This window comes from Gekko japonicus, unplaced genomic scaffold, assembly GCF_001447785.1.
Source record: "Gekko japonicus isolate JY-2015 unplaced genomic scaffold, Gekko_japonicus_V1.1 scaffold3663, whole genome shotgun sequence".
In the NCBI taxonomy this organism is placed as follows: Eukaryota; Metazoa; Chordata; class Lepidosauria; order Squamata; family Gekkonidae; genus Gekko; species Gekko japonicus.
Window position 1 is genome coordinate 63,088 of NW_015173795.1, and position 71,087 is coordinate 134,174.

The 71,087-nt window shown below is 49.7% G+C and overlaps 1 protein-coding gene across 1 annotated transcript; it reads left to right on the plus strand.

Moving 5' to 3' along the window:
- The first annotated feature begins 2,709 nt into the window (after positions 1-2,709).
- ZNRF3 (zinc and ring finger 3) lies at positions 2,710-55,334 on the plus strand. The gene is made up of 8 exons (XM_015423563.1): positions 2,710-2,835; positions 37,514-37,588; positions 44,919-45,050; positions 49,548-49,658; positions 50,577-50,744; positions 52,044-52,146; positions 52,706-54,352; positions 55,058-55,334. The coding sequence occupies exons 1-8, from the start codon at positions 2,710-2,712 to the stop codon at positions 55,093-55,095; spliced, it is 2,400 nt and encodes a 799-aa protein (XP_015279049.1). The 3' UTR covers positions 55,096-55,334.
- Positions 55,335-71,087: the final 15,753 nt, after the last annotated feature.

The following is a 71,087-nucleotide window of genomic DNA, read 5'->3' on the forward strand; positions in this document are numbered from 1 at the left end:
TTTCTCCAGTTTTCTTGAAGAGATCTCTAGTCCTTCCCATTCTATTGTTTTCCTCTATTACTTTGCATTGTTCATTCAGGAAAGCATCTTTATCTCTCCTTGCTGTTCTCTGGAAATCTGCATTCAGTTGGATAAATCTTTCCATTTTACCTTTGCCTTTTTGCTTTCCTTCTTTCCTCTGCTATTTGTAAAGTCTCATCAGATAGCCACTTTGCTTTCTTGCATTTCTTTTTCTTTGGGATGGTGCTGATTGCTGTCTCTTGTACAATGTCATGAACCTCCGTCCATAGTTCTTCAGGCACTCTGTCTATCAAATCCAGTCCCTTAAACCTATTCTTCACCTCCACTGTATATTCATCAGGGATGTGATCTAGGTCAAACATGAATGGCCTAGTGGTTTTCCCAACTTTCATCAGTTTAAGCCTGAATTTTGCGATGAGTAGCTCATGATCTGAGCCACAGTCAGCTCCAGTTTTTGTTTTTATTGACTGTATAGAGCTTCTCCATCTTTGATTGCAAATTATATAGTCAATCTGATTTCGGTGTTGCCCATCTGGTGATGTCCATGTGTAGAGTCGCCTCTTAGGTTGTTGGAAGAAGGTGTTCTCTCTGACCAGCGTGTTCTCTTGACAAAACTCTCTTAGCCTTTGCCTGGCCTCATTTTGTTCTCCAAGGCCAAACTTGTCTGTTATTCCGGTTACCTTTTGACTTCCTACTTTAGCATTCCAGTCCCCTATGATGATAAGGACATCTTTTTTTGGTGTTAGTTCTAGGAGGTGTTGTAGGTCATCATAGAACTGGTCCACTTCAGCCTCTTCTGCATCAGTGGTTGGGGCATAGACTTATTGTGGGCATAGATTACTGTGATGTTCAGTGGTTTGCCTTGGATTCGGACTGAGATAATTCTGTTGTTTTTGAGATTGTATCCCATTACTGCCACACCATTTTTTCTATGAGATTCATGGCCACAGTAGTAGATATTATGGTCTTTCAAGTTAAATTCGCCCATTGCTGTCCACTTTAGTCCACTGATTCCCAAGATGTCGATGTTCAGTCTTGCCAGTTCATTTTTGACCACATCCAATTTAACTTGATTCATAGATCTTACATCCCAGGTTCCTATGCAGTATTGTTCTTTGCAGCTTTGGACTTTCCTTTCACCATCAGACACATCCACAGCTGAGCGTCCTTTCGGCTTTGGCCCAGCCACTTCACTCTTTCTGGAGTTACTTGTACTTGCCCTCTGCTCTTCCCCAGTAGCGTATTGGACACCTTCTGACTTGAAGGGCTCATCTTCTGGCGTCATATCTTTCAGCCTTTTGTTAGTGTCCATGGGGTACTGGAGTGGGTTGCCATTTCCTTCTCCAGTGGATCACGTTTTGTCTGTTCTCTGCTGTGGCCTGTCTGTCCTGGGTGGCCCTCCACGGCATAGCCTGCAGCCTCATCGGACCACGTAAGCCCCCTCGCCACGTCAAGGCAGTGATCCATGAGAGTGGTTTAAACAAGATTACTGCTTTAAAAAAAGTTACACATTTATTAAGTAGTATAGGTGAGTGCTTGGCTTTTTCTCGAAAGCAGCCCTCCAAAATAGAAAAAGCTGTGGTGGCCGTGTCCAGGGGCAAAAGAATATAGGTTGTCAGTGGCAGAGTGTATGGAAAATGTTTTGAATGTGAAATTTCCTCACTTTCCAGATGTTACTCTGTTAAGCGGTGTGTCTGTGCTTCTAAAAAATGTCCTAATGTAATCTTGCTTTTGATAACAGCAATGAGAATTGTATACGCAAAACACTGGAGAAAGAATACTATTCCTAGTACATTAGAATGGAATAGGAAGTATAAAGAAGTGCCCTAAAGAAATGATGACCTGGCTCAGTTAGATAGGACTCCATAATACCCCCCCCCCAAAAAAAAATGATAGTCCTGCATAGAGTGTTCATCTCAGTCTTTGGGTTCATTAGCTTTGCTATTTCTGTGTTTTGTCCTGTATAAGCAAAACTGTGAATAAATGGTTAAAGTAAGAGAAACAAAAGAAACTGGTGACCCCCTTGCGCTTTAGAGATGTCGCCACCAGCCCCGTGCTTTTGGGAGGAAGAGGGCCTGGCCTTCAGATGGCAGCTGTGAGCTCCTGAAACCCCCCCCGGAAAGGGGGGGTGGGGTGGGGTGGGGGCGAGGGGGGGTTGCTAGTGGAGGTAAAAAAACGGGGGGGGGGATGCAGGCCTTGCGTGGAGGAGAAAGAGGGCAGGAGCTTTGCTTCTCTGGAATTGTCTTCTGTATAGAAGCTCAGAAGAGACCCATTCTTGCTCATAATATTTGGTTATAACAATGAAACAGAAGTCCTCCAGTGCCTGACCGTAGGGAAGGGGGGGAAATCATATTGGGCCTGCTTTTAAGGTATATCCTAGTGAGCCAAGAGGCAGAAACGGGTTCCTGCCAAGCAGCATGAGTTTCAAGAGGACTTCCCTACTGGAAAAGCTCCCTGACCTGTAGCGTAGTAGGCTGTTCCCACATGCACAGTTTGTTCCACGTTCCGTGGCCATTTTCTGAACAAACAACCACATAAATAAGTAACGGAACCAGTGTGTGTCTCTTGGCCCAGGGGAGCCCGGGCAGCTGCTGTGCTGGGGAGGGGAGCGGTCGCTGTGGGCGGGGCGGGGCTCTGCTTTCCTTGCCTGCTTCATGGCGGCTTCGTCTTCCCCTTTGTTGAATCCAGATGCATCCGCTGGGGCTCTGCAACAGCAACGACGAAGAGGACTTGTACGAGTACGGCTGGGTCGGAGTCGTGAAACTAGAGCAGCCAGAGCTGGAGCCCAAGCCCTGTCTCACCGTCCTGGGCAAGGTAAGGGACCTGGGCAAACCCTGTTGGGTGGAAGGCACTGCGAGGGGGTGCTGTCTGTCTGCTGGCATCCTCTTGCCCCTCTGGATTTAAATGAGCAGCAGCTGCCAGAATAATGTGACCAAGACAGCGCCAGGGGCAGGGGCCGTCTCAGGTGGCTTCTGGACTAAGTTTTGGGAACACAGAGGGTGTCTGCAAGCCATGCAGGGACGATTCCTTGCTGGTGGGCTAGCAGATTGGGGGGGGGGGAACAGTCCCAGCTGCGGTGTGCAGCCCACCTCAGTGAATGCGCTGTGATGTCAATTCATCCTAGCTTAGAACCTTTTCCCAGTCCCCTCACAGCCCTTTGTTTCCTTAGTACGAATCATGAGACCTGCTGCCCCTGTCAGCTGCCTCCCTTCGTGCCCTCCTGTTTTCTTCCATGTGGGGGTCCTCTCTCCTTTGGGCCCAGTCCTTTGGGCCAGCCGTGGGCTCAGCGTGGCTGGTCTGCTGATCCTGCCAAGACTTCTGCTTGTGGGAGGTTTTCGGAGTGCCGGCAGGGCCGACAGCCGTGGGGAAGGCATCCCTCTGTGGCCCCCCTTCGCTGGCATTTGACTGTGGCACGTTAAGGAGCAAGGAGACTGTGTCACGGTGACAGACCCCATCCACTTCCCTCCCTTTTTGGCAATGTTCCCCCTTCGTGTTCCTTTTGTGCCCCTCCACTGACTGAGCAGCCCTGGTGGCAGCGTGGGTTCTTCTTCCCTTTACAGTAGCTTTAGCACTCCCACCCTGTGTCAGTAATACGTAATGGCTATTATCTCAGCCCAGGACCTGAGGGAAGGGCTGGGGTCTCCCTTTAACATAAATGATACAAAATGGTACTTGAGATGCTTTTAAAATCCAAAAATAACAAAGTGTTTTATTTTACATCAAGGGGAAAAGGTTAGGTGAAGTCAGGGGTTGAAAATACTGAGATAAAATAGTATTCGCACAAACTCTTATTTTTATATATCAGGCTAGTGAGAGTTTCTTGAATTATTCACAGTTACTATCTATATATCTAATTTATTTATTTATTTATTTATTATTTATATTGATACCCCGCCCTCCCCGGAGGCGCAGGGCGGCTAACAACATATAATTAATAACAAAGTAAAACAATAAAACAATACAAAATATTAAAATTGCTTCATAATTTATAACCTATCTAAAACAAAGCTAGCTAAAACCAAGATGGCGGTCCTCTGAACGTCCCAGTCTTGCCCATAATGCAAAAGAAAGTATTTAGGGCTTTGGCAGTCCATGCCCATATCCAGATGTCCTCCCGGGCGTCGATGGTATACTGATGCATTGGTGGTCTAGTGGTGGCATGGTTAATTTGATGGACCGGGGGCCCGGTACCTCCAGTAGGTTCCGGCTCCCTGGCCGTAGTGCCCTTGGGGGAACATGTGGGGTAAGGCGGTCCCTTAGGTAGGCTGGTCCCTGGCCATATAGGGCTTTAAAGGTGATAACCAGCACTTTGAAGCGAACCCGGTACGCTATTGGCAACCAGTGCAGCGCTTTCAGCACTGGCTGGATGTGATCTCGTCTAGGAAGATCCGTCAGCAGCCTGGCTGCAGCATTCTGCACTAGTTGCAGCTTCCGAATTTGCGACAAAGGCAGCCCCATGTAGAGAGCGTTACAGTAGTCTAACCTTGAGGTGACCGTCGCGTGGATCACCGTGGCCAAGTCAGTCCGGTCGAGGAAGGGAACCAACTGCCTTGCCAGCCGAAGATGGTAAAATGCCGACTTGGCAGTGGCTGCTACCTGGGCCTCCATCGTTAATGAGAAGTCCAGGAGCACCCCCAAACTCCTAACCTCCGACGTAGGCACCAAAGGCGTCCCATCGAAGGCCGGGAGAGGGAGCCCCAACCCCGAACCGATCCGACTCAGCCCCAGGACCTCCGTCTTTGTATTTGTATAATTCTGAAGTCGCCCCCTGGTGTGCGGATACCTAAATCCGCGCACCGGGGGCACCTGGGGGGGAGGGAGAGTTTTGTGCACACGTGGGGCAGTCCCCAGGTGTGCACAAAAATCTTAAAACTTTAAAAAACTATCGGGGGGATACTTAAATCCCCCCCAAAGTGACAGAGCGTCCCCTGCGCATGCGCAGGGAAAGCTCTGCAAAATCACTCGCCGCCGCCACTGCTTCGAAGGGGGGGGGGGTAAACAGCAGTAGTTCTTTATTTTGAAAGGCTTTTGTTCCTGGGTTTCCCCGAACCACTCCAGCACACTTTATTTGTATATTAGTAGACTCTTTTGGTGCCCAGAAGGCTGGTATCCCTCTTCCCAGTACCCAACCCCCTTCTCTTGGGAACACCAGTGTTTGACTGACTCTTTAGGTTTCTCCATGCAGTTTTTAACCACACCGGACCAGGGGTCTCTGCGCCCTTCAGAGATATCACCCTATTCAACTGGGTAGGGGATCTCCTTCTCTCCCTAGACGTTTTCTCCCCTTTCCTTGGTCTGAATGGGAGTCTCGGTTGACTTCCCAAACCTCCTAGCCAACCTTTCCACCGTTCTCCTATCTGTCTTGAACTGCTCTCAGCTAAGGCTGCAATCAGACTCTCAGTCCGGGCTGAATTCGAACTCTCTCAAGTCAAGGCTCAAATCGGAAATCAAATCTCAGCATCCAGCTCTCTCAAGACTCTGTCTGCTCAGCTGATGCCGACCAATCTGATTGCTCAGAGCAGCCTGCCCTGCAAGGCTCTCCGGCTCTGTGAAGAATTAACCCTTCACAGCCCTGTAGTTTTTAGCCCCTTACAAAGTGCAGTCTGCCACAGTCACCTTGTTCGGAAACCAGCTTTACAAAGAGAGGCACTTGGCACAAATAAGCACGAGTGGCCGTGGGGTGGAGAACCTCCATCTGTGCAGTTGTGTGATGGGAGCTCTGGCGAAGGGGGAGAGCTGTGGCATGTTCCATTTCCTCGGTTGTAAAGTGACTGCTGGGCCTGGCAGCAGCCCCGAGGGAGGAGGAACCATGCTCTGGGGGCCTGCAGAGTCGGCCCATCTGTTTCTGTGTTGCCTCCTCAGGCGCTGTGGCTGTGCAGGTTCCCAGGCAGAGGCAGGTCTCTCGTAGCCCCTGCTGCCTGAGATCGCGCCACTGGAGACAGCAGGCATTGATCCCGGGACCTTCTGCATGCAAAACAGGAGCTCTGCACCAGCATCTGCGCTTGTTCCTTTCTGGGTGCTTGGCTGTCCCAGAATACCTTGGGGGCACCACCACTGAGGCCAGCCACGCAAAAGGCCCCACAGGAGTGCTGGCGATCCAGATTGCTGAAGTCTTCACGGCAGCTCTGGAAGCCAACTGGAGCACAGATATTTTGAAGGGCAGCCTGGTGGTCTGGAAAGGTGTGTCCCAGACTCCTGTGCTATGTTGCAGGTGGAGCTGGGGAGTACCCCTTGGGTAGCACATGATTTCTATTCATTTAAAACATTTGTTTGCCACTTTCCCACCCAAGGCAGGAACAATCAGTCTACAAATGACCGTATATAAAATGTATGAAACAGTTTAAGAAAACATGTAAACCTAGAGACACAGACACATAAACTGGAAGGAGGAAGGACGAGGGGAGTACCAAACAGTACGGAAGCCTTCACCTGCCGACAGAAGGTGATGGCCGGGAGGGGGGGGGGCGCGACTGTGACACACAGAGAGAGTTCCCTGAGGGGAGGGAGTTCCAGAGTTTTGGTGCCATGGTCAAGAAGGCCTTTCCGCTGGTTGCTGCCTGCCTGGCCTCAGAGGGTGGGGGCACAGGATGTGGGCCCCATCGTGATCAGGTGCGTTCATACGAGAGTGGGTGACCCTTAAGGCATGTTGGGCCCAAGCCGTAGGTTTTAAAGGTCAACACCAGAACTTTGAATTAGGCCCGGAGGCAAATTGGGAGCCAGCATAGGTGGAATAAGATGGGGCTGGTGTGGTTCCGTTCTGTACCAGTTGTAGCTCCCAGACAGGCTTCAAGGGCAGCCCCCCACACTGCGCATTACAGTAGTCTCATCTGCCGGTATTCTCTGTGACGTTGTGAGAGTCTAGGAGTGCCTCTCTTGGGTGGTGCTTCCAGATCTGTTGTGAGCTGCTGAGGTCCATGAGAAGGCCAGTGGCACACCTTTCCCGATACCTGTGGTTCCTATCCTTCATCTTTCTTCACTCCTTCCTGTCAACAGCAGAAAGCGCCTTCTGCCCCTGCGTAAGGAACGGCCTTCAAGGAGGACTGACCTACTTTTGGGGAGGGTTCCCCGTAGGCTCTTACCCCGGGGCACTGCTGCTTGGCCACGGTTAAAGGCCAGGTCCTCAGGGGCTCCTTGGCTCCTGTCCAGCTAGCAGGACAGGAGGGGACCACCGGATGGACCTGTGCATGTCGTTGCCGCTCCCTCTGGGGCCAAGCTAGGCCTAGGCTGTTCTGTTGTCCCTCCCAACCCACCCCGTCAGCAGGATCCAACCAGAGACCAGATAGGCCAGCAGCAGTGGTCCGCCAGTGGTCACTTCTGGGAGCTTTCAGTTGGGCCAAGAAGTATATCTGGATGGCTCTGGAAGTGCTTGAGCTTTTTGCTTGCCAGCGAGGTTGACTGAGCTTCAGTTTTTCTCTTTTGTTGGGGATCTATCTGAAGGTGGCATGAGCCAACACTGAGCCAGTGCTTCCCTTCCCTTGGGGGGGGGGGGTGTTGAGAAGACAATTGCAGAAGGAATTAATCTGCCTGCCCACTGTAGTCTAAATACATCTGCAGTGGCTTGTCAAGAGTGAACATAAGAAAATAAGAGAGAAGCCAATGTTGGATCAGGCCAGTGGCCCATCCAGTCCAACACTCTGTGTCACTCAGTGGCCAGAAATACCAGGTGCCCTCAGGAGGTCCAGCAGGGGGGCCAGGACACCAGGAGCCCTCCCACTGTTGACCCCCCCCCCCAAGCACCAGGAAGACAAAGCATCCCTTTCCCCAGACTGAGAGTTCCTATCTATACCTTGTGACATATAGCCACTGATGGACCTTTGCTCCAGATGTTTATCCAATTCCCTCTTATAAGAACATAAGAGAAGCCCATGGTGGATCACGCCAGTGGCCCATCCAGTCCAACACTCTGGGTCACACACAGTGGCCAGAAATACAAGCGGCCATCAGGAGGTCCACCTGCAGTGGGTCCAGGTCACCAGGAGCCCTCCCACTGTTGCCCCCCCCCCAGCACCAAGAAGACAGAGCATCCCTTGCCCCAGACTGAGAGTTCCTATCTAGACCTTGTGGCTAATAGGGGCCCCTGATGGACCTCTGCTTACTCCGTATGTTGATCCTGTTCCCTCTTGAAGCGTTGTGGCAGCCCTGGAGTGGTCGGTCGGCTGGCCGGTCAGTCAGTGGACCTCATATGATATCAGTTCTGGGTTTCAAAGCCTGAGCAGCAATGCGCAGCAAAGGGATTCCTGGAAACTTTGAGCTGTTTAGAAAATGTTATGACGCTGTCCATTGGTATCTGATTTCTCTCAGATGGCAAAAACTCAAGAGGTGCTCAGGTAGCCTAAAGTGTAGCATTTTATTTATTTAAAATATTTCTATGCTGCCTTCCCACTTAGGGTCCTCAAAGTGATGAACATTAAAACAGTAAAACATTTTGGACAGTAAGGAACATTTATAGCACTAATACATATAAATAATTAAAATATTAAATATAACATGTAAACACACACAGAAACACACCCACGCGGGGCCTGGGGGGCTGAGAAGAGTTACTGAGGGAGCCCCACACAAAGCAAAAACATCTCCTTGGAGAGGGAGTCCCGGTGTTTTGGTGCCGTGACCAAGAGGGCCCTGGCCTTGGAGCGTGTCGGGTGCCCAAAGGACGGCCTCCGCAGATGACTGAAGTGGTTAGGCTGGTTCCCATGGGGACAGGTGGTCTTTTCTTCCAGCACTCCCCCTCTTGGATATCTTTGCAGCTTTGCTTGTAGAAAACAAAGACATTTATACTTTTAAATTCCACAAATGTGCCAAATTTTATGTTAGAATATGTTATAGATGATGTATTTGTTCTGTTAAAGCAGTAAAATAAGTTTTACGTTTCATAAGAAAGTAATTATTGCATATGGTTTAACCCACCCTGCACCCTTTCTCCGGGAGGGGAACCTTGCTTGCTTTCCCCCCCCCCCCCCCGCTGAAATCTCAGGCCCTTCCCCCGTCTCTCAGTATGGGGAGGAGCTGTTGCTTGGCAGCCGCTGCTTCCACTTCCCTGAACCATCCGGAAAGCAAGAGCCTCAGCCTGTGCTGCCCAAACCCCCTTTTTAGATATTTTAATTGGTGCATCATAGTGTAACCCTATACAGAGGGTAGTTATTTTTCATAAACTGCTTCTTCCTTCATTAACTGTGGTGCCCCCTGGCTAGACAAAAAGGCAGGACATAGATTTTATAGATAAATACGTTTATCCTATTTTGTCACACTTTTATCTGCTGTACCTCATGAGGACCTGGAGCCTCTGATGTCTTGAGTCACCCATTACGATTAGCAGTGAAATCTGTTTCAGTCCCTCACATAAGGAGTTGCCCGGAAAGATTTATGGCAAGGTGAGACGCCCGGCTTTGAAGCTCCAGCTTCTCCCCATCCCCTTCTGTGAGTTGCTTAAAAATATCTCGGAAACGATTGCCTTCCCATCAGCATCTAAGGGAGTGCACTCTGACTAAGAGAGCCCACGCTGGGATAAACGCGTTGTGTTGGTCTTGCGGGTGTCCCTGGGCTTTCACTTGATTTAGTGCATATGCCTCTCAGCAGGCAAAGGGTTTGGACCAGCTGTCAGCCTCCACCACTTGTGTGTAAATGCTGTGTGCGCTGAGCTGAGTAGTCTTCCTTTATCTCTCTCTGTGTGTGAGTGATACATGAGGGTCAAGCTAACAAAATAAGTTATTATAAAAATACAAATATTTATTATGGTGTACACATTAGTAAAACATAAAATACGTTAAAAGAAATGATCCAATTATCAGACTCTTAAAACTTTTTACACATACAGCTGAAAGTTTTACTTATACAATTGATGGGTATATCTTTTGACCAGTAGACGATATGCTTTTTGGCCCCTTAGAGCTTTCCTCAGTGGTCAATATTAAATAAATATATGAACAAAGATTTTCTTTAGAGCCAGGTGTTGCTTTCTGGAATTGTCAAAAAGGAGAGAAAAAAAGCCGAATTATTACATATCATATTACATATCAATTGCACATAATAAATGCACATAATAGAACATTTTAAAATACCAGAAAATTTTTGCTGTTGTTGTCAGAGCCCCTGGAGAAATCAGTTCCCAATAACACTCATTCAAGAGAAGTAAAGTTTATTGAGACTTAGATAGGATCCAGATTCATAATGTACTTTGTTAGGACTGAGGTCCAGCTCGCGAAGCCAGTAATTATAGCATAATCAAACATACATCAGTGGCTCTTTTTGGCCAATCACTTCTAAGCTAACGCTCTAAGATTCCTAGGGGAAAAGGGATAGTGAAGGCAGTACAGGCCTCAAGGGTACATGGCTACACCAGACCCCAGGCAGAGGACAGGCAGAAACGAAGCCACTCGTTCCAGCTTGTGCACCCCCCGCCACTCCATGGCAACCAAGCTCCAGAAAGATGCGTGGCTGACATTCCACCACCCCGAAGACCCCATCCCACCAACCTCATTGGGTAAGCTTTGTGGAAGGCACGCACGAGTCGTGGGGCATTAACATGGTTACAGCGCACCCATTCATTTAGGGAGGGGTCGAATGATTTCCACTTCATCAGGTAATACAAGCAACCATGTTTAAAGTCCAAGATCTCCTCAACCTCCTGATGGGGTTCACCACTCAGCATCAGAGGTGGAGGGGCTGCTAGTCATGGCCTCCACTTGTTCCACTTGTAGCCACCTTCCAGTCCTCAGGAATGGAGGCAGATTTTGGTCGTCGTCCCCCCCCCCCCCCCGCGTGCTGGTGCTCCGTGTCTGTGAGAAGTGGGCTGGAGAGGCTTGGCGGCTGTGTGTGAGGCCTTGCCTCAGGCAAGCTTCACCAGGTTCAAGTGCTTTACTGATCCAATGATCTCCCGGGTAGGGCTGGGAGGGGGAAGTTACGGAAAGAAAAATGGGCTTCAGCAAGGAAGAGGGAGCTGTCTGAACCCAGTCGACTGGATGGGCTGGAGTTGTCTAGCAGAGGCCTCTCTTTTGTGTGTGTGGGGGTGAGTGTGTGAAAGAGAGAAAGTTGAGAGACATGGCAGCGAAGGTAGCTGCAGCTTGGTTCTCAGGCTGGGAACCTACTGAGCCTGTTTCCATGGTCACTGGGAAGCACTTGCAGTCAGCTGCTTCAAAGAGAACTTCCGCGCCCCCCCCCTTCTCTTGAAACACTAGCTGCCGTGATGGTGTGAGTGCGAGGAGAAGGTGGGTGCTTTCGTCTTCCATTGGGCAGCTTCTGTAGGAGTGAGTTTCTCTGTACTCTCCCATGTGGCTCTACATCGAGCCACCCTCTGGATTTAAACTTCTCCATGGGTTAACAGAAGGGACATTATTCTTCTGTGGCAGGGAATTCTCCCTCTCCAATTTTCTCCAAAAATTTTAGGGTTCCTAATTTCAGTCTTGCTTGGGAAGCAGCAGCGGTGCCATCTTGTTTCCATTTTTTGGCTTCCGGACTATTCAGGCCAATGTACAGTTTGTTGCTCTTTTCAGTTTGCGCCCCCCCCCCTCTGTCAGGCTTTTTTCTTCCACTGTCATGTAATTAATATATACTCCACAAGGTCAGCGGTTCTGGATGGCATACCTCTTTTTTAAAAAAGTCAAATTGGACATAATTGATTATGCTTTTCTCTAACATTGTGGGTGTTAAGTGCAGTCAAGTCACTTCCAACTTATGGTGACCCTATGAATTAATGACCTCCAAAATGTCCTGTCATTGACAGTCTTGCTCAGGTCTTGCAAACTTAAGGCCATGGGCTACCTTGATTACATCAATCCATCTCATGTTGGGTCTTCCTCTTCTCCTGCCTTCACCTTTTCCTAGCATTATTGTCTTTTCCAGTGACTCTTGTCTTCTTGTAATATGACAAGTATGATAGCCGCAGTTTAGTCATGTCAGCTTCTAGGGAGAGTTCAGCCTTGATTTGATCTTTTGTTGTTGTTGTTCAGTCGCACAGTCGAGTCCGACTCTCCGCGACCCCATGGACCATATCACGCCAGGCCCTCCTGTCTTCCGCCGTCCTCTGAAGTTTGCTCAACTTCATATTCGTTGCATCTGTGACACTGTCTAACCATCTCATCCTTTGCCGTCCCCGGCTTCTTTGACCTTCAGTCTTTCCCAGCATCAGGGTTTTCTCCAGGGAGTGCTCCTTTCTCATTTGGTGGCCAAAGTATTTGAGCTTCAGTTTCATTATCTGGCCTTCCAGGGAACAGCCAGGGTTGATTTCTTTGAGGATTGACTGATTTGATCTTCTTGCAGTCCAAGGGACTCTCAAGACTCTTCTCCAGCACCATAGTTCAAAAGAATCTATTCTTCGGCGCTCGGCCTTCCTTATAGTCCAACTCTCGCAGCCATACGTGACTACTGAGAATACCATTGCTTTGACCATGCAGACTTTTGTTGGCAGGGTGGTGTCTCTACTTTTTATCATGCTGTTGAGGTTCGCCATCGCTTTCCTCCCAAGGAGCAGGCGTCTTTTAATTTCATGGCTGCTGTCACAGTCTGCGGTGATCTGGGATCCCAGGAACGTGAAGTCTGTCACTACTTCCACGACTTCCCCTTCTATTTGCCAAGGAGTGATGGGGCCGGATGCCATGATCTTAGTTTTTTTGATGATGAGCTTCAAGCCCACTTTTGCGCTCTCCTCTTTTACCCTGAGCAAGAGGCTCTTTAGGTCCTCTTCACTTTCAGCCATTAGAGTGGTATCATCTGCATATCTGAGGTTGTTGATCTTTTCCCCAGCAATCTTAATTCCCACTTGTGATTCATCCAGGCCAGCATTTCGCATGATGTACTCTGCATATATATTAAATAAGCAAGGCGACAATATACATCCTTGTCGTACTCCTTTTCCTATGCTAAACCAATCAGTTGTTCCATATCCAGTTCTAACTGTTGCTTCTTGGCCCTTATACAGGTTTCTCAAGAGACATGTGAGGTGGTCTGGTACTCCCATCTCTTTAAGGACCTGCCATAGTTTGTTGTGATCCACACAGTCAAAAGCTTTAGCATAGTCAATGAAGCAGAAGTAGATATTTTTCTGGTACTCTCTTGCTTTCTCCATAATCCAGCGAATGTTGGCAATATGATCTCTCGTTCCTCTACCTCTTCGAAACCCAGCTTGTACTTCTGGTAGTTCTCTATCCACGTACTGTTGAAGCCTAGCTTGTAGGATCTTGAGCATGACCTTGCTAGCGTGTGATATGAGTGCAATTGTGCGATAGTTTGAACATTCCTTGGCGTTGCCCTTCTTTGGGATTGGAATGTATACTGACCTTTTCCAATCCTGTGGCCACTGTTGCGTTTTCCAAATTTGCTGGCAAATGGAGTGCAGCACTTTAACAGCATCATCTTCTAAGACTTTGAATAGCTCAGCTGGAATACCATCACCTCCACTAGCTTTGTTGTTAGCAATGCTTTCTAAGGCCCATTTAACTTCACATTCCAGGATGTCTGGCTCGAGGTCAGTGATTATACCGTCGTGGTTGTCAAGGACATCGAGGTCTTTCTTGTATAGTTCTTCTGTGTATTCTTGCCATCTTTTCCTAATCTCTTCTGCTTCTGTTAGGTCCCTACCATTTTTATCCTTTATCATGGCCAGCTTTGCATGGAACGCTCCCTTGATTTCTCCAATTTTCTTGAAGAGCTCTCTAGTCCTTCCCATTCTACTGTTTTCCTCTATTACTTTGCATTGTTCATTCAGGAAGGCCTCCTTATCTCTCCTTGCTGTTCTCTGTAAATCTGCATTCAGTTGGGTAAATCTTTCCTTTTCACCTTTGCGTTTCGCTTTCCTTCTTTCCTCTGCTATTTGATTTGATTTGATTTGATCTTGAACCCGCTTATTTTTTGTCAGTCCATCATATCCATAAAACTCTCCTCTACTACCACATTTCAAATGAATCTATTCCCTTCCTGGCAGCTTTCTTCATTGTTCACATTTCATACCCATACATAGTAATGGGAAATACCATGGTATGAATTATCTTGAACATGGTCACCACGACGCATCCTGACACTTAAGAATCTTTTCTACCTCCTTCATGGCTACATTTCCCAGTCTCAATCTCCTTTGGATTTCTTGGTTGCAATCTCCCTTTTGGTTGATAATGGATCCAAGGAATAAAAAACCTTAAGAAGAATATAAGAGAAGCCAATGTTGGATCAGGCCGATGGCCCCTCCAGTCCAACACTCTGTCACACACAGTGGCCAAAAACACCAGGTGCCATCAGGACGTCCAGCAGTGGGGCCAGGACACCAGAAGCCCTCCCACTGTTGCCACCCCACCCCAAGCACCAAGAATACAGAGCATCCCTTGCCCCAGACTGAGAGTTCCTATCTATACCTTGTGGCTCATAGCCACCGATAAATCTCTGCTCCATATGTTTATCTGATTCCCTCTTGAAGCCATCCATGCTTGTAGCTGCTGCCACCTCCTGTGGCAGTGAATTCCATGTGTTCATCACTCTTGGGGTGAAGAAGGACTTCCTTTTATCTGTTCTAACCCTGAACGGTTTCTTCATCATCAACCTTAAAGTTGTGTAATCCCCCCACTCTTTTTGTCTTCTTTTGTCTTCTGCATGTTCAGCTGTAATCCTGCTTCGGCATTTTCTGCTTTAACCTTCATCAGGAGTCGTTTCAAGTCTTCACTGATTTATGCCAGTAATGTGGTGCCATCTGCATATCTTCCAATTTTCACGCCACTGTCATCTAAATCTAATCCAATTTTCCTTATGATACGTTCTACATTTAGATTGAATAAAGAGGGAGATGAAATACATTCTTGTCTAACATAGGACGTCTTTTATCTCCCTATTTATTCATTGTCTTTTCATTGTATATGATATGCAGAATATATCATAAGGATATATCAATAGGAAACCATTCAGTTTCTCCCTATTCTGCCCTAATAGAAGCCTCTTGTCCAATGTACAGGTTCAGCATCAAAACAATCAGATGTTGTGACACACCCATTTCTTTCAAAACCAACCATAGCTTTTGCATGATCCACACAGTCAAAAGCTTTGCTGTAATCTATGAAACACATAAAGTGCTCCAGTAACCAATGTAAATTTGCAATGTGATCAGTACCACTTATTTGTGTGAATCCAGTTTGAACATCTGGCATTTCTTGTTCCACATCTAGTAACACTTTCTGTTGTAAGATTTTGAGCGTCATTTTACTTGTGTAAGAAATTAGTGCGATGGTCCAGAAGTTGCTGCACTTTCTAAAATTATAGGTTTTAGATTTGGATTACAGAGGAACAAGGAATTACTTAAGGAGGACAGAGAAACAGAAAAGAAACTGAATGAATTATCTGCACCTGTGTTCATTGCAGAACATGGGGGGGGGGCATGTATCCACACTGTAGCCACTGTTTTCAGGAAGGGTTTCTGAAGAATTAGGTCAGATTGAGGTGATGAGAGATGAAATTCTAGGACTGCCAGGCAAACAAATGAATCTCCAGGTTGAGATAGCATGCACCCAAAGATTCTTAAGGAACTCAGAGGTGAAACTGTTGATCTACTAACCAGTATATGTAACTCACTGAAATCGGTTTCCGTGCCAGGTGACTGTAAAGGGGCAAATGTCAACCAACTTTTATAAAGGGGTCCAGAGGAAATTGAGGGAATTATAGCTAACATTTGTTCCAGTTAAATCAGCAGAATGTCATTTAATTTATTTATGTACTATATTTATAATCTGCCTCTAGAACTGAAATTTACAGCATATTATATAGTGCAAATTGATACAGTCTACACGAAGAGGCAACGTACTAGGGCAGTATATTAGAGTTCTGATATCATGAAGAAAAATGATACTAAAGTAGAAAACTGTGCGGCAATATCGGGGCAATATGCGCATCAGATTTACACAGTCCACTGCCCCTTTCCCTTTATAAAGTGCCCTGAACTATTCTGCTGTAGCACAGAATCAGAGAATCCCAGAGTGGGAAGGGGCCACGCAGGCCATCTAGTCCAACCCCTGCTCAGTGCAGGATCAGCCTAGATTGAGCATCCCTGGCAAGAAGCGTTTGTCCAGCCGCGTCTTAAAGACTGCCAGTGAGGGGGAGCTCACCATGTCACCATGTCAGCTGATCCCACTGCGGCACAACTCTTAACTGTGAAAAAGGTTCTTCCTAAGGTCCAGCCGGTACCGTCCCGCCCTTAATTTAAACCCATTATGGCGAGTCCTCCTCTCCTCTGCTGTCAGCAGGAACAGCTCCCTGCCCTCCTCTAAGTGACAGCCCTTCAAAGAGAGCAATCCACCCGCACCTCAAGAGCGCACACACACTGCTTTTCAGAAGTGTATCCCCCATCCAATATTTGTGTTCCTCATTTTTGTTACCCAGATGTAGAACTTCGCACTTATCCTTGTTAAATTGCATATTGTTAACATCCACCCACTTTTCCAGTGTGTCCAGATCTCGTTGATTTCTCTCTTTATCTGCTGGTGTGTTCGCTGCTCCTCCCAATTTGGTGTCAACTGCAAATTAAATGAGTAGCCCCTCCACACCCTCATCCAGATCATTTATAAAAATACTGAAAAGTACCGGCACAGAACTGAGCCCTGTGGCACCCCCTGGACTCCTTCCTCCATTCAGATGAAATGCATTGACAACTACTCTTTTGAGTGTGTTTCTCCAACGAGTTCCCTATCCACGTAACTATCCTAGAGTCCAGTCCACAGTCCTCTATTTTACCCATCAGAACATCATGGGGAACCCTGCTGAAAGCTTTACTGAAATACAGGTAAACAACATCAACAGCATTCCCTTGATCCAGTAAGTTCGTCACTCAATCAAAGAAGGAAATGAGGTTGGTCTGGCAGGAACCATTGGGGACAAATCCGTGCTGACTTCCCCAGATCACCAAGTTGTCGTTTAGATGCTTTAAAATCTGCTACAGTATCTTCCCTGTGACAGAGGTCAGACTGACTGGCCTATAGTTTCCTGAGTCATCCTTACTCCCTTTTTTGAAAATTGGGATAACATCTGTCCTCCTCCCGTCTTGTGGCACGTCTTCTGTCCTCCAAGAGGTCTGGAAGATGATGGACAAAGGCTCTAGAAAGTTGTTTGAGCACTCTTGGGTGCACACCGTCTGGCCTGGGGAATTTATACACATTCAATGCAGCCAGGTGTTTCTCAACTACCTCTCTGTCCATGTCAACCAGCAGCCCACTACCATCTCTAGATAAGCCTGTTTTCTTCAGGGGGGAAACTGGGGCAGAATAGGCATTGAGCCTTTCTGGCAGTCTTTAAGCTGCGGCTAGACAAACACATGTCAGGGATGCTCTAGGCTTATCCTGCATTGAGCAGGGGTTTGGACTAGATGGCCTTTATGGCCCCTTCCAATTCTGTGATTCTCTGATTCTGCTTTCTCTTTGTCTTCTGTTAGAGTTTTCCATTTTCACCACCAAACAGTGGGCCCATTGCCCCCTTTATCCTCAGATATCTGAAGGTTTTCTGGTTGTCCTGAGCCTCCCTGGCCAGCATTAGCTCACTGTGAGCTTTGGCCTCTCTGAGGGTTGGCCTACAGTGCCTAGCAACCCGCAGGTACTCTTCTTTAGAGGTGTGTCCTGGCCTCCGTTTCTCGAACATTTCCTTTTTCTCCCTGAGCACATCACGGAGTTCCCTCTCCATCCATATGGGCTTCTTCGGTCCCCTGCCATGTTCCCTCCTTCTTGTTGGAATGGCGACAGCTTGAGCTTTCAAGAGGTCTTGTTTTGGGAGAGCCCACCCTTCACTTGCTCCCTTCTTTTCCAGCAGTCTTGTCCATGAAGAGCTGAGTCAGATTGAGGTGACAAGAGAGGAGGTCCTACGACGGATAGGCAACTTAAAAACTGATAAATCACCGGGCCTGGATGGCATACATCCAAGAGTTCTGAAAGAACTCAATTGTGAACTTGTGGATCTTCTGACAAAAATATGTAATCTTTCATTAAAATCTGCCTCCATTCCTGAGGACTGGAAGGTAGCTAATGTGATTCCCATCTTTAAAAGGGGTTCCAGAGGAGATCCGGGAAATTGCAGGCCAGTCCGTCTGACGTCAATACCAGGTAAGTTGGTGGAAACTGTTATTAAGGAAAGACTTAGTAGACACATTGATGAACAAAAACTATTGAGGCAGACTCAGCACGGTTTCTGTAAGGGAAGATCTTGTCTCACTAACTTGTTAGTGTTCTTTGAGGGGGTGAACAAACATGTGGACAAGGGGGACCCAATAGATGTTGTTTACCTTGACTTCCAGAAAGCTTTTGATAAAGTTCCTTATCAAAGGCTCTTAAGTAAGCTCAATAGTCACGGGATAAAAGGACAAGTCCTCTTGTAGATCAGAAACTGGCTAAATTTGTGGATGACATGAAGTTGTTCAGGGTGGTGAAGAGCAGGGAGGATTGTGAGGCACTCCAAAGGGATCTGTCGAGGATGGGCAAGTGGGCGTCAACATGGCAAATGGGATTCAGGGTGGTCAAGTGCAAAATGATGCACATTGGGGCCAAAAATCCTAACTATAAATACATGTTGATAGGGTCCAAACTGGCAGAGACTGACCAAGAGAGATCTTGGAGTCGTAGTAGATAACTCACTGCAAATGTTGAGACAGTGTGCGACTGCAATAAAAAAGGCCAACGCTATGCTGGGGATTATTAGGAAGGGAACTGAAAACAAATCAGCCAGTATCATAATGTCCCTGTATAAATCAATGGTGCGACCTCATTTGGAATACTGTGTACAGTTCTGGTCACCACACCTCAAAAAGGATATTGTAGCATTGGGAAAAGTGCAGAAAAGGGCACCTAGAATGATAAAAGGGTTGGAACCTATGAAGAAAGGTTAAAGCGCCTGGGGCTTTTAAGCTTGGAGAAACGATGGCTGACAGGTGACATGATCGAGGTTGGTAATATTATGCATGGGATAGAGCAAGTAGAGAAAGAAGTACTTTTCTCCCTTTCTCACAATACAAGAACTCATGGGCACTCCATGAAATTGCTGAGCAGTTGGGTTAGAACCGATAAAAAAATTCTTCACATGGAATTCACTGCCACGGGAGGTGGTGGCAGCTAACAAGCATGGATGGCTTCAAGTGGGAATTGGATAAATATTTGGAGCAAAGATCCATCAGTGGCTATTAGCCACAAGGTATAGATAGGAAATCTGGGGCAAGGGATGCCCTGTATTCTTGGTGCTTGGGGGGGGGCAATAGTGGGAGGGCTTCTAGTGTCCTGGCCCCACTGCTGGACCTCATGATGGCATTTTTTGCCACTGTGTGACAATGGGCCATTGGCCTGATCCAACATTGGCTTCTCTTATGCTCTTATGTTATGTTCTTATGAATGATTCTCATCCTGAGAGCCAGTTTGGTGTAGTGGTTAGGAGCATGGACTCTAATCTGGGGGAACTGGGTTTGATTCTCCACTCCTCCACATGCAGCTGCTGGTGAGACCTTGGGTCAGTCATGGCTCTCTCAGCTGTTCTCTCACAAGCAGTTCTTGAAAGAGTTCTCTCAGCCCCACCTACCTCATAGGAAGGGAGATTGTAAGCTGTTCTGAGACTCCTTTGGGTAGTGAAGAGTGGGATATAAATCCAATCTCTTCTTCATGCCACTGTGTTTATTAAAGTCTGCCTTACTCAAATCTAACATACACGTGTGGCTACGAACTTCTTTGGTCCCGTACAGCAAAAGGAATTCTAGCAGGACATGGTCACTTTCCCCTAAGGTCCCCACACCTTCACCCCATCTACCATCTTTTGCCTTTTGGTCAATATAAAGTCAAGTATGGCTGATGAAAGGAGTTGTCATCCAGACAGGTCAGGAAGTTGCGTGACTGTGGACGCTTTGCAGAGTTTGTCTCCCAGCACACATCAGGGAAGCTGAAGTCACCCATAACTACCAGGTCATGCTGTTTGGATACCCCGTCAAGCTGTTCAAGGAGGGCAGCATCCACCTCCTCCTCCTGGCCAGGAGGTCTGTAGCAGACTCCAACCACAATCCGGTTTGTCCTTCCTTCCCTTATCCTCTCACCCAGATACTTTCCACCGGGCTGGCGCCCTCCCCCTCCAGTATTTCCTGACAAACAGACCCTCTCCTCACATACAGCCCCCACCCCGCCTCCCCTTCGACCCTTTTGGTTTTTCTTGAACAACTCGTATCCATCCACTACTGCATTCCAATTGGTTTTTCTTGAACAACTCGTATCCATCCACTACTGCATTCCAATTATGTGAATCATCCCACCAAGTCTCTGCAATGCCGACTAAATCATATCCCTCTGTCTGCATTAGAAGCTCAAGCTCTTCCTTCTTATTGGCCAAGCTTTGAGCATTGGTACATAGACACCTGTAGCCTTTGGCTCCATTAGACCCGGCCCTCCCAAGTGGGCTTCTGTTGTTTGCTCTCCTTCATTTAAATCCCTATGTTGGTCGTCTCATTTCCCTTGGGTAGAAGCGTGCCCTCATTGCTCTAGGTTTACTAAGCAAGCAAGAAAAAACTGGGCAGTCTGACTTTGCTCCCTTTTGTTAGCAGCATCTCTCTGTCCAGCTATGGCTTTTACCACGACTAACTCGACACCACCTCCTCCACCACCGAGGGGAGATTCGGTTGTCTCAGGAAGATGCTCTGTCGACTGGTAAGAAGCTCCTGAAAGACAAGCCTTCAAAATGGTCATCGAGCTTGACTCCGTCAGCTCCAAAACCTAAAAAACCCTAGACAACCATCACTTTGACAGTAGAACCCTTGGTCATATCTGGGCTGTCGACATCCCCTCCAGTAGCTTGACCAGCCAGTGCTCCAACCACTTATTATTACTTGACGACGCAAACATCCTTGGCGCCAACTACTTCTGCCACTTTGGCTCCGAATAACTCTTCTTCAGAGGAACACTTACCCGCTGGCCAACAGATGATGATCATCTCTTCTCGGTCTCCATCCATGTCCTGTCACTCACCATCAGGGGGTTCCCGTCGGAACTGAACCCATTCCCTGGTCTCGGGAGAGTCTCATTGGTCCTATATGGAAACCTCCACTGACCGATGTGTTCACCATCAGTCACAAAGTCCTTCACGTGGATTACACCATCACTATTCTCGGTCACCCTTGTCTCCTTGACACCAGGTCCACCGTGGGTCCAGCCAGGAATGTTGCTATTTAGCTTCAAGGTCACTCTCTTCATATCACTGTCGATCCCAATACTGTACCGATCGATCCTTACCACACCAGGACCCATTTCTACTCCAAGTCTCTAATCCTCTTTTTTTGGTCATCTGCATCATTTTATTTATTTATTTATTTTATTTGATTTATATATCACCCTCCCCACGGACAGACTCAGGGCGGTTCACAACAGTCTCAATACAATGCCATTAAAACAATAATTAAAATAACAATTAAAACAGTAAAACCTAAAATACCGTGCAACAAACTAGTTCTAATCAGCAGTGTACTGATATTAAGATCCAGGCCACCGATGTCAATTCAGCAGTACTGATGTTTATTTATTTATTATTATATTTCTACCCCACCCTCCCCGCGAACGGGCTCCCCACGAATGTTAAGTTCCAGGCTGCTGAGGGGGGGATAGCCAGGAGAGGAAAGGGACATCCGCCACCTCAACCAAAGGCCTGGTGGAAGAGCTCCGTCTTGCAGGCCCTGTGGAACTGTAATAGACCCCGCAGGGCCCTGATCTCATATGGGAGCTCATTCCACCAGGTGTGGGACAGGGCCGAGAAAGCACTGGCTCTGATTGAGGCTAGTCAGATGTCCCAGGGGCTGGGGACTGCTAGAGGATGTTGATTTGTGGACCTCAGTGCCCTCCGGGGCTCATACGGGAAGAGGCGGTCTCAAAGGTATGCTGGCCCCTGGCCGTATAGGGCTTTAAAGGTAAGCACCAGCACCTTGAAATGGATCTGGAATTCAATAGGCAGCCAGTGCAGTTCGCGCAGGACCGGGTGGATACAAGCCCACACAGGCGTTGCCGTCAACACCCGCGCTGCCACATTCTGCACTAGCTGCAACTTCCAGAGCAGGATCAAGGGCAGCCCCATGTAGAGAGCGTTACAATAGTTCAGTCCAGGGGTCATTTCGTAGAAAAAGAGCTAGGGGAACTCATTAGCATAACTCATTAGCATATGCCACACCCCCTGACATCACCGGAAGTGTGTCATAAGGCCACACCCCCTGACATCACCAGAAGTGTGTCATAAGGCCACACACCCCACCCCCAACGGTCCCGGCCGCCGCTGTCGGCCTTGCAGCTCCACTGCCGAGCCCCATGAGGGGCCCGGCGGTGGACCTGCAAGGCCGGCGGGAGTGCAAGGAAGCCCCGCGAAGGCCCTCCCTGGCCCCAGGCAGGCAGGGGTGGGGAGAGGCAGGGAGGAAGCAACTTAACCCTCCCTCTTCTCCTGCCTCCTCCTGGCTGAATGAGGGCCGGAAGCAGGGCGGCCAGAAGCAGGGGGCGGGGCTTCGTCATGTGCCCCCCCCGTACCTCACCCGGGGGAACTGCGATCCCCCGCGTTCCCCCCCGAAATGACCTCTGGTTCAGTCTGGAAGTGACTATTGCATGGGTCACTGTAGCTAGATCTCAGGGAGTGAGATAAGGGGCCAACTGCCTGATCTGCCTCAGATGAAAAAAGGCTGACCTGGCAGTGGTGGTGACCTGGGCCTCCATAGAGAGGGAGGCATCCAGGAGCACCCCAAGAGTCTTCACCCTCGACATTGGCACCAATGGAGCCCCATCGAAGGTTGGGAGCCCAGCAGCTCAGGTACAGGACCTCCGTCTTAGATGGATTTAGCTTCAGTTGGCTCTGTAACAACCATCCAGCCACAGCCTGAATGCCCCGTCCAGATCACATGGTGGCGTGTCCAAGCAGCTGTACATCATTAGATACAGCTGGGTGTCATCTGCATACTGGTGACAACCCAGCCCGTACCCTCGGATAATCTGGGCGAGAGGGCACATATCATGACTCGTACCAACGCTGACATTCTCCATCTTATCCGACAGAGTACCATCCATTACCATCAAGATCGCCTCACGTAGGTTGGTCCCTATACCCCTCAGCACTGATGAGTTTCCATCATACCGAAGGCCCAGTTGACCATCCAGTCCATTCTATCCTGGCTTCGGTACTAATGCCCAACCGACATGACATGCAGTGTGGGGAAGAACTGTCAGACCATCTGGCCCTTCCACACTTCCCACTGGTATTGGAGGTGCCCTGTTCTTCATCCTTGAAACTGTCTCTCACAGGAACAAATCATTCTGACTCTGAAAACGATGATCCAATAACACCCCTGAAGCCGAGATCACTCGACATGGCTCCCTGTCTTCGGCGGAGGGAACTAAGGCTTACCTAGAGCTGTTCAAACACCTAGCTGAAGGCCTCTAAGTTCAAATGACAATGGATGCGCCCAAGGTTACACATGTGTCAGGCTCCTTAGTCAGGTCACACCACACAGGGCTCCATAAGAAGATAACTGTTTATTAGTGGTTTCAGTACTAAAGAACACGTGTACAGATTGTGTCAAGAATGGCTGTCAGTACTAGGGCCTCTGACTTATAGTGAAATCAAACATTCCCCCTGTAAGCATAAGCCAATGGATATAGTTTGCGCGTGCGGCAAAGCAAGCGGGCATAGCAGAGAAGCCATTAACTTTCCCAGCTGTGTAAGCTGCAACTGGAACATCTACAAGGTCAAGCGTAAGATAGCACACAGTAGCTGAGCAGGAGAGAGCTGAGAAGGAGAAGGAGGATATCCCTCCACATTCCAGATCTATGACAGGGCTACCTGACGACACGTAGTCCATAAATTAGTACAGGCAGACATTCCTCCTACTACAATCCTTCCAGTGTTCCCAGATCATCTCAAAGGCCTGAAAGAAGCTTGGGAATGGCCAGCTTAGTTTCCTCTGTGTCCAGAAGGCACAACACACTATACAAGGTTCAGCAGTCCTCTGATCAATATCTCTTCTCTCACGCTGTGCTGAATTTGGTAATTGTCCACTCTTTGGCCAAATCCAAGCAGACCTGCCACCCCCCACCCCGGGACTGTGAGGGCAGAAAAATTGACTCCTTGGCGAAGAAAGTCTGCTCTTTGGCATTGATGGTTGCACACATCCACAATTATCTGTCTGATATGGCTGCATACAACTACAATCTTGCAAAAAAGATATTACCTGCCATTCCAGAATTGTCTGCTTCTACCCAACAATCAGTTTACGGAGATCTGCATTGTGTCCAAGCAACAAATCAATACAAGCCACCCCAATGTCCCTTTCAGCCATTTCCACAATGCTTCCCAGAATGCCACCGATGGTAGCACATTCTACCCAGTACTCACAATGCTCCTAATTCATGCTGTCGCCATTTTGTGTTAATTGGGAGGCATGTATATTTTCTGTGCTTTTAACAGCTTTGGAGAAGCGCGCTGGAGAAACGGGCGGGAGGGCTGGAGAAGCAGGGGGGAGGGTGGGTGGGAACTTACCCTTCCTTCTTCTTTCTCCTCGGCCGACTGAGGGGAGGGCTGCTGGGAGCAGGGGGCGGGGCTTGCTACATGTCCCCACCCCCTGGCCTCCTCACTGCCAGAGCACTGCCGGCAGCAAATGAGGCCTGCTCCTTCCTGGTGGGTAAGGGAGTGGTTTAGTTCCTGTCCCGCCAATGTTAAATAGTTCGGGGAGTGTTCTTTCTTTCTTTCTTTCTTTCTTTCTTTCTTTCTTTCTTTCTTTCTTTCTTTCTTTCTTTCTTTCTTTCTTTCTTTCTTTCTTTCTTTCTCTCTCTCGGGGATGAATAGTTACAATTCTTAGTTTGGACTTCTTTCCTAAGGGTGTTTTTTCGTTTGAGTTGCTGACTGTTCTCAATGAGGGAGAATCGAGGCTTGTCGACAGACTGGAGCTCTGGGAGATAAGCACCTCCCCTTCAGGAATCACATAACGAAGCGGCCCCGCCAGCGAAGAGGAGGAGCTAATTCCCAGTTGTGAGCACAACTCCATCGCTTGACCACCAAGAAAGGAAAATTCACGGCGAGTGGGAAGAGTCTCCCGCCCCCTACTCAGAGGCGGCAGCAGGCCTTTGATTACCCGCACCAGCAGGTGGCATCAGGCGAAGGCCTTGGCCCCTATCTGACCTGACTGTTCCCTCCTGAAAATGGAATGACCACTGGGACGAGGACACCCTCAGTCAGCCACAGTCCACATTACAAACAAAGTTCCGTATCTGTTACCTAGAGCTTCTGGTGGCCCACAGATTTCTTTAGGCCTCTTCCTCCAGGCTGCGAGGCGCAGTGGTGCTGGTGGCTGCAAGCGCCATGCACTGCATCAATAGACAGGGCATCAAAGCTTGAGCCACCGGGAACAATTTGACTCACTGCCAGTGGGAGAGTTGCGTGTTCTGGTGAGCAAAAATGATACTTTGTGAGGTGAGAAGGCAAAGCACAGACGGCGCAGTGTGCTTGGCCTTGAGGGCTCAGCCCCCCCCAGCCCCCTCCTTCCTTCCAGCCACACATTTGCCGCGGGGTTCCCATTCACAAACCGACTGCAGTCCCAGTGGCTGAAATATCGGGCTGAATTCTAGGGCGGAGGGCATTTCTCCACAGCCATCATGCTTTTCTGAACGACGGAAAGGATGTGCCTTTTCTGATGGGAACGGCTCAGTAGGGCTTATGGTGGGCTGCTTTGTCCTCCTGCATGCTCACCACGCCCGTCTCCTCCCCCTGCTTCTGTTTTCCCGTGCGGGGGGGGGGCTATGACTCAGTGGCAGAGCATCTCCTTGGCATGCAGAAGGTGCCAAGGTTCAATACCCGGCATTTCCAGTTGGAAGGACCAGGTAGTAGGTGATGCAGAAAAACCCTCTGCCCTGAGACCCTGGAGAGATGCTGCCAGTCTGAGTAGGGGAGACTGACCCTGATGGACCTGTTGTCTGATTCAGTGTAGGGCAACTTCCTGTTTGCCCTCTGCCATCTCACTTCCAAACCAAAGAAGCCAAATTCTGGGAGCAGGCTTTCTGGTGCTGAGATAAGCAAATGGTCTCCGAAGGAAGGGGGGAAAAATCCAGCGGCTGGTTAGAATCATAGAATCGTAGAACAAGGCTGCTAGGAAACTGGAAGGGTTTGCCAGCATATTGTGTAAATGTGTTTAATTTCTGGAACACATTTTCAGGGAAGAATTTGAAACTGGACTAGTTAGTTTGACACTGGATCTGGTATTGGTACCAGGGGAAATCCTGGAATAAGCAAAACATTATTCCCTAATTCTGTATCTGGAAATTGGTTCCAGTTCAACCAGCCTCCCTTTTCCTTGCTTAATATTTCTGGGGACCATCATAATATTGCATAGCAGAGTGCATTTCAAATAACCGCGTTGTGCAAAGAAGTTTTTTCCCCCCTCCAGTCCTTTGGCCATTGCCTGCCAGTGTTGCCGTTTTCTGACTGCTTTAGAGATGTACCTATTCCTGGGTCCATGATGTGAATTTGGGCAGGGAGGCAGGATTATAGGTGTTAAGTCCTGGGTTCTGGATGCATTGCTCTAGTGATCAGCTCAGGTTTATTTATTGATTTCAGGAACACACAACAAGAACACCCAGCGGGGTTAGAGCACTGCTTGTAAAGCATGCAGACACTCCACCCCCCCACACACACACACACTCCCCCCGGGATAGGCTATTTACATCACACTGCTTATCTATTGGTCAATTCCAGGATCCTGGTCAGCTATTGTCCTTGGGGAGTAAGCTCACCCAGTTCAAAGTCCACATTCAGGGATGGCTTAGGCTCAATACATAACACCCTCTGGGCACTTCCTGGTTCTCCATTACTTGGCGATGCTCAGGGGTTCAATCTGGGTGTAGTCTGTCCAGTCGGGTGGTTAGGCGACTGCCCATGAGGAGTTCCACTGGGTTGTGGCCAGTGGTGGTGCTCGGGGTCACCCGGTGGCCGAAAAGGAAGGCTGCGAGTCTGTGGTCCCAGTCTCCGTGGATGATCCGCTGGGCTGACTCCTTCGTGGTCTGCACCATCCTCTCCACTTGTCCGTTGGTGGCTGGGTGGGAGGGAGCAGAGCGGATGTGTCGGATGAGGTAGCGGGCCATGAATTCTTGGAATTCCCCCCGAGATGAAGGCCGTCCCATTGTCAGTCTCTACTGTGTCGAGCAGGCAGTGTGTGCTGAAGATATGTCCGAGGGCCCGGATCGCTGCTTTGGAGGAGGTGGAGGCGACAGGCACTACCTCCAGCCACTTGGTGTACGAGTCCACCAAAATGAAGAATATTTGCCCTTGGAAGGGGTCAGCAAAGTCCAAGTGTACCCGGGATCATGGTTTGCGAGTGGACTCCCACTGCTGCACTGGTGCCCTGTTCAGGTCAGGTTTCTTGGCAGCCCTGGCAGGGCTTGATACAGGCCTCTATCTCACTATCCATGCCTGGCCACTACACATAGCTCTGGGCCAGTGCTTTCATCCGCACAATTCCGGGATGCTTCTCATGCAAAGCTGATAGCACTTGCTGGCACAAAGGAGCAGACACCGCTACCTGACTCCCCCACAGTAGGCAACCCTTGTGGGCTGATAACTCATCCCGGTGGGAGGAGAAAGCTGCAAATCCCGGGCCCACCTGGCTGGTGGGCCAGCCCCTCCCCACCCAGTCCAAAACATGAGAGAGGACACAGTCCTTCACGGTGTGGCAGGACACGTCAGTTACCTGCAGAGGGCAGTCAGGAAGTTCCTCTATGAGCAGGTTCTGGTGTGCAGGAGCAGGGTTGGGATCGCAGGAGCAGAGCGGCAGGCAACTGTGGGCATTGGCATGTCCCATAGCCTTCCCTGGGCGGTGGAGGAGGGAGTATTGGTATCCCGCCAGGAAGATTGACCAGCGCAGCACATGAGGTGAGAGCATCTGGGGGGTTTGACGATCTGGAGCCAGCAGACCAAGCAGGGCCTTGTGGTCCATAACAATGGTGAATGGCCATCCATAGAGGTAGTCATGGAATTTCTTCACCCCTACGATGATAGCCAGCGCCTCCTTGTCGATTTCTCGTAGTTGTGCTCAGTTGAAGACAGCGTGTGGGAGTAATAAGCCACGGGGACCTCCCGGCCGGCTGGTAGCTGGTGTCAAAGGACGGCTCCGACACCATACGGGGAAGTATCGTATGCAAGGACGATGGGCTGCGTCTCATTGAAGTGGGCCAGGACGGCGTTGGAGGTGAGCAATTCTTTGACGGCCCGGAACGCAGCGGCTTGCTTCTAGCCCCAAACCCACAGGGCCTTTTTGTCGAGGAGGCAGTGAAGCAGTTCCATGAGTGCAGCTTTGTGGGGCAGGAAGGAGTGATAAAAGTTTAGGAGCCCCAAGAAGGCCTGGAGTTCCAGCTTGGAGGTTGGTGTGGGAACATTGACGATGGCGTGCACCTTGTCTGGGGCCGGATGGATGCCCTCCACATCAACCGAGAACCCCAGGAACTCAACCCACGGAACCCCCAGGAGGCACTTTTCTCGCATCACCTTGAGGCCAGCTGACTGGAAACGCTGCGGGACAGTGCGCAGTCTACTGGCGAAGTCCTCGTCCATGGGTGTGGCAATCAAAACGTCATCAAAGAAGGGTTGGACCCCGGGAATTCCTTTGAGGAGAGAGTCCATTAGGTTCTGGAAAATTCCCAGGGCTACACTGACCCCGAACTGTAGTCGCCATACCCGGAACGTGCCCCTGTGCATCACTATAGTCTGGGACTCTGCAGTCGCATCATCCACCGGCTGCTGCTGGTAGGCCAGGGCCAAGTCCAACTTTCTGAAGAACTTGGCGCCCGCTAGAGAAGCCAAGACGTGGCTGACTACTGGAACCAGGTAGGAGTGGTCCTGCAGCGCCTTGTTTATGGTGCATTTGTAGTCCGCGCAGAGGGTTACACTTAACAGGTGTAACAATTGGGGTGTCCCAGAGGGCATACGAAACTGGCTCCAAAAGCCCTTGGCCCGCCAGCCGATCCAGCTCCTCATCAATTTTAGGCTTCAATGCGAACGGGACGCGCCTAGCCTATAGTTGTATGGGCCGCACCTCTGGGTTGAGCTGGAGTGAGGTGGGGGGTCCGGTGTAGCGACCAAATGTCCCATCAAAGATGGCTGGGAACTCGTCACATTCATGCTGAAAGTCTTTCGTGGCCGTGTTGTGCACCCCAATCACTCGGAACCCCAAGGGCACAAACCAGGCTAGTCCGAGGAGACTCGTGCGCCTGTCCCCCACCACCAGCAAGTTTCCAAAAGTCTCATTTGGAATACTGTGTGCAGTTCTGGTCACCACACCTTAAAAAGGATATTATAGCTTTGGAAAAAGTGCAGAAAAGGGAAACTCGAATGATAAAAGGGTTGGAACACTTTCCCTATGAGGAAAAGTTAAAGCGCTTAGGGCTCTTTAGCTTGGAGAAACGACGACTGAGGGGTGACATGATTGAGGTTTATAAGATTATGCATGGGAAAGAGCAGGTCGAGAAAGAGGTACTTTTCTCCCTTTCTCACAATACAAGAACTCGTGGGCACTCCATGAAATTGCTGAGCGGTCGGGTTATTCAAAAGGGAATTAGATAAGCATATGGAGCAGATGTCCATCAGTGGCTATTAGCCACAAGGTATAGATAGGGGCTCTGGGGCAAGTGATGCTCTGTCTTCTTGGTGCTTGGGGGGGTCAACAGTGGAAGGGCTTCTAATGTCCTGGCCCCACTGGTGGACCTCCTGATGGCACCTGGTATTTCTGGCCACTGTGTGATACAGAGTGTTGGGCAGAATGGGCCTTTGGCCTGATCCAACATTTGCGTCTCTTATGTTCTTAAAAGTCCATCAAAATTCCAGTACTGTACTCGGAACTTGCCCACCCCCTTTATGGCCACTTCGTTCTGTTGGAAGTCCCACAAGGTGAAACCAACAGACCTAAGGTGAGGGCCACCCCTTGGGCAGAGTCTCTTAAAGGTGTCCTCTGAAATGATGGAGATGGAGGACCAGGTGTCGAGCTCCATCTAACAGGGGTTTCCCTCAATAAGGACAGTCACTGTAATTTTGTCAGGGGTGTCCCAGGGCAACTTCAGTACCTGCTGCTGCTGGACGGAGGTGGTGTGCAATTCTGTGGGATGCATGGATGCTGGGTTTGCTGTCGGTCGCCTCCGGTTTCCCTTGGAACGGCAGGCTCGGGCGATGTGTCTGACCTTTCCGCAGCTCCTGTATGTGGCGTCCCGGAAACAGCAGGATCTCAATTCGTGGGGCTCCCCACAGCTGACGCATGGTGTTGGTGTGGCTGGCACATGGTGGAGCAGAGGGGCAAGCACTGTGGCGGGTAGGTCGCTGTAGTTGCAGGACCTCATCTTCCTCCTCCTCAGATATGTCCACGTGGTGGACCACGGAGGTAGGTCACCTCGATGATGGTGGGCTTTTTGCTTGCCGGACCTCTGCTGTGAACTGGTCGGCAGCTTCTGCGGTGAGGGCTAATTCCATGGCCTCCTTGAATTTGGGGTCTCCCTTAGCATGAAACTTTCTTTGAATCCACTCGTCCCGCAGGCCGCATACCAGCCGGTCTCAGAGCATGCCCTCAAGGTTGTGGAAGTTGCAGTGTCTGAGGTTGTGGAAGTTGCAGTGTCTTGTGATCCTTCAGAGCACTGTAACATAGGCTGTGAGCGATTCATACGTGGTGTGGTTCCTGGTGTGGAACGTGTGGCGGGCAGTGATGACAAATGGCTTTAGCGAGAAGTGCCTGTTCCAAAATCGTCATATTCGGTGTTTTTGAGCTCAGCGGGAGCAATCAGTGAGCGAGCGATCTCGAAGGTTGCGCGTCTGCAGTCTCAGAAGAAAGTGGCACACTTCTTTTCCGCCTTCTCGATCCCGGAAGACTCGAGAAAAAACTCGAACCGGGAGATGTAAGACTCAGTCCTCCACAGTGGTGTTGAATGCGTTGAAGTGTCCTGGAGCGGCAGCCATGGCCCCAGGAGCGATGCGATGCGCGTGGCACTGGAGCTTGGTGTGCGGTGCTGGTGAGCACTGGGCTGGCTCAACAGGGTCCCATCCTCGTCGCCAATGTTAAATACTGGATACATTGCAGTGATCAGCTCTAGTTTATTTAGTGATTTCAGGAACACAACAAGCACACCCAGCAGGGTTTGAGTCCTGCTTACAAAGCATGCAAACACCCCACTCCACACACACACACTCCCTAAGACAGGCTATTTATATTACACTGCTTATCTATAGGTCAATTCCAGGATCCTCATCAGCTATTGTTCTTGGGAAGCATGCTCACCCAGTTCAAGGTTCACAGTCAGGGATGGCTCAGGCTCAATACATAGCAATAGGGGAGTGCAAGGCAATGAAAAGCAGGCTCATAAATAAGTTAAGGAGCTGTTGAGCTGTTGACTAGCCTGCCAGAAGGCTTCTGGGAGGCTGCTGGAGTCAGAGAGTCCGGAACCTTGTGGGGCAACACTGAGTGCAATTCTAGGGAACGGTCTTCTTTCCTTCCCGCTTGATTCTTTGTTACTTCTTGAACAAACAGAACCGGGTGATAGAAGAAAGCAGATCTTGCTTTAGAAGTGTTTGCTTTGTGTGGCCATTTTCTTTTTTTGCCAGGATGTTCAGGCATGAATGTAACCAGTTTTGATCTGCAACTTGGGAAGGCCCGTGGTCGTTTGGGAGGGGTTCCTGGATGAGTTGCCTAGTTTGCATGTGGAGATTGATCTCCCAAACACACACTAGAAAAACGCCGTCCAGCAGATGCTGACTGTCCTGGAGTCACCAGACCTTACTGTGGGAGAAGAGGGAAGGGAAGGGCTTGGATGGGAAACAGGCTCTGAAGTTTGAGAGAGGAGAAGAGGAGGAGGAGGAGGAGGAGATGATGATTGGATTTCATACCCCATGGCCCTTCACTACCCAAAGGAGTCTCAGAGCCCTAACCCTAACCCTCCCCACAACAGACACCCTGTGAGGTAGGTGGGGCTGAGAGAGCTCTGACAGAAACGGCTCTTTTTCAAGAACGGCTCTTGTCAGAACTGTGGCTTGGCCAGGGTCACCCAGCAGCTGCGAGTGGAGGAGGAGTGGGGAATCAAACCCGGTTCTCCCAGATCAGAGTCCGTGCACTTCACCACTACACCAAACTGGCTTTCCGGGGTCCCTGCCTGCTTGTCTGTTTGCCTGTTGGATGGTGGTTGGCTAACCTCTTACAAGGTAGAACTTCTGTTGGCAGCAGTGGGCTGCATCCACCAGCTCCAGGACTGCTGGTGAAGAGCCGGGACTGCGGAAGGGTCCTGGTTCCAAAAGCCCTGCAGGAAATAGGCACCTACCAAAGGCAAAAAAGGACCTCCAGCCGGTGCCTCCTCAGCCCAGCACTGCTTGTTATCTCACTGCTCTTCAGGCTGGCTGCAAAGCCAGGCCAGTGAAAACAATCCTCAGGCAGTTTGCCTCTTGGTAACCAGAAATTTTTGGCCCAGGGGAGCCGACCTGCTGGGAGTCGTTCTCCAAGCAACGGCTTGAGTCTAAGTCCTCCTGCTGTGGAATGGCTCTTTGGCAAACAGAGACCCCTAATTATAGATGGAAGGGTTTCTGGTTTTGTTTTTCTTTAATCCTTACCCTGAGGCCTCTGCAACACAGCTCTGTCTCTGCTTGTGTGGAAAGAGAAGTTTCCAGTTTGGCTTTGTAATAAGAACTCCTTTGGAATGAATCAACAAGTTAGCAACAGAGGCCACTAGAACTTGGGTGGGTTGTTGGATGGCTTGATGGCCACTATATCATCAAGGCAGCTGCAGTTTTGCAAGAATCCCTCCAAGGCTGGCCAGACATTTGCTGGGTTCCCCAGAGGCTTGCAATCTGCAGAGCATGTGGCAGAAAAGCAAAGGCTGGCCTTGCAGGACCATTTCCCAGGAATCCAAGTTAGCGGCCTGCCCTCTGTGTGCACAGTTTGTTGCGGAGGGGATGTAACTGGAGAAGAGCAGATGCTCTCGGTGAGGTGGACTTGAGACTGAGGAAGCTAATTCGGTACATAGGTGTTGGGTGAAAATGGCACTCTTTGGTCTGAAGGGTCACATTTAGCTTCTCACCCTAAATTAAATGCCTGGGGGCACACGTGTGCCACTCTTGCGAAGCTACCAAGTTGGAAGGGTTTGGGGGGGCCATTGGTCAACGTTGCCTGGAGAATCACAGTGAGCAGAATAACTCCTTTTCCTCCGTTCCGTCTGATGGAATTGTGGGCAAGGGTTGGCTTGCTCAAGGAGAGGCACAGGTGTAGTCATTTGAGTCGGAGAGAAGAAGAAATCAGAAGAAGTCCTGCTGTAGTTGGTCTAGCTGGTCACCTGGGTAGGACTTGCATAAGAAAAGAAGAAGAGTTGAAGGAGAGTTGGTTTTTATACCCTGCTTGTGTCTACCCTAAGGAGTCTCAGAGTGGCTTACAAGCGCCTTCCCCTTCTCTCCCCACAACAGACTGTGAGACAGGTGGGGCTGAGAGAGCTCTGAGAGAATTGTGACTGCCCCAAGGTTGCCCAGCAGGCTTCATGTGGGGGGAGGAATCAACCCCCTCCCTGGCTCCCCAGATTAGAGCCTGCCATTCTTAACCACTACTACAGCATGCTGGGTTGTCCGTGTGCCTGCTCGAATAACATCTGCGGATGAGTGGTGTTTTTATTTATGTCATCCCCTGGTACGGGACTTCCCTTTGAGAACCTTAACAACCAGTCTCACCAACGGAGCCAGGCCTGACCTGGCCACAGCGGCATGTGCTCTGATCCCACCCATGTGCTCTGTAACAACAATGTGCTCTGTGTGGGGGGGGGACGGCCTTTGAGAGCCACTCTGGAGCTTCAGCCGGTGCAGAATGTGGGGTGGTCAGATGGTTGTCAGCAGCTAGAGGCAGGGATTGCGTCACCCCAGTGCTGAAAGGTCTGCACTGGCTTCCAGTTTCTTCTAGGGCACAATCTACATGGCTGGTTCTTACCTCTAAGTCCATAAGTGCCTTTGGGCCAGGAACTTGAAGGCCCACCTCCTCCCATATTGTCCAGCCCACAAATTGACACTGTTTCAAACCCATCATGTGGGGGGGGGGGATGTAACCAGAGGCGGGGGTGGTAGCACCTCACTGTTGGAATGCCCTGCCCCTCGAGGCTCGCCTGGCACCTTTCATCTAAAAGGCTTCATCTTTTTTAGGTGTCTTACAGTCTGCTCCTAGCCTGTTTCATCAATATCATTTTGGACTGCTGTTTTGTGTGGTTTTATGCCCTGACTTCTTTTATGTGCGTGCTTTTGTATTGACTTAGATGACTTTATTGATATGTTTTTGATTGGTTAGGGTTTGTGTTTATCGTTCCACTCTGTGGGGGCTTGGCTCTATTTTATTGCTGTGAGCCACCTTGAGCAGGTTTGAAAGGGGGGGGGAACGCAGGTTTTGTAAAGGAATAAATGAAGCCTGGCTCATTGGATGCACGGATGGGGCACTTTGTCCTGTGTGTGGCGCCTGACCTGAGGGTGGTGCCGGCAGCTCCTGTCCTTGCTGTCAGGGATGTGTGTGTGTGTGTGTGAGAGAGAGAGAGAGAGAGAGCACATGAGCATGCATGAGCAAAACGGAGCAAAACGGAGCAAAAGCTGCATAGTCAAGACTAGATCTGCACAAAGTGGTTCTTTGGTGTGTCACTGGAGTGGCCGTCTCTGCTTGCCCTGGGGGGCCTCGTGGAGGCGGCAGAGCCTGAGCAGCCCCAAGTCCCTAGCCCTGGGTGGAGAGCTGCGCTGGTGACCCGCCACCCCCACCCCGCCCACCCCCGTGGGCTGATAAGCGGGAGTGCTGGGCAGAGAGGCCTCTTCTCGGGCGCTTGCCGCCCTGTACCCTCTTTTTAAGTGTTGCAGTGTTTGCTGGGAGATGAGTGGCAGATGGCCAGCAAACGCATGGTCAAGTTGCCCACTTGTTTCCCTCAGGTAAGGTTGCCATCTGGACCGCCTTCTGTCATTCACTGGGGTGGGGAGGGAGGCACCTGCCTCTCGGGCACTCGCTGAAGGAGGCACCTGTTGCTTTCAGTGCAAGCCTCTCGAGTCCTCCTGGCCCCACTGCTGCTGGACCTCCTGAGGGCCCCTGATGGTGTTTCTGGCCACTGCGTGAGACACAGAGTGCTGGGCTGGGTGGGCCACTGGCCTGATCCAGGATCATTGGCTTCTCCTCTGTTCTTATGGAGCTGCTCCGGGGGGGGGGTGGCGGCGGTGGCAGTGGCTGTTGCCCCCCCTCCCACCATCCTGGCCGCTCAGACGCACGGAGGGTGTCCTGCCTTTGAGGGGGAGGTGTCCAGGGATGAAGGCAGCTTCTCTGTACAGGGTAAGGTGTCGGTCAGCCAGGAGACGTGGTTCCACGTTGCCCTCATCATTTAAACATTTTTAAGCTGCAGCAAAAAGTCAAAGGGGTGCCACCTCCCCACATGATAGCAGAGCATTGCTGTTGTTTGAAGGCCCCACAGAAAAGAGACGTGGAACCTGGGAAGAAGCGGGGGCCCCTGTGGCTGGGGGCCACGGGAAACAGGTTGCTCCGTGCTGCTTCTCGGCAGGCTCTGCCGTGGGCTGGGTGTGAGGCAGGCCTCTCGTCACGTGCAGCTTCATTTTGTCCCGGTTCAGCCTGCCCATCCTGCCCTTCCTAGGAACAGTGCAATGCCCCACTTTATTTTAGTGTGTGGGAAAAGACCGACGAAGGGAGTGCCAGGAGCTATCCCCTCTTCACATGTTCAGAGCCTTTTGTGAAATCTGGCAGAGGAACCTGTAAGCCACAGGACTGGTGTAGTTCACTAGTTTGAAAAAAATGCATTGGTCTGCCTTTCTTCTGAGCCTCTCCTGGCCTGCCCAGAGCGGCTGACTCCTGGAAACCACACTCTCATGTCACCTTGGCTCTGTGCGTGCTAGTGTGTGTGTGTGTTCACGCAGTGCCCACAAGAGTATGGGGCTTCACTGCTTACCCCACATGTGTGTTCGCTTTCTTGGCACAGCCTGAGCTGGAGCATCTTCAACAAGGCAGTGATGAGCCAGCCAGTGAGAGGGGGAAATCTTTTTGAGTGCTGAACAAGTTTCATTTTCCTGTGAAGAGGGCTGGAGGAGATGAGGGAGCTTCCCTCTGCTGATGCTCTTGTGGTGGGGCGGGCGGGCAGGCCACCACCTGCACAGCCCCCCCCCTCCCCTGCTGTTGCTGAGAGAGAGAGAGAGAGAGAGAGAGAGAGAGAGAGAGAGAGAGAGAGAGAGAGAGAGAGAGACAGTCTCTGGAGATTTCTGCGTCTGTCTACCTGCCTGCCAGTTGCACAAGAAAGAAGGTGCAGGAGGGGGGGGTGGATGCCCGCCCGCCCGCCCGCCTCCTGGGCTCAGGTCCCCGCCTGCTCAGCAGAGAGCTGCGGCTTCAAAGCTTGTCTGAGAGGAGGAGGGAGGAGGAAATGGAACAGAAAGGGGGGGGCAGCCGGGGACTCTGCATTCTGTGGCGTGTTTGTGGCTTCTTCACTTTGATCTCCTGCCAAGGAAACCTGGAAGGTCAGGCCAAGTTGCAGCTAAGCGATGGAGGGCGGAGTGCTGCGGAATGCAGGAGCGGAGCCACCGCCGCATGCGCCTGACTTCGGCTTCTCTGAGCCCAGTCTGGGGCTCTGCATTTCTTCTTTGATCTTGCTAGGCACGGGAAGGAAAGGCAAGCGGGGGGGGGGGGCATATCTGTACCACCATTCGTGGCCTTGTGTCAACTGCTTATGCTGGAGCAAGAGGGTCAGAAACGCAGTTGCAGTGAGGGGAGAATTGGGCTGCTCTGCCTGCTTGATCTCCCCACCCACTCCCTAGGTAGTGTGTGTGTGTGTGTGGGGGGGGGTTGGTATGAACTTTGAGGTTTCTTAACTTTCTACCCCAGCCAGTAGTCAGGTGTGTGAACCCAGTGCATGTTTGGGGGGGGGGCAGGATTGCCTGTGACTGCGATGTTTCTGGAGAAGGCCATAATATCTTTTTGGAATAAAGTTTGAGTTCAGTGGCACTGTTAAGACTACCCACCTGAATCTATAATATCTTTTTTGTGAAAGTGACTTGGCTGCACTGGGGTCAGCGTGGGTGTGTAGGCGAGGGAGGGATGTGCCCGTTTCTCTTGGCAGAGTGAAGGTCCCTGTGTGTCTGCAAGACCCTGAGTCAGCCCCTGTCAGACTGGCAGTTACTGGTCTTTGACAAAGGAGGACACAGAACAAAATTTGGCGCCAAAGTCCAAGGAGGGTCTTGTGTGAAAAAAGGGCCTCTTCTACGCTCCTTTGGCCCAAGGCTGACCTCTGGTGGCCACCCCCAGCAGCAGCAGCAGCAGCATCCCAAGGCGCTGACGTGAGGAGGGCTCCCCTGAGCAGAACAACAAATGCCCGCTTAGGTCTGACGCGAGCCCGGCACAGGCCACCACCACACCCCTTCCCCTTCTCCACCCCCGTGCTTGCTCTGCCCCCTTCCCTCTGCTGGAGCTCCCTCAGGTCTGGGCTGAGCTAGCTGGCCAGGAGTGTCGGTTGGCCATGAGGTGACCTCTTCCTCTCCCCTCTTCTTGTAGGCCAAGCGGGCAGTGCAGAGAGGGGCCACAGCTGTCATATTTGACGTGTCTGAAAATCCAGATGCCATCGATCAGGTAGGAACCCTACATTGTCGACATGGACCACCACGGTACAGCTGTTCTTTTCCTGGTGACAGCGGAACAGGAGATCGAGGGGGCGCTGCATCATGGGGGAGGAGGGAGGGAATATTAAGAAAGCTGTGGGGTTAGTCCTTTGCCAACCTGCCCTCTTCTGTTTAGCAAAGAAAGCAACTAAAAGGGGGCAGGCTGGAGGTTTATACGGTTATGCGTGGTGTGGAGAGAGAACTTTTTCTTCCTCTCCCATTATATAAAAACATGGGGGATACCCTGTGTAGTTGATGGGTGGTAGATTCAGGGCACAGAAAAAAACCTTAGCTCTTCACACAACACATAATTAACTTGTGGATCTCCCTGCCACCGGACATTGTGGTGGCCACCAGCTTAGACCACTTCTACAGGGCAGTAGACAGTTAATGGGGAATAGGTCCATCAGCCGCTGTTCATCTTCAGTCTTCTGTGCAGTCCCACATTGGGACTGCGCTTGCGTGGGCCAGCTGCTGAAAGCTCTCTTACAGCTATTCTGGATATTTTTTTAACCTACCAAGGGGAGCTCCTCCCCTGCAGAGCCCGCTGGAGGCCGTTTTCCTGCCTAATGGTCACGTGCGCTGCAGGGAGGAGCTCCCCCTTTCCCTCAGCCCTTTCTTTGCTGTCGCTACCGAGTACTGTGAGTTTCTTCTCAAAGTTTCTCTTCTGGGCTCTCTCCTTGCTTTATTTTAAACATGTACCCAGTGCAGAGTTCAAAACTAACACACTCAGATGAGCACCTCCTGTGCCTTCTCTGCTTGGGTAAGGCCCATCCTACAGCCACGTGCAAGACCTGCCTCCAGTTCGCCCTGCAAGCCCATTCCGATCGAGCAGTGTGCTTGAAGGCTGCTGGTGCAGGGGAGAAGGTGCTCTCTGGCTCCAGGAGCCCAGGAGCGAAGCATCTGCCCCGGCAGAGCACCGCCAGTCGCTGTTGCCTTCAAAATCACCGGTTAGAACCAACCAACCAACCTGCAAGTCCACCATTTAGCATCTCGGTTCTGTCAGTTCTGGGGACAGAACCAAAGCATTGAGTCCGATCATCTGAACGCTGTGTATTGGAATGCCCGCCAGAGAAGGTGTGTTCCAAGTCCAAACATAAGGAGGAACAATGCCCCAGTTCCAAGATGCTCCCGGAATCCAGTGACTCTTCTGTTCCAGTTAAGTCAGCGTCAGTTCCGAGGGAACAGGAAGGAGTCTCCCCACCACGGACGCCTTCTCCACATGCCTCCCTGGCTCATTCATTCTCCAGAGGGGAATTGGAACCTGAGCAGGATGCTTTGGCAGTTCCAGCAGCTAGTCATCCGTCAGAACCATCCTCCCTGGCTCCATGGCAGAGTTCGATGCCGCTACCTCCCTTGGCAACACTACCCTTACTGTTTTCCATCTCCTGGACCTCAAGAATGGGATGACGGGCAGTTGCGAAAAGCACCTCTAGAAACGAGGCACCCATCTTCACGGAATCGTGACACTCTGGGTCACTTGGTACCCTCCTGCAATTTCTCCTCACCCCCTTATTGGGCATTTGAATTCTGAGGAAGAGCAGGCTTAGAGGGCTGACTGACCAACTATAGGGCCTTTTCCCTGGTGACACTGTAGGAGACCCTGATCCAGTGTCTCCTAATGAAGATTTGAAACTTTACTCAGAGCAAATGATGTGAATGGCTAAATGGCTGGAGACCTCAAGACAAGATTTTAGGCAAGCTGTACGCTAAGTCGCCGGGTACAGTAGCTTCCCTGTTCTGGAGGGTATTGCCGACATCTGCAAAGCCCTTTGGCAGAAACCATCTAGCATGGCTGCCACATCTAAAAAAGTGGAGAATGTATACAGACTGCAACAGGAAGGTCATTTCTGTTTATTTTGCCACCCTCCGGCTTCATCCCTCATAGCAAAAGAGATGCAGGCAAAGCAGCGTACAGGTGAGCATTCCTCCCCAGCTGATAGAGAGGGGCGAAAGATTGACACACATTGTAGAAAAGTCTATTCTTCTGCCAACTATAGTACAATTATGGCAGGATACCAGTTGTTCCTCTGGGAAAAGATGGCTGCTTATATAGGGCTTCTGCCTGAAGACAAGAAGCCTCTGGCTAAACTCCTCCAGGCGGAAGTATTCCGTCTTTCCAAACAACAGATTAATACAGGCAGACATTCCGCTGACGACGACTCCTCCTCCTCCTCCTCCTCCTCCTCCTCCAGGGATATGGCTTCAGAACTTGCATTGAGAAGACAGGCTTGGCTGCGCTCCATGACTCTCCTTACTGACAGCCGGAAGAAGGTGGAAGACCTTCCATTTGAGGGAATGATACTATTCACTTTGTCAACTGACAATCTTTTATCCCAAATTAAAAAGAACAAGCAAACAGCTTGTTCATTTGGCATCACAGCAGGTCCTGCCACTCTGTACAGGCCTTGACAGACATATTGATACCACCCATCCCACTCGCATCAGCAGCCACACTCATCGCAGGACCCCTTTTCAGGGCCTGCGGCTCAGGTCAGGCCCAGGCCCAATCACAGAGCTAGGCGTTTGGGCTCATAACACCAGACAGTACCGAAAGAGCTGCAGCAGGCTCCAAAGCACCCCAAGATCGCATTATAGCCCTGGCTGCTCCTATTTAACTTGCGGCCCACCTGTACCCCAAGACCTTGTTCGAACACACTGCTACCCAGAAGGGTATCCCCCATCCAGTATGTGTGTTCCTCATGTTTGTTACACAGATGAAGAACCCTGCACTTATCCTTGTTAAATTGCATCTTGTTCATATCCGCCCACTTTCCTAGTGTGTTCAGATCTCGTTGAATTCTATCTCTATCTTCTGGGGTGTTTTCTGCTCCTCCCAGTTTGGTGTCATCTGCACATTTAATGATTAGCCCCTCCACACCATTGTCCAGATTTTTTATAAAACTATTGAAAAGTACCTGGCCCAGAATCTCCATGCGATTGACAACTACTCTCTGAGTGGGGTTCTCCAACCAGTTCCCTATTCACCTAACTATCCTAGAGTCCAGTTCACAGTCCATCAGAACAGGGGAATCCAGGTAAACAACATCAGCAGCATTCCCTCGATCCAATAAGCTCGTCACTCATTGGGCAGGGGGTTGGACTAGATGGTCTGTATGGCCCCTTCCAACGCGGTGGTGCAGGCTGTAAATGCAGCCTGCACTATAACATCTGGCTGAACTATGGTTCGAGCCCCACCGCGGTCGGAGTGAGCTCCCAACCCAATGTCCTAGCTCCCGCCCACCCAGCGGTTCAAAAAGCCTGTTAAAGGGCGAGATAAATGGGTACCTACCCTTAGTAGGGTAGGGGCACCCCCCTCTCCGAGGCGTGTGGTGTACGGCGGAGGACCATCAGAGGAGCAGCGGCAATGGCGGCAAGAACGGCAGCAGTGCGGAGTCTTGGGCGGAGACGAGGCGGCGCGGCGCGGCGACTGAGGGCCAGTGGAGAGAGCGATCCCTGGTGGCCAGCATCGAAGTTAACAAAGAGGCGGCCGTCGCAGCAAGAAGAAGCGTGGAGACGTCATCCCCCGGCGCGGTGGAGCCGATCGGACATAGCCGGAGCCGGGGGAGAGCAGACTTCACTCAGAGTCTCAGAGCGGCTCACAAACTCCTTTCCCTCCCCCTCCCCCTCCCCAAAAGACACCCTGTGAGGTAGGCGGGGCTGAGAGAGCTCTGACAGAAACTACACTTTCAAGGACAGCTCTGACAGAACTATGGCTTGCCCAAGGTCATCCAGCAGCTGCAAGTGGAGGAGTGGGGAATCAGACCCAGTTCTCCCAGACTAGAGTCCGCACACTTAGCCACTACACCAAACTGTTTCATTTACCCATTTTTAGATGACTGGGTACTAGAGTCACAAGTTTCCCTGATTACACAAACTTGCCTGGAATTGAGCTTGCTAATTAACAGCAAGAGATCACACCTTCAACCTTCTCAGAAACTTTCCTTTATTGGGGCCCTTCTGGACACCACAGTAGCCAGGGCTTTCCTACCTGTCGATAGAGCCTTACATATTAAGGCGGTGATTAGGTGCCTGTCTAACAACAGATTTCAATCCATCTTATTCTTTCAAAAGTTGCTAGGGCTGATGGCTTCTACAGCAGCCCACAACCCCATATGCACACCTAAGAATGCAACCTTTACAAACATTCCAGCATACTAGTTTCACTGTTCGTGGCAGTTAAGCTTGTGGGCATGCGATAGTGACTTCCTAGCAGGGGTACCATTTGGGGGAAGGACGCCTCAGCTGTCTTATCACCTCTAATGCTTCCTTGCAAGGCCGGGGAGCCCATTGTGGGTCATTTTCTGTTCTTCATATTAACCTCTTAGAGTGACATGCAATACATTACACCCTTAACCTCGTTCACAGAGCTCACTAGGTTATTATGGACAATACTACGGCAGTGACCTATATAAACTAAAAGGGGGTCACAGCCTTGGCGGCCCTGTGCAGGGAGACCACTTTCATTTGGAACTGGTCATCGCTCAAGGGTCCTCCCTCCAAGCAGTACATGTAGCAGGTACTGCCAACACAAGAGTGGATATACTCATTAGAATGGGACAATCAGAACACAAACCGTCTCTGGGGAAGAAGTATATCCTCCCAGTTTTCCAGCAGTGGGGTTTTTTTGGGAGTGGACCTTTTTGCCATCCATGTCAATGTGAAAGCCCTGACAAGTGGGTGCAGATCATCTCTCTCTAGGGAATGCATTAGGGATGTGCATTCGGTTCATCTGAACCAAATGCACCCCCAAAAATGGCCCATTTGGGCCCCTTTCGGGCTGCTGTGGGCTGATTCAGATTCTCTGATCTGTAACTTCCCCCCCCAACATAGAGAACAATGGGGGGATGGGGGCAACCTGTTTGGGGGCCTGTAGAATTGGACCCCCTGCTCCAATGTTCTTGGGGAGAGGCTCCAGAAGCTACCCTGCAAGTTTGGAGCCTCTCCCTCAAACCCCCTCCCATCCAAAGGAATATACCCTATGTTTTCACCATTGACTTCATTGGCCCATAGGATATAATGGGGCTGAAATTGACATGGGGCTGGCCAAAAGACTCCCCAATCCACTCCTACTGCCGAAATTGACATCCTAACCCTTGGAAAGTAAAAAGGGGGGTGTGGCTTCGATCCCCGACCAGAAGCCATTACCGGCTGCCCCCAGACCTCTCGCTCCTAAATCAACTCTAATTGACTATTTTTAATCAAACCTGATCTAAAGTATGCCGCCTAAAACTTCTAAGGGCAAAAAGAATCAAAAGAATGCCGGGGAAGTTCCTTTGCTAAAGGAATTTTTTGCATTGGCTGAACTTGCCAGTACCTCTTCAGCTTCTTCAGGCAATGGTGATACAAATACTGCTGACTCTCTCCTCACACCAAAGTTTTTATTAGAAGCACTGGGGAGACAACGTCAAGAGCTAAGGCAAGATATGATGGATATGATATCACCTCTAGCCCAACGCATGGAGGAACTGGAGTCTCAATATAAGCAAGCAGCTCAAAAAGCAGAAGCAGCATTAAAGAAAGTCGCCTCCCTGGGGGAAAAGCCTGGAACCACCTCTCAAAACAGTTGGTCTAGATAAAAAATTATGATGTTGGAGTCTCGCATAAGAGACAAAAACTTGAAATTTCGCGGCTTTTCCTCAAATGCCGAAGCAAAAACTGACCTTTCTATTTTCATGGCGTCCTGGCTGGCTGCTTCTTTAAAATTAGAGGAGCGAGTGACACACCACTGACATACTGCAAGCTTACCGAGTAGATAAAACCAACAGATTCCTCCCAGGCTGCCCTTTCTGGCAGAGACATAGTGGCTGTCGGACTAAAAAGAATATCTTGATGGAAGCACGTCAGCAGAGCGGCTTGGATTTTCAAGGAAGCAAAATACTTGTATTTCCAGACCTTCCCCCAGACATGCTTAAGATTCGAAGAGACTTAAAATCTATTTTTAAACTCCAGGCAGCAGGTATAAAATACCATTGGTTGCGGTCAGGTAAAATGTTTGTGGAATATCAGCAAACTTAATATATTGCATATGACTCTGCTTCTGGATCAGCTTTGTTATCTGCATTAGGTTTGCTTCAATTAGAGGAAGCTGAAATTCGAGCTGTAAAAAGGAAGACTCATTCACCGTTGACTCCTGTTAAAAGCAGCAAGCTTCATGTTTCTGAAGAAACAGAGGACGGTGAAATAGAGCTTGATGTAGCAAGCTACATATTTATTAGCTTGATATAGGTGAAGTCTGGGGGGGGCTGGGAGGCCTGAGGAGCAGACAGGCATGTGCTCCCGTATTGTAGGGCACGTGGGGTGGGGGAGAAGGCTCCCCCTAGCTTACACCGCAAGCTTCCACAGACCCCGTGGTTTTCTGGGCTCCAGTGTATACTTTATCAGTTAATCAACTGCATTATCAGATTAAAACAAGAAGACAGAAGATGCTGGAACTTAGGTAGCTAATAATTATCATGTATGTTTCAAATGCATAGTTAATGATCATTTTGAAAGAATGAAAAAGAAGAACACCGCTTATGTAAAGAGATATACATATAATGTAAAGACATATAAGTTGAATTGATATAATTTAGATGATGTGATATACAATTTATGTACCTTTTTTGTTGTAAGTAATATCGTTCTTTAATTACATTTTTAAAAAGTTTAAAAAAGGTTTAAAAAAATCCAGAATACCTGTAAGAGAGCCTCTGGCAGCTGGCCCGCATAAGCACAGTCCCAATGTGTGCACAGAAGACACCTTGAGGAACAGCGGTTGCAGGTAAGTGCAATACTGTTTTACCAGCGGTGGCTAAATGGAACCTTATTGTATTCAGAGGCGATTGCTGGGAGTCCAAAACAGGTGGAGGTTTTGGCCTTAGTGCCTGGCTTGTAGACGTTCCAGGGGCAGCAGTTTGGCCAGTTTGGCCACTGTAGGAAATGGGATCTTGCAGTAGGTAAATTTTTTGTCTGACCCAGCAAGGCTCCTCTTATTTCTTGAATTTCTTACTGGAAGCAGCAGAACAAAGTCTGAGTCCAGTGGGGGGCACCTTTAAGACCAGCCAAGTTGTATTCAAGGTATAAACTTTCCTGTACAAAGCACACTTCCTCAGATACAGATGCAGTGCCTTGCACACAAAACCTTATGCCTTGAATACAACTTGGTGGGTCTCAAAGGTGCCCCCCCTGGACTCAGACTTTGTTCTGCTGCGTCAGACCAGCGCGGCTGACCCCACCTGAATCTGTCTTCTCTGGAAGAACTGAGGTCAGTTTGGGTAGAATGATTTGAGTGGGATTGAACTCTGCCAATTTTCTTTTAGTTGAACCAAGGCTTGGAAGACCCTCTGAAGAGACCTGTCGTATACGTGAAGGGGCCTGATGCTATCAAACTGATGAATATTGTTAACAAACAGAAGGTTGCCCGGGCCAGGATTCAGCACCGGCCTCCCCCGGTAAGACGTCAGGGCAGTGCTGGCTCTGAAGCATGCCGTCTCTTTGAGCAGACCGATCATTGGTCCCAGTTCCTTTTTCCCAAAGGAGGCTGGAAGTTGAGCACTTTGTCAGTGTCATTTGCTGAATCTTTAGCAGGGCTTGGCGTTAAGCTCCCATCATCAGACATGCCTATTGGACAGCACGATCAGTGGTCTTGTGGACTCTGCGGTTGTAAAATTTGGGCTTTTCCCCCCACCTGAAGTCTTGCTGAGTTTGACAGCAATTTTCAAGGGATGGCCTCTTGCCAGTATTATATGGTCTGGAGGAGATGGTGGGATTTTGCCAGGTCATAAGAACTTAATAAAATCAAGCCAGTTGCTTCACAGTGGAATGAAGGGTTCAGTATTGTTCCCTCTGGCAGTGGGTGGGAATAAGCCTTTTTTCTTATGTCTTTGAGGCCTCTAGATTGCTAGTTATAAGCAAAGAGACTGTGACTAGTTGCAGAAGCCCTAAAAACAATACTATAGTGGAAGGAGGAGTTAAGATTTTCAATGGGTTTGATGGATCAGTAGAATTGCTGCACATTTTGACACCGGTCTGTGGAGAGAATGTCAAGAGTTCCAAGTTAAGAGTCCGTAGGGCTGGAGAGCTACCAGGTACCTAAGACAATTGTCGGTCAGAATGGAGAAGATGCCGCATTAATACAAACTGACTTAATCGAAGTGGTAAAACTCTCTTGTGGCATATGAATTGGCACCAACCAGCTTTCCAGCTGGTCCAAAAGGGAGGAGGAGGGGGGGATGCCCTTTAATCCCCGCCCCTCCAAACACTAGGCTGGAGATCATGTGGCCTGCATAGACAAAAGCCATTTGAGAAGGTGTGGAATTGCATGAGATTTGGCAGAAAAGATGGCTGGATCCAACCCCTGTAGGTTTTACTCAGGGAGGGATTAGTTGAAAGTTGCCTTCATGTGAAACTTAATTCCATACAAGCAGGACCCCACAAGGACTTGCTAAAAGCATATCTTTCCCCCCTCCCCCACAAGCCCCCATAGCCACTCCCCTTTTCACTGCTTCCTTCTGTCCTTCGCACCAACAGCCAACCTACCTTTATCAACCCCGCCCCATCTTCAGCTTCTCCCCCTCCTTGGACAGCCACTATTAGGAAAAGTGTGGCTCAGTTGTGTGGTGTCAGCCACTGGGCCAGGCCCACTTGCGTGGCAGGGACATCTCATGGACTTGTGGGGGGAGGGGTCCACTCACTTCCCCCTGTATCCCCCTCCCTGCATATTTCCTCTGTCCCTCCACCTGGCAACCCCCATATTATCCTCTCCCTTTCCCTGTCGCATTCTCTCCTTCTCAGCCATTCATCAACTTACCTTTTATCTGCATCCCATTTTATCTGCCTCCCCAGGGTATCTGAACCCTGCCTTTTCCCACACTGGGGAACAAAGCAGCTTACAAGAGAGCCAGTTTGGTGTAGTGGTTAAGTGCGCGGACTCTAATCTGGGAGAACCGGGTTTGATTCCCCACTCCTCCACTCGCACCTGCTGATGTGACCCTGGGTCAGTCACAAGCTCTGGCACAGCTGTCCTTCAAAAAGAGCAGTTTGTGTCAGAGCTCTCTCAGCCCCACCCACCTCACAGGGTGTCTGCTGTGGGGAGGGGAAGGGAAAGGAGTTTGTAAGCCGCTCTGAGACTCCAAGTGAAGGGCGGGGTATAAATCCAATCTCTTCTTCTTCATTATATATATTACAACATCATCATCGTTCTCTCCTCTTTTTTGTCTTCACAACAACTCTTTGAGGTTGGTTAGGCTAAAAATATGTGACCATTGAGCTTCCACAGCAAGAGACACCCAGGCCCCACTCTGAAGCTCTAACGGCTATACCACACTGACTTTCATAGGGTGGCTGCTGTTGAACAATAGCAAGCAGCTAGGCCTAGGGGAGTCATGCAAGTCAGGTGGTATCAAGTTGTCTGGTGTTTCCTGCTGGGGCTGGCTGCAATGAGTCCTTCCTCAGAAGCCAAAACCTCCTGCTATCCTCTCCTCCTGCCTTTTACTGACAGAAACCAAACCTGTTGTGGTTGCCTAGCATCAGCAACTGAAGGCATCTGTTTCTTAAAGCTACAGGTGCTCCTTTTATCATTTTGTTTTTTAAAAAAACAAACCCTAGTGTTGGAGGTTTTTTAGTTTTCAGATTTTTCTGCAAATCTGGGGCACTCTTGAGGTTTGTAGAAAGATCTGTCTTGTCCATTCACCGTGTTTAAGTATTCTCAGATTTAGCCAGTTGCTCTTAGCATATATACAAGTGGGGGCCCATGAAACTTGCAGGGGGATATCCCATTCCCCCCCCCATTGCTGAGCCTTGGAGACCAGCAGTGGTAGTGTCTGAGAGCCACTCTGAGCTGGAAGTGGGTCCCAGGGCTTGCCACTGCCAAGCCCAGAGCAGCTCCTGGCTGCCACGGCTGCCACAGCAGGACCCCAAACAACTCCCAGTGTCTGACACTGCTGTGGTATGGCCCTTAACGGCTCCTGGTGTCCACCACGGCAGGACCCAGAGTGGTGCCCAAACTGCCTGCCTCAGCTCCCGGGCTCTACCACACACAGGTAAGAAGGAAAGAGCATTCTCTGTGCTTTCTCAGAGAATGTTGCTTTACTTTGGGGGGGGGATTTAAACCCCCCGTGTATTTTCCCCCCCAGATTTTTCTGCAGACCTGGGGAATGTCTTAATTTTGCTGAAAAATCTATTTAGCCTCTGTGTGGCCTCGAGCTGTAGATTTAGCTATCAACAGATGGGGCCATGGGTGGCTACTAGAATATAAACAAGTGGAGACCTACAAGAAACTTGTGGGCTGGTTATCCCATTCCTCACACCTTTGCTGCCTCCCCTCTCCCCCTACCTCTCTGCCCCCCTTTTCTTACTATCTCTCCTCCATGCATGTTCTGTCCTCTCTCTTTCTGACGCGTCATCATTCTCTTTATTTTCCTGCCTCCCCACCTCATCACTCTTTCTCTCTCTTTCTGCCCCCCACCACATCACTCTCTCCTTCTGCCCCATCACTCTCCCTGCCTCCCGAGTGCTTCCTCCCCCACCCCACGCAGCAGCAGCAGCAGATGTGGTGGTGGTGCTCCCAGCCACTCACCTGCTTCCTCTCCCCTCACAGCAGCAGTGGCAGCGCTCTGGGAACTACAACAGATCTCTCACCTATGGAGATAAATTCTCCTCAGGGCTGCTGGCTCCAGACTGGGAGATTCCTGGAGATTTGGGGGTGGAGCCTTGGGAAAGTGAGACTTGGGGAGGTGAGCAGCCTCAGCAGCCCCTCCCTGAAGGGTTTTTTTCCTTTACTTTTTGGATTTTACTGGAAACTCAGGACGTCTCCTGAGTCTGTAGAAAAAGCTGTTGGGGGAGAGTGAGCTCCCTGTTGGCAGAAATAAGTATCCACATGGAGAACAGAGTTTGGCTATTAGATGTATAGATTATGATATGATGCAAATTATACGTTTCCCGGATGTAAGGTGAATTTTCAAAGATTAAGCCCCTTGCTTAGCTGGGGTAGGATGGTCCCCATGAGGGGATCCCAATTAAGCAGACTGCCATCAACCCTGGGCAGGTCTGGCAGGCAATTCCAGTGATTAGGCATAGACAGTGTACCATCTTGTGATGTATTTTTTAAGTGAGGAGAAGTTGGATGCAGTGGACATAGTTCTTTGCCATCGTAGGAAGATTTCCAGGTTATGGAATTCCCTTACATCTGCAGCAATGTTTTAAAAAAGCACAGACACCAACTCACTGCTCCCTGACCTTTTTGAGCCTGTGGGCACCTGTAGAATTCTGACCTTGTGGTGGGTGCAGTCACAAAATGGCTGCCTCAAGAGGCAGAGCCAGGCACAGAGTGGCTGCTGCAGCTGACCTTTAGGAACACTATGAAGATTCTTCTGCCAAAGCAATGTTTGTCTTAATGTGTAGCCAGTAAAGTCTCCAATGGCCAGTCAGAAGCCTTGCTTGGCAAAGTCCACATCCGGTCCTACTGGTTTTCCTAAATCACTTGGCAGGCACCAGGAAAGGTGCTGGTGGGCACCATGATGCCTGCAGGCACTGCATGGCAGACCCCTGTGCCAGCTATTATTGTTACCATGTTGCTGATGCTAAATTTCACTCTCCAGTTTTGGTGGGGCTCTCTCTTCTCACCCGTGGAACCTGGGACTAAGTACCAGTAGCCGGCCTCCTTGTACTATTTCAGTACTGGCCAGCGGAATTTCAGTACTGCCCACTGTGCATATGAAAACGCAGTGAGTTTTATAGGAGTTGTTCTGGTATGCCTGCAGGTGTCCCGTGACTTATGTGGCATTCCTATATCATAGCCATCTTGCTGCAGGTTTCAGTTTTTGTTCCAGTCACTTGCTACATCCGGTCACCTTAACACACTCTGCTTGTGCGAGTGTATCTTGCTGAGATCAGAAAGGAGCTAACATCTGTCTGTCTCCCTTTCCCACCCCATCCCTTCCCATTCAAAGCAACCTACAGAATACTTCGATATGGGGATTTTCTTGGCCTTTTTTGTGGTGGTGTCCCTGGTCTGCCTTGTTCTTCTTGTCAAGATCAAACTGAAGCAGCGCCGCAGCCAGGTGAGAGCCGTGTCAGGGCTTGGGAGGTGTTATCATGTCAAGGGCGCTCAGGGGGGCCTTCCGCTGAAGAGCGGGGGGAGCCTTGGGAAGGCACACTCCGTGAAGCTCTTCTGCCTTCGTGGAGCTCTTCTGCAAACGGGAGCAGAATGCCCTGTGACCTTGGCAGAGGAAGGCAGAGTCCAGCAAGCCTGCCGTGGGTCTTCTCTTCCAAGAGAGCCTGGCCAACAGCTCTTCTCGGCCTTCTGAGGCATGTCCTGGGTCTGTATACAATCTGCAGAATCACTCAGATGTCTCAGACCAGCCAGCTTGGTGCTGGTGAGGGGACGGGGAGATCCCCCGGCTCCTTCATTCCCTTCACCAGTGGGGGCAGTATGAGTAGTTTTCTGTGTACCTATTGAATTGTAGCCTGACCAGTGGGGAGAGCACCCAGTCGCACAGTCCAGTCCGACTCTTCGCGACCCCATGGACCACTTCATGCCAGGCCCCCCGGTCTTCCATCGTGCTCCGGAGTTTGCTTAATTTCATGTCCGTTGCATCACCCCAGATAAGCCCATCCCCATTTCACAGGATCGATATTGTATCTTGTAAGCTGCGGGGCCCAAGGCAATGGAGCCCTTTTGTTGAGTGATCCTGCATCCATGTTGCTTCAACCGCGTCGGATGAGCAAGTGGTGGAGGGAGGCTCTTGACCCCACCCGCCCCGAGGGGTGACATGGATCAGGAGTCTCTCAGCAATGCAGGCGGTGCTTCCTACAGCAGGGCTGCCTCTGAGGCGTGCCTTGCATTGGTTCTTCTCTCCAGGCCCCCTCCCCTGTCACTGACTGCCACCAGTGGTCGCATCCATTGTCCTTGGGCCTCTGGACTAGGAAGTAGGTCATCCTGCCACCTTTGAGTAAGTTCCCCGTTTTGTCTTTCGCAGAGTTCCATGAACAGGCTGGCTGTGCAGGCGCTGGAAAAGATGGAGACACGGAAGTTCAAATCCAAGCTGAAAGGGCACTCCGAAGAGAGCTGCAGTGCTCTGGATACACTCAGCAGCAGCTCCACCTCTGACTGTGCCATTTGCCTGGAGAAATATGTCGATGGGGAGGTGCGAGGGCTGTTCTGTTGCTGTTCTTGTTGTTGGAGGAGGGGGTGGCTCCTCCAGGGCCATCTTGAGAGTCTGCGGAGGGGCAGAGGGTGGATTGTGCCTTTTGCTGGCGGGAAGACTGCCACAGGAAGTGGTGGCGGCTACAAGCATGGACAGCTTCAAAAGGAAATCAGATAAGCATATGGAGCAGAGGTCCATCAGTGGCCCCTATTAGCCACAAGGTATAGATAGGGACTCTGGGGCAAGTGATGCTCTGTCTTCTTGGTGCTTGGGGGGGGGTCAACAGTGGGAGGGCTTCTAATGTCCTGGCCCCACTGCTGGACCTCCTGATGGCACTGGTATTTCTGGCCACTGTGTGACACAGAGTGTTGGACTGGATGGGCCATTGGCCTGATCCAACATGGGCTTCTCTTATGTTCTTATATGTTCTTAAGAGCTGGTGTTCTGTCTAGCACAGCATGAGACGTGTGCGGCCCCCCCCCCCGGTGGAGGGACAGTGTCTCCCGGGCAGCAGAAGTGAAGGTTTGTTTGGAGAGGGTGGGTGGTCTCTTTTTGCTGCCGTGGTTTTCCTGGCAGGGGGAGAGGCATCAGCCTTCTCTGTCCCATTTGCAGCCCTCCAGGGAGCTCCTTGCTGAGCCTGTGACATGAACAGCTGCAAAGCTCAGACTGAAATCACAGCTAGCATACGGCAGAACTGGCAAGAGATGAAGCCGCCAGCCAGCTAGATCCCAGCGCACTGCCCGGGCAGAGGCACAAGAGCCCTGCTTCTCCCTCCCTCCCTCTCTCTCTAGTCTCTCTCTCTCTCTCCCTTTCTGGCACTCTGTTCCCGTGATTACACAGATGTTTCTATCATGCTAGTGCATGGTTATTTTTTTTTTTTTGCAAATAGATTCTCAGAACAGATGCTCCCACGTGTACACCCCTCCTTTCTCTGCTGACACATTTCCCCCTCTCTCTCCTCTCTGTACAAACAGCAGATTGCTTTGCCACAGTACTCCTGATCTGGTGAGAGAACAAAAATCAATAGCAATGATGTTGTTTTTCTTTTCAGGCTGTTTTGCAACCAGGCGCATGATTCATGGCACATCTTTGCACTTTCTGTCACACATGGCCCCTCAGTGGCATTTTCTCCTGACCACATTCCTTTCTTCCTCTCCCTCTCCCTCCCTCCCTCCCCCCCTCTCTCTCTGGGGGAAAGCCCAGTGGTGGCTGGGGTACATGGGGGAACGGCACTGGAGGAGGCTTAGAGCAGCACCCTTCGACGATTCCTTCTGCTGATGTCCCCTTTTACCTTGACAGGAGCTGAGAGTGATTCCTTGTGCTCACCGGTTCCACAGGAAGTGCGTGGACCCGTGGCTTTTGCAGCATCACACATGCCCACATTGCCGTCACAACATCATAGGTGAGTCCCCAGCTTCAGATGGCTCTCTGGGAAATCCGTGGTAACTTAATGGTCAGATGCTGCAGCTGTGCTCACATGGTCTGTGTCCCTCGTCTAGGGAAGTGGAAGTCCCTTCACTGGCACAGGGAAGCTGCTCCTTCTTCCACCTCTGTAAAGTGTGTCTCTGTGTGTCGGTGGGTGGGTGTGGGTGTCGGTGTGTGCACTTGCCAAGCTGGGTAGCAGGAGGGGCGATTGCCGCTACCAAGAGGGAAAGGACTCATTCAAAGTCTTGGAAATGCTTCTAAAATCAGATTGTGTTAGATTGTGCTTATACCTGATAGTGAAATTAAATAAATGTTCAGTATGGCTTTCAAAAAACAAAATCAACAGATATATCAAAACAAAGAAACGTGAACATGGGGGGGGGTTTCTTCACAGGGTCCCTGTCGTTTCTTGGACGTCCTTTGCCAGTCGGAGGGGGCCTGCACTGGGGGGTGGGGGGTGGGCTGGGGGAAGAAATTGTTCTAGAGTCTGTGTTTTCTTGCTGAGATTCTGAACTCAACAACATCTTTCTGTACAGAGCAAAAGAAAGGATCCCCAGGACAGATGTGTGAGGAATTTGCCAACCAGATCCGTAGCCGGCAGCAGCAGCAGCGGCCTATGATCCTTCCGGTTCATTATCCCGGCCGAGTCCACAGAGCCGGCCAGGTCACTGCGTACCCAACCCGGACGAGTATGGACCACCACGGGAACCCCATCACAGTCCTGACGGTGGACCGGCATGGGGAGGCCCCCGCCTTCCTCCAGAGCTACCAGCCTATCCACTTGGACCACACTCTGAGCGCCCATCCCTGTGGCGTGGAGCACAGGGCCTACCCCGCAGCACACCCCTTCCGGAGGCCCAAGTTCAGTGGCCATAACTTCCCCAAGCCCGCTTGCTTCTCGCAGTACGGAACCATGTTTCAGCACTACTATTTCCAGGGCCTGAGCTACCCAGAGCAGAACGGGCAGCTTCCCCTGGGCGTGGCCGCCAAAGGCCCGGCTCGCGCCTTCCAGCCTGTGGGCAGCAGGCTTTTCCCTCCAGTGGTCCACGTAGCCCCCTCGTCCCACCTGGAGAGCAGCAGCGCTTCCAGCTTCAGCTGCTACCATGGCCACCGTTCCGTGTGCAGTGGCTACCTGGCTGACTGTCCGGGCAGTGACAGCAGCAGCAGCAGCTCTGCCCAGTGCCGCTGCTCCTCCAGTGACTCCATGGTAGACTGCACGGAAGTGAGCAACCAGGGCGTCTATGGGAGCTGCTCCACCTTTCGCAGCTCTCTGAGCAGTGACTACGACCCATACATCTATCGCAGCAAAAGCCCCTGCCGAGGAAGTGAAGGGGGTGGGGTGAGCAGAGGGACTGTGGTTCTTGTCGAAGGCCTCCATTCATCCCGCCTGGCTGGGGGCGAGTGCTTCCCTGTGTCGGCCATCTCTGCAGGGGACCAGCTTTCGGACTGCAGCCTGGAGATGAATTACAGCAGCAGCTCCTCCTCCTCCCTGGAGCAGCACAGGGAGCCACCCGGCACCGTCTCAGAGGGAGCCCTCGGAGCCCTCTCTGGGGCAGCTGGGGAGGCGGGGCAGACCTGCAGAGGGGCTCCGGAGCAAGCCTGTGCCTGCCACCAGGAGTCCACAGGCACGGTGGCGGAATGCAGCACGCTTCTCCTGGGGCCATCGTTTTGGACAGGATGTGGCCCTGGGCAAGAGCCTGCGGCAGGGAGAGGCCATGGCTTGTACAGTATTCGGACGGAAGGGGGGGAATGCGAGGCCTTGCCTTGTTGCTTCTATGAAGAGAAGCAGGTGACCAGCAGCAACAGCCCTAGCCCAGCCGCCCGCCACGCAGAGGACTATTCCGTGAACGTGCAGTATGTGTGTGCTGAGGAGGACCCCTTGCCGAGCTGCTACACAGGGGGGTGCGGCCTGGGCCAGCGGATCACCATCATTCCTGAAGACAGAGATGGTGAGCCGGCTGTGCCCGTGGAGTGCCAAGGAGGCAGCAGCCCTTGGGAGGGGCCATGTGAGGCGGACACTGACGGGCTTCGGCCAGCTCCTGGGGAGGTGCACAGCAAGCAGGAAGAGGAGTTGTGCTACCAGCCAATGGGCTTTCTGCAGAAGGAGGCCCGGGGACTCTTTGCAAGCCCTGCCCTGAGTTGTTCTGAGGCCACAGTGTTGGCAGTAGGCACCCAGGTATCAGGTAAGTAGGGTGGACCCAGCATGCAGTTAGGGGGAAGGGGAGAAAACTGTGAGAGTGACCAGCTTGTCCCGCGTCCGTTCTGACTGTGACGACAGGCACTGCCTGGGGGAGGGACAGGTGAGACGCTGGGGAATTTTGGGTGGGGTGATGGAGAGCTCAGAAATGTGGACCTTTTGGACATCCAGAACTGACTGCTCTGAACGTTAACATTGCTTGGGTACCCCCAAGAGTGCCATATAGGTGGTGGCGGCAGGTTGGGCATAATTTTTTAAAATATTTTTCCCTGTGCAAATGCAGAATATATGGGGGGGGGGTGGCGACAGAGGTGAAGAAACACAAGGCACTGCTGCCAAGGGGGCAGGAAACGAGTGGAGGCCACGGGGGGGGGCCCCCGCCTGGCTTCCCGAGGCCGTTCTGGTCTCCTGGACCTGAGCAGAAGTGCACAGCAGTGTCTTTTCAACACTGGACATCCAGTGATGGGAAACGGTCCGTCCATCGGCGTAGGCATTTGCTCTGAACATTGGATCGCCTGTCTCCTCCCCGTACAGTTGAGTTTATTGAGCAGAGAATGGAGGCGGGTTTCAGCAGGGACTGTAGTGGCCTATGGTGAGCAGACTGGTTGTGCTGGCTGCTTGTTACTTTGTGGCTTCAGTGGTATGGCTGCGTTCAGGGCTGTTTTCCTCTGACTCCCTTTTGTCATTTCAGACTGCTCTTCCATCGGGAGATTTCCAGCTGGGGACTAGCCTGCGGAGGAACCACCAGTTTGGAGGACTCTCCACCCCTGCTGGACTTCTAAACTGTTCTTAGCTCTGGCTAACTCATGGCAGTTGTCACTGGAGAAGGCTGTGTGCTATCTCCGCAGCGGAAGTCGGGGTATTCGGCGTGAGCTTGCCCTGGGCAGACTTGGTGCCACATGGCAGCTCGATGCAAAGTGTTCTTTAGAGACAGACCACTGCTCCACCCATGGCTGCAGGACAGAACCCCTGGCACCCAGGGTAACTAAGCCACGCTGTGTAGCGAGATTGCTCTCCTGTTTGGTGGGGGGGAGGGGGGAGGGATGGGGGAATCCGGGCTGCCTTAGAAAACAAAGAGCACTTTGAAGCAGAATTTGTCCAAAGGGTACGCATTGGCTGAGTCCTTAGTGTCTGCTCTTCCCTCCTCACGACAAACCCAGCCCCAGTGGTGGTGGGGGCTGGGAAGATAGCTGCTCCCCTTAGGGGTGGGGGGTGGAGGGATAGGCCCGATTCCTCATCCCCAGGCCAGGGCTCTCGTCACTGGACACGGCGAGCTGAAAGGCAAAGTCCTGCTTCTGTGGGAGCGATTCCGCTGAGAGGCAAACAAGGTCTGGGATTGGATGGGAAGTGTGCCGGATGTCTCGCGTCTGTGTGTGTGTGCGCGCGCGCGCGCGTGTGTAGGGACCTGCGCATGCTGCCCTTGGTCTGCAGCTGGAACACTTTCTGCCAATGGCTCCGAGAGGCCTTTGCCCTGTGCCTGCTGGCCTGCCTTTGGGGCGGGGGGGGGCAGGGGCGGGCGGAGGCCTCCCTCTCCTTTCCTCTCCTTTCCTCCCTGGCTTCGCATTATCACATTCATGCCTGTTGTCACTGACTGCCAGCTGTTGATCGTTTCCTGTGGAAACAATAGCTTCCGACTAGCACCGGCCACTGCCACGTGATTCCAGATGGCGCCCCTTCTGTACGCCCAGGACCTTGACAAATCGCCCTGTTTGGTGTATGTGGCCGCACATACACGGGCGGTGTCTCTAGACCTCTTCTGGTGTGTGATCAGTGCTCTGCAGGACTGCTGGAGTGCATACACGGTGGGAAGAGTCTGTTCTGAATGGAATGTGCCTGGAACCCCCACCCCCCCCCCCCGATCAGTGTCGTAGAACTGTGGCCTTGTGATGCATTTACCGGGTGACGTTTGAGCAGCAGCCTGGCACAGAGGGTTCTGTAGGACCCGAAAGCTTGCACAGTGTTTTGCGTCATTGGGATTGGCTCTCAGTAAAAGGTGGTATTAGATGATTTTGTTTCTTCTTCTGAGTTTTGCATGGGCCAGTACAGCTGTTTACAGCATTTTACTTGATTATTTGATTTTGTACCCAGCTAATGGGGGAAATTGAAAGTTTCAGTGATTAAATTGATAAGACCCCATTGTGTTTTCCTCATTCTGCATGTATGTAATTACACGTAGAGAAGGTCAGATTTACAAGATGTGGGACCTGTTATTCCCTTTGCTCTCTGAGAGGGACACAGGTAGGGCGAGGCAGAATGAGAAGACTTGTCATGTTCTGCACGTTGGAGTCACTCTGAGACAGAAGGCCACCTGGCCACTGCTGGCCCCATGAACGGAAGCGGGGGAGCGCCTGTTCTGCTGAGCCCAGAAACCGGCTGCCGGGGAGGGCTGGGATAGCTGCCGGCAACCCAGTGGCAGAATCGCCCTCTCTCTCTCTCTCTCTCTCTACTCGCTCTCTCTCTCTCTCTCTCTCTCTCTCTCTCTCTCTCTCTCTCTCTCTTCTTCCTTTTGTTTCCCCCCCCTCTTCCGCTGTAACTTCTTGCGCAGTATCTTCTTTGCCTTCCCAGCCTTGGTGTGTCTGATGTTTCCATGTCTGCCGCTTCTGCAGGGCAAAGGTGTCTGTAACGGTCAGTACAGTAGATTACCCGTTTTTAATCCTGAAGGCCTTTCTATTAAAGTAACAATTGCCATTTTGTTGGGCTCATGAGGCACTATTTTAAAAGAATTTTTTTTTATAAAATGAAACTATTCTGTAGCACTTAAACCATTTTGTATAAAGTTTACTGTAAAGACTTGTAATATGGCTAAAGGGCTCTTTCTCCATTACCCTTTTTAACGTTTCTAAGGCTAGAAAACAACTTGATGTATATTCTGTATATGTATAGCAGCACATTTCATTTATGGAAAGATGTTCTCAGAATATTTATTTACTAATATATTTATCTTAAGCCATGTCCTATGTTGACCGTGTGATATTGTCTAAATAATAATTGAAAATCACTAACAGGAAGCCCTGTAAATACACAGTAATTGCACACAAAGATTTTACAATGTTTGCCGACCAAAAAGTGATTTTTAAAATAAGTTGTAGCTCTCTACAGTTTTGTAACAAAGTGTACAAATGTCTGTTTAAAAAACAAAAACAAATACAGTTTTATTGTCTAATTTGGCAACTGTCCTCCTTTTTGGGTTTGGGAGAGGGGAAAGGGTGGACCACTTCCAATGTCAGCAGCTGACCAGTTGCAGAGGAAACTGAGTTCTCAGACAGGCAAAAGCAGAGCCAAGCAGCCCCTGCCCGGTAAAAGAAGCAGCTTCCGCTCAGGCCTAGAGCTGCTCACAGTCACTTTGGTCACGGTCCTTGAAGTGATCCGATTCCTGAGACTCAACATGGGTTCTGTAAGGGAAGATCTTGTCTCACTAACCTGTTAATGTTCTTTGAGGGGGTGAACAAACATGAACAAACATGTGGACAAGGGGGATCCAATAGATATTGTTTACCTTGACTTCCAGAAAGCTTTTGATAAAGTTCCTCATCAAAGGCTCCTAATTAAGCTCAAAAATCATGGGATAAAAGGACAAGTCCTTTTATGGATCAAAAACTGGCTAATTAATAGAAAACAGAGAGTGAGTATAAATGGGCAGTTCTCTCAGTGGAGGGAGGTAAGCAGTGGGGTACCGCAGGGATCAGTACTTGGTCCACTGCTTTTTAACTTGTTCATTAATGATTTGGAGTTGGGAGTACGGAGTGAAGTGGCTAAATTTGCGGATGATACGAAGTTGTTCAGGGTGGTGAAAACCAGTGAGGATTGTGAGGCACTCCAAAGGGATCTGTCAAAGATGGGCGAGTGGGCGTCAACATGGCAAATGGGGTTCAATGTGGCCAAGTGCAAGGTGATGCACATTGGAGCCAAAAATCCTAAATATAAATACACATTGATGGGGTCTGAACTGGCAGAGACTGATCAAGAGAGAGATCTTGGAGTTGTAGTAGGTCACCACACCTTTAAAAGGATATTATAGCTTTGGAAAAAGTGCAGAAAAGGGCAACTCGAATGATAAAGGGGTTGGAACACTTTCCCTATGAGGAAAGGTTAAGGCGCTTAGGGCTCTTTAGCTTGGAGAAACGACGACTGAGGGGTGACATGATTGAGGTTTATAAGATTATGCATGGGAAAGAGCAGGTCGAGAAAGAGGTACTTTTCTCCCTTTCTCACAATACAAGAACTCGTGGGCACTCCATGAAATTGCTGAGCGGTCAGGTTAGAACAGATAAAAGGAAGTACTTCTTCACCCAAAGAGTGATTAACACTTGGAATTCACTGCCACAGGAAGTGGTGGCGGCTACAAGCATGGACGGCTTCAAAAGGGAATTAGATAAGCATATGGAGCAGAGGTCCATCAGTGGCTATTAGCCACAAGGTATAGATAGGGACTCTGGGGCAAGTGATGCTCTGTCATCTTGGTGCTTGGGGGGGGGGGTCAACAGTGGGATGGCTTCTAATGTCCTGTCCCCATTGGTGGACCTCCTGATGGCACTGGTATTTCTGGCCACTGTGTGATACAGAGTGTTGGACTGGATGGGCCTTTGGCCTGATCCAACATTGGCATCTCTTATGTTCTTATGTACTTTGAATGCACTCGGGAGCAGGGCATGGTAAGTTGAATAGGTGAGCATGCTAGTGGTGAGGTTTGCAGCATGCCTAAGTGGACTAAACTTTTGACCATTCTGCTAATTAAAAACAGGAATTGTATTAGCATTTTAAAGCAACAGGGCCCTGTAGTCAAGAGAGAGTACATTTACAACTGGGAGTAAATGGGTTTGTTTGTTTTTCTGTAGTTGTCACCATACAAAACATAATTGGGGGGAAATGCTGCATGTATTCTGCTGCCTGAAGGGTGTTCCCAAAGCCAAAAAGTTGGTCTACTCATTACAGCAAAAGGAGAGGTGCCCGAATTTCTCCTGCCATTGTAGCAGTCTGAGGGAATAAAGAGGAGCTTCCTACAGAAATAGAAGCCCCAGAGCAGTTCTTCTAACCCATGTATTCATTTTCACCAGCCAGGCTAGTGGGTAGGTGGGGAACAGGAGCTGCTGCTGACTCCCCACCTCCAGGGAAGCGGTGCATGGTTGGTTGGTTGGTGAAAGAGAACCAGGAGCTGCAGCCCCCCCCCCCCCCCCCGCTCACTGCCAAGCAGCAGAGGGGAGGAAAGGGAGCTGCCAGTGCCTCCCTCCTCACAACCTTGTGCCCTCTGGAGGGGAGGCAATGCAGGGGAGGAAGGAAATGCCAATTTCCAGACTAAAATAGCTTTGAAAGATCAGCCCCTTAACGAAAAGCCTGGCCTGGCACCTTTAAAGAAAGCAACACATAGGCCAGGTGAGCCTCAAGGGAAAGGCATTCCATAAGCAAGGTCCCTGTATGCCACCTGTCTCACCTCAAGGCTGGGGCAGAGAGAGCACAGCTTGTGAGGCAGATCCTCACTGGTGTGTTTTGAACAGAAGGCACATTAAACTTCTTTGCTTAAAAGCTACACACAGCTCTCTTCTTGGTGAACCCAAGCAGCAGGAGGATTTCAGGGAGAGTAATTTAATCTCGGTGTGGTGGTAGATGCCCCCAGAGTCTCAGAAAGTGTTTTGGAGAAGAATCTCTTGAGGGGCTTCCTCCAAACCCCACGTGTCTAACCCCGGCAGTTCAGCTCTCTTGCCGCTCACTTGCGGGACGTAAGCCCCGTTGCAGGTTTGTGAATAATACCTACAGTCATCATTGCAGTGATCTCAAATCCTATTCCATTAGAGGCACAATGTGCAGCAGCCATTCTTGGAGACGTATGTGCTTCAGAATGGTCGATGGGCGTAACACACTGGCACAGGACCTGGGGGGGGGGGGACACTACCCGGTTGCAGAGAAGGTAATTGGATATGAACAAACCCGAAACTACCAAGATGTTTTTGGTCTACCTCTTTAACATCACGGAGGTTAGTTGTGGATCTAGGAAAAGTGGACTGTGTTTACACTGTCTGATTTCTTCCTTTGTTCAGATGCTGTAGTATTTTGCTGTTGAACTGTACCTTTTCTTCTTTATGTATGGAATATATAATTTCCCCCCCTGAAATGTGAATCATTAGGTCTCTTCATTCATGAAAAGCCTCATGCCTTGGCTCATGCTTACTAAGGTAAAAGAGAGCTTGCATAGTTGGAGTATCTCTAACAAATGATATTTCCAAGTTGCTCCTTGAGCGAGGATTCTGGTGCTCCTGAGAAGAGGCTGGATTCAAGTTGCTGGGCTGCAGTTCTGTTTTTAACAGGATAGTGGCAGTAGAGAGTAAACGTGTGAGAGGCTGAGAGGATAAGCTGCGGGGGAGGGGATGCAAAATTTATGTATAGCACTTTAGATTTTATATTGGGGTTTTTTTAAATTTAAATTATATAAGCTGCCCTGGGCCTGCCTCGGCAGAGTGGGTGGGGTATAAGTCAAATAAACAAACAAACAAACACAGCTCCTCATTGACAAGAACAGGACCAGTGAAGCAAACCCCTCATTCTTTGCAGAAAAAAGCAAGGACATGGGTGGGGGATTTTTAACCACATCTGCCTCTTTGCAGGGCACAGCTACCAGTCTGATAATGTATGATTTGGGGCAGTCCAAAGCACAGAAGGGAAGCCGCTCCCCCAGTTTTGTTAGAGAATCAGATAAGGATGTGGGAGACCCTTGTCTGAAGAATCCCTTCTCCGCCCTGGAGCCTTGCTGAGTGAGTTGGGGCCACATGCACACTCCCAGCTATAGGACAATGGAAAAATGAATATATATACACACACACACACACACATACCGTGTTTCCCCGAAAATAAGACACTGTCTTATATTTATTTTTTTCTCAATAAGACACACTAGGGCTTATACCACAAATGCATAGAAATCCTGCTAGGGCTTATTTTTTGGGTAGGTCTTATTTTCGGGAAAACAGAGGGTGTGTGTGTGTGTGTGTGTGTGTGTATAGATAGATAGATAGATAGATAGATAGATAGATATGCTGACAGCTGTCACTGTACCTTTAAAAGCTGAATCATAATAGATTCAGATCTTGGTATGTAGCCTAAAACAGGGCACAGATTTGTGCATCACAGCTGCCTAGCCTACCTCACAGGATTGTTGTGAAGAGGAGAACCTGCTTTGTTCTCCATTGGGTAGAAAGGTGGTGAATCCATGTAGTAGAACCAGGCTTCGGACTGGGAAGGAGAGTCCCACCTCCTTGTAGAGAGCCGTCCGCTGTCCCCCTGTGTGTGCGGGGGGGATTCGGGTTGGTTCTGAGCTCTGCTTGGAGGGCGGTGGCGAAGACTCTTCCGCAGCCTGTCTTGGGCGACGCATCAGGTTGGGAATGTACTAAAAGGAAGGACAGGATTGCCCATTGGAAACAATGGGAGACGCTTGAAGGCCCATTGGAAAAAATGGGAGTCAGGAATGGCAATATTGACTTGCATGGACTCCATTGAAATACATTACAGTACAAGTAGAGTTGCAATAAAAATGCAGAATGGATTATCCATTAGGTTCTCAAGGCCCAAATACACTACTCTGGAGATGGAATGAGAGACCACGCAGTGGAATGACAGCCCCAGAATGGAACAGGAGTGTTCAGGGACTGGAATGATGGGCCTCAGAATGGAATGACAGCCCCAGAATGGAACAGGAGTGTTCAGGGACTGGAATGATGGGCCTCAGAATGGAATGACAGCCCCAGAATGGAACAGGAGTGTTCAGGGACTGGAATGATGGGCCTCAGAATGGAATGACAGCCCCAGAATGGAACAGGAGTGTTCAGGGACTGGAATGATGGGCCTCAGAATGGAATGACAGCCCCAGAATGGAACAGGAGTGTTCAGGGACTTTAATGAGAGACCACGGAGTGGAATAACAGCCCCAGGGTGGAGCAGGACTGTTCAGGGACTGGGATGAGAGGCCCCAGAGTCTAATGACAAGCCTCAGAGTGGAATGACAGCCCCAGGGTGTAGCAGGAGTGTTCAGGGACTTTAATGAGAGACCACGGAGTGGAATGACAGCCCCTGGGGGTAGCAGAAGGGTTCTGGGACTGGAATGAGAGACCACAGAGTGCAATGACAGCCCCAGGATGGAGTAGGAGTGTTCAGGGACTGGGATGAGAGGCTCCAGAGTGGAATGACAGCCCCAGGGTGTAGCAGGAGTGTTCTGTAACTGGAATGAGAGACCACGGAGTGGAATGACAGCCAGTCAGGTTCTACAATGCCAAGACCATGGCCACACATACCGGAAAAACCGCAGCAACTAATGAACTCCGGCCATGAAAGCCTTCGACAACATATTTCAGAAAAAGTTGCCAGGTTGTTCACCTTGCTACCACAGTACATGTGTCTATAATTGTTACCATCTGAGGGGTAGGAAAAAATAAAAGTTGAAGGAAACATATTCTCTACCAAAAAAGATGGGAAAGAAAGAAAGTGTACTATTTGCCCAGAAGCAATCATCCAGTCACAGTAGGAAGGGCTGTCAGCATGTCTGGATTTTAAGCTAAATGTTACATGGTTGGTGACACTGAACTTTTTAATAATGTGTCTTAATGATGTATCACCATTAAACACATAGCATATTCATTGTAGCAAAAAAATATATACATTGTTTTCATTTACATTGTTTACATTTAAAAGATTGTATATGTCTACAGTGTAAGAGTTTTTGTTTCAGTGCTCCCCTAAATTTCTCCAATTTCTCTTGTACTTTTAAATTTTATTTATTCATTCTTTGCATTTATATCCTGCCCATCCCACGGGCGGGCTTGGGGCGGGTAACTTCATTGAAATAAATACAATTTCAGTTTAAAACATTAAAGATTAAAACACAATAAAACATTATAACAATTAAAACAATGGGTACAGCTTAAAAGAGCATAAGTGGGCTGTAAAATTCTGGCCTGATGGTACGATGGCTTAAAGGCCAGTTGTCGGTGGTCAGGAGACAGGTGACAGCATGCCGTACATTTGGCTTTGTAAGGCAATTTCCCCCACACACACACCAAAAAATAGAAGTTTTTTTCAACAGTACCCCAGATTTTGCCATGGGGAAAATATGAAAAAGAGCCTGGGGTGGAGTGGGGTATGCTGTTCTGTGGGCAAGGGTCAGCGATAAAATGTGGGCAGAGGTCAGCAATTAGGCACACCGGTCCTGGTTTTCAGCCCATATTTCCAGACTCTGTAAACATCTGGATTGATCAGTGACTCTGATCCAGTAGGAGTCCTGACCTTTGCACATCCGTAGTACCTGTGGACATGTTCAAGAAGGTAGCTTGTTAATTATTGCACTATGTAAGCAATCTGTACATTCTCCCTAAAAGTATCTGTTCTCTCTGGTTTCTGTACGTGAGCCCCAACCTCACCCCACGGTGGGGGGGGGGCAGAGTGTGCATAAAATAAACACTTGCTGCCTTGAGAGGCAGACAGATTCTCTCTACCCTCAAGAGAGAGCTGTCTCGTGTGATTCCTTCATGTGGTGCCCGGCCGTGGGGCACTAAGGAGCACACCGTGGCTCACCAGCACCTGGAACAGGTCCCTGAGTGCACTCCTTCATCCAGCGTCTGCCGCGGCCCCTTCACTGGTGAGTATGGGGGGTGATTTGACACTCCCTCAGAGAAAGCATGCTGAAGAACTCCATTATTTACTTCAGAGATCCAGCGGGACCGCATCTCTACGGCAAGTAAAGGGTTTGTTAGGAGAAATCCACAGGCAATGTCCCTCCTACCCGGAAGAGGGGTCCTTGAGACTCCGGGATTGGGAAAAAGTGGGGAAGGTTTTACATTGTCCCCCAAGAGCTCCTGTAGAGCTGCTTTATGTCTGGAATCAATGTCGACATGCGGTTGAAACTTTTGCACCCACTCAGCTGAGGACGCAGTTAACTGAGTGTCCTCCTCCCTCCTATTCGGTCTGTCAGCTGGCCGCCCCGAAACCCCCCTCTACTTCTCCCTCAGCTCCAACCTTGTTGGAATCCGGGACCAGTAGGTCTGATGATTCCTCTGCGTCTCCTGCTTTAACCCCACGCCGACCATCTCAGATTCCTGGTCGGGTCGTTTGAGAAGTCCTAGATTCTAAATTACAGGAGGGGGATGGGGATCTTGAAGAATTAACCGAAATGTTAAGTGTCTGCCCAGTACATGTTGCTGGACAGGATGCACAGGGTAATCAGATTGTTGAATATAAACCTTTGTCTTATACCCTTTTAACGGAACTCCGTAAAGGAATCCGGGATACAGGTATTCAAAGTTCTTATGTACAGGGTCTTTTAGAAGCCACTATGAGAAATCATTCCTTGGTACCTGAGGACTGGAAAACAACCATTCGCATGCTGTTAACCCCTGCACAATATGTAGTCTGGGACATGATTAGAGCATGCCAGGATGTGGGTTCCACCTCTCATCAGGTGGCCGTTCTCACCACTGCACTCAAGCAAGGTCAGAAGCCCGAGTGGCACACCCAATTCGAATTTAATCCCACATGATTACCAGTTATTAATTATTGATCTTAAAGAATGCTTAATTCCCACCCTCTGCCAACATTTTGTAGATTGTGCTCTTCAGCCTTTCCGAGAGCGCCACCTGCAGGCCCTGGTGTATCATTACATGGATGGGCTCACTTTTTTCCTTGTTAACCACTGGGCGTCATCCCAGTTATATTATTGTGGTCACAAAACAGGCTCAAGCCGCCTTGGCTGATGTCAATGCAGTGCTTTCTAAGCGCTGGGTTGACCGCCTCCCGTCCGGCCACACGGGTTTTCAACTGTTCCTCCTGCCTACTCCTCAACTACCTACAGGGGTCTTGGGTGTGGTGCAGGGGGCCTCAGTATTTCTTTGTGAATGGCTCTATCTTAGCCATGGCCTGCATCAAAATGTTTTGCGTTATCCTGATGCCGTCGCTGAGCTTTGTGCTCGGGGATGGTGATGGGCGCTTGACAGGTGCGGTTTAGATCTCATTCGTATTGTTTTCCCATTCTCAAAACAAGAATTCTCCTTTTTGCTCAGCACCTCTGCTGCATTTCAAACTACTTTAGCTGATTTTGTGGGTGAAGCAGCTTTTCATTTGCCTAAAGATCAAAGATTTACTCTTTTCCAATCGGCATCTTGCCGGCTTTTTGTTCTTCAAGCTGCTCAACCTCTTGTAAATGTACCCACTGTTTTTTCAGATGGCGGAAGGTCTCGAGGGGCCATTGCTTTCCAGGTTGGGGAGCAGTGGACAACGCGTTATACTGCAATCCAAGCCTCCCCACAATGCGTAGAAGTGGCTGCCGTTATTCTGGCATTCCAGACCTTTAAAGAAGAGCCCTTTAACCTCATTTCTGATTCTCTACGTTTGCAAGCTGATTGCCTGTCTGCCAGGGGCATATTTAGCCCCTCGCCTAGATTCTAATCTGCTGTCCTTGTTTCTAACCTTGCAACACCTCCTTGCTGCACGCACCTTCCCTTTCTTTGTGGCTCAAATACGTAGCCATACTCCGCTGCATGGTCGGCTGTCTCAAGGCAATGCTCTAGCAGACCAGGCTGTGCATACTCTATTTTCCGATCCTCTCTCTCGTCACCACTTTTTTCATCAGAATGCGAAAGGCCTCGCCTCGACTTTTGGCATCCCACTAGCAGAGGCACAACACATAGTCTCTGCCTGCCCTTACTGTGCAGGGTTTTCCTATGTTCCCAAGGCTGGGGTCAATCCACAGGGGCTGGGGTCCTGTGAACTGTGGCAAATGGATGTCACTCATGTTCCACAACTGGCTCCCTGGAAGTACCTACATGTTACTGTGGATACTTATTCGGGAGCTGTGTGGGCAGCTCCTCAGCGGGGGGAAACCACAGCTCATGTTATTTCTCACCTCTACGCTGCAATCACTGCATTGGGCCGCCCCCAGCGGCTCAAGACAGACAATGCTCCCACATACACGTCAGCTGCTTTTCTTTCCTTTTGCAGTCAACCCATGGTATTCCTTACAATTCTACAGGTCAAGCTATAGTAGAGAGAGCTAATTGTTCCTTCAAGGACCTGCTGCACAAACAATTAAAAACGGACCGCCTGTCCACCCACACTGACCAAAATCATGCAGCAGGTCCACAAGGTTTTATTCTCCCTTAACCAACTCAATGTTTCTGGTCCCCCAAGATCTCCCAAAACATCAGCTTATGATCGTCATTTTCAATCTCGCCCTCCATTGCCACAACCTCTGGTGTTCTATCGGGCCCTGCCTGACCGTACTTGGTTGGGCCCTGTGCCCCTCATAGCGTGGGGGAGAGGTTTTGCTTCTGTTTTAACCTCTGCAGGTCCTTTGTGGGTCCCGAGATATATTCTTTATCAAACTTCACTTTTCAATGATCTTCACACAGTTTAAATCACCACAAGGGTATCCATACATTCAAATTGGCTCACAAGGCTCCTATACACAAAAGTTCTTTCCCATCGACAACAAGTCACAGATCTCAAGACTTGTTGTCGATGGGAAAGAACTTTTGTGTATAGGAGCCTTGTGAGCCCATTTGAATGTATGGATACCCTTGTGGTGATTTAAACTGTGTGAAGATCATTGAAAAGTGAAGTTTGATAAAGAATATATCTCGAAACGAACGCAGATACACTCGAGAAGTGTTCGTCCTGTTCCTGTGCTGTGCACCTTTGTGGGTCCCGGCCAAGTGTGTTCGACCGGCTCATGGCAGTAGCCAAGGATCCCTTAGCAGAGATGGCCAATGTCAGCATGCAGGAAGCGCAACGCCCGTCCCGGCCTCCCAACCCTCCACGAGCTCCGCTGATCACATGGGGAGCCAACTTGTCTTCCTTTTGCCTAAAGGAATCTGCCTCTATGCATGGGTTCCTTGCATCGTGTGCAGCACCTGTGTCTACCCCTATGAACACTTTGAAGAAACTGTCTGCTATTCCTCATGCCAATTATACCTGTGACAACTATGGTTGCTCTTTTGGTAGGAACTTTCGCCAGTGAGGACCACAACTGTCGCACCCTCCACCCGATGCCATGGAACTCATAACACCATATGTAATATCTCCCAACAAGACTCATTGTCTTAGTGTGTCTCCATCTGATGCCTGTAGGGGGCATTGCTGTATGGACTTGGGGAAAAGACCTTTGGTAACTGATCTGAATTGTTACAGCAAACGGGAATTGCCTTCTCACAAGGGCGTCCACATCCGTCTCCCCCCGGGGTGGTTCGTCACATGTGGGTGGAGAACCTTCAATTGGTTACCTGGAAACTTGCCCAGAACCACATGCTGCATTAGTCGCCTTATAGTAGTCCTGCCTACACACGCCCAGCTAAACAATGACACTGCCCCTAGTCGAGGGCGCAGAGCTGCGCAGTCCCTTGATGATTCATGTGATAGTAATATTTCTTTGCTTAGTAAAAGTGAATATGTAGCATTAGCTGCCTCTTTAGTTGGAGTCCCTGCAGTAACTGTTATTAATCATCGCACTATTGCACAAGTAGCTTGTAGTTTAGCAAAAACCATCAATGCCACTTCTCAGGCCATTGCTCTCCTCAATGAGGAACAACAGGAATTACGCCATGCTACCCTGCAAAACCGCTTGGGTATTGATTACCTTTTGCTTTTACATCATCAGGGTTGTGAATCTGTAGAAGGGATGTGCTGTTTCAACCTTACTGATAATTCTCATGCAATGCGTTGTAAAATACAGGTCCTTCATGGCCTTGCTTCCTCTATTAAAGAGGACTTGTTGCCGTAATGTGGAACGCCCTGTGGTCATGGCTACCTGAGGGGTGGCTTGGAAAATGTGTCCAATATCTTGTAATTATTGGTTTCTGTCTCATTGGTCTGTGCTGTCTCATGCAATGTATCCCAGCTCTATTTCAATCTATGTGCTTGACATGTAACACCAACAGACAAAGTGCCTATTCTGTAGCTCCTCCACGAGGGCCTTTACCGCCCTCTCTCTATAGCCTTCATTCTGATCACTTTGAGGAGAACTCAGACAATTCTGAAGAACAATGCCTGCTTTAAAGACAAGAAAAGAGTGGAATGTGGGCAAGGGTCAGCGCTAAAATGTGGGCAGAGGTCAGCGATTAGGCACACCGGTCCTGATTTTCAGCCCATATTTCCAGACTCTGTAAACATCTGGATTGATCAGTGACTCTGATCCAGTAATAGTCCTGACCTTTCCACATCCGTAGTACCTTTGGACATGTTCAAGAATGTAGCTTGTTAATTATTGCACTATGTAAGCAATCTGTACATTCTCCCTAAAAGTATCTGTTCTCTCTGGTTTCTGTACGTGAGCCCCAACCTCACCCCACGGTGGGGGGGGCAGAGTGTGCATATAATAAACACTTGCTGCCTTGAGAGGCAGACTGATTTCTCTACCCTCAAGAGAGAGCTGTCTTGTGTGATTCCTTCACTGTTCAATGCGGGGCAAAAATTTATTTTCTTTTCTGGGCCCTCACATCTCTACACTCCTGAAGAGCATGCTGGTGTCCCCGGTTACCTGCTCTGTTTCCTTCTGTCTCTTCCACATGGACTTGGCTACTCATATCTTCCTGGTGTTGTTCAGATAAAAATACTAATTCACTAATATTAACTTTTAATAGATTAAGATCTGTTATCAAACTTTCCACTGTCTTATTTAATTGGGCCACTTCTTGTTCCAACATGAAAATGCAAGCAATAGCATAGAGAAGGCTAGAAGTATATGAGGCTGATTCAAAGTGGTGTCCAGCTTGTATTAAGTGATCCTGTTTCCTTAACTGGCATCTAAGATTCTGCTCTTGGCCTTCACATTGAGGAACTATGAAGGAATGACCAATGCTGCTTTGAGGTTACCAGTCTCTCAGGTGGGGCCTGGAGGTCTTCCAGAAGTATAAATGAAATCTGGACTACAGAGATAATCTCCGCTGGAGAAAATGGTAGCTCTGGAGGGCAAGACTCTGGGGCATCATGTCCCCACTGAGCTCCTCTTCCCAAACTCTGCCCAGGCACTAGCCTCAGATCTCCAGGAATTTCCCAAGGTCGAGTTGTTCACTAGGGGTGTGCCAAAAAAAAAAAGTATTTTTCAGATTCAGATATATTGAACCCGAATTTTTTCAGGAAATCTGAAAAAACCTGAATACCTATACTGGTATACTATAGATATCTGAAAATTTTCAGAATTCCCGAACAATTTGGGTCCATTATATCCAAAGGGGCCATTGAACTCAAAGGCAAAAATCTTCTGAAAAGTTTGCAGGGTGCTCAGGGAGATGGGGTTTGAGGTAGAGGCTCCAGATTTGGACTGTAGCTGCTGAAGCCTCTCCCCCAAAAACCCCCCAAAGTTTTGAAAAAATTGGACAAGGGGGTCCAATTCCACGCGCATCCAAAGAGGGGCATCCAAACCCTAACCCCAATTCTCCATTGTTTCCTAAGGGGAAAAGGCAGGCAGCAGACAGTGTCTCCCCAAGAATCTCTGAGAACTTGAGTTGTGGTGGTGGTGTGAGGGGGCATGTTTGCCAGGCCAGTGGCAGAACCCGTGCAGTGTGGACCCCAGAAGAACCAGTCCCACTGTGACAGTCAGTGCCCAAACCCAACTGGACTCAGTTCAAACCAGAGAATCCCTGCAGCATAAACTGAGGGCCAAAAAAGAAGTGGAACCAGTGTACAAGGATAGGAACAAAGCAAAAAAAAAACACTAGCTGAAGATGAACAAAATATATCTGTATATAAATAATATTGAATGACAAATTCAGTAATCCATAAATATAAACTATATAAAGCCAAGGTGTTCTTGTAAGAAACAACAAATATACAGAAGGAAGAATAAAGTCCCAAAAATTTCAATGTGTCTCACTCCAGTTGTATTGTGATATCATAGTCCAGCTTGACGTGCATTCATCATGGAGTGGACTCATATAGTTCCTGGATAATCCAAACATTCTAGAATTCCATAAGCCATAGAAGAGACGCATAGTCCAGATGCGAGCTGCCGTGTTTTGAGTAATTCTTTTTCAAAACCAATAGGCTATAGTGGGACTAAATACAAATTCAAGACATACACAAGTGAGGATAAACAATAATACATTATGTATAAATTGCATAGATGCATAATATAGAGCTGCAGGAAGACTCACCTCAATCTCAGTAGCGGCACATACAAAAGCCAGTATATTCAATCAGAAAGGATCATGGGCCCCTATCCTACCATGTGTTGCACCATGATTTATATCTAGTGTCAGGTTGCAGCAACAAAGGTCAAGTAGTAAAAGGTCTTATTACTCTAATTAAATCAGAAACAAGGAAGACAGGCTGCCTTTCTTCTTTCTGTATATTTGTTGTTTCTTGCAAGAACACCTTGGCTTTATATAGTTATATTTCTGAATTACTGAATTTGTCATTCAATATTATTTATATACATATTTCATCTTCAGCTAGTGGTTCTTTGTGCTTTGCATAAACTGAGGGGGCAGGTTTGCCAGCCAGACCAGCAGCAGAGCTTGTGCAATATGGCCCCCAGGACCTGTGGCACTGTTCCAGTCAGTGCCCAAACCCCACAGCATTCAGGTAGAAGCAGAGAATCCCTGCAGCATAAACTGAGATGACAGGTCTGCCATTTAGGCCAACAGCAGAGCCTGTGCAATATGGACACCAGAAGAACCTGTGACACTGTGCCAGTCAGTGCCCAAACCCCACAGAACTCAGGTAGAACCATAGGACCTCTGCAGAATAAACTGAGG

Bases quoted from the DNA above. Each gene is read 5' to 3' on its own strand.
- ZNRF3 (XM_015423563.1), top strand. From the start codon at position 2,710: ATGCATCCGCTGGGGCTCTGCAACAGCAACGACGAAGAGGACTTGTAC. The intron at 2,836-37,513 runs GTAAGGGACCTG...CTCTTCTTGTAG, and splicing joins GTCTCACCGTCCTGGGCAAG to GCCAAGCGGGCAGTGCAGAG. The intron at 54,353-55,057 runs GTAAGTAGGGTG...TTGTCATTTCAG, and splicing joins AGTAGGCACCCAGGTATCAG to ACTGCTCTTCCATCGGGAGA.